This window comes from Sciurus vulgaris (genome assembly GCF_902686455.1).
Source record: "Sciurus vulgaris genome assembly, chromosome: X".
Taxonomy (NCBI): Eukaryota; Metazoa; Chordata; class Mammalia; order Rodentia; family Sciuridae; genus Sciurus; species Sciurus vulgaris.
Window position 1 is genome coordinate 32931904 of NC_136471.1, and position 72089 is coordinate 33003992.

The 72089-nt window shown below is 39.0% G+C and overlaps 2 protein-coding genes across 2 annotated transcripts; one reads left to right on the top strand and one right to left on the bottom strand.

Moving 5' to 3' along the window:
• Nucleotides 1–14970: 14970 nt before the first annotated feature.
• LOC306650910 (A-kinase anchor protein 17B-like) lies at nt 14971–44832 on the top strand. Its single transcript, XM_079123356.1, has 5 exons — nt 14971–15357; nt 31341–32109; nt 33596–33726; nt 35314–35548; nt 37652–44832. Exons 2-5 carry the CDS (start codon nt 31357–31359, stop codon nt 39281–39283), a joined length of 2751 nt encoding a protein of 916 aa, XP_078979482.1. The 5' UTR covers nt 14971–15357; nt 31341–31356; the 3' UTR covers nt 39284–44832.
• PGRMC1 (progesterone receptor membrane component 1) lies at nt 44532–52739 on the bottom strand. The gene is made up of 3 exons (XM_079123443.1): nt 52323–52739; nt 48504–48659; nt 44532–45824 (listed from the first exon to the last, which is right to left on the bottom strand). The coding sequence occupies exons 1-3, from the start codon at nt 52648–52650 to the stop codon at nt 45721–45723; spliced, it is 588 nt and encodes a 195-aa protein (XP_078979569.1). The 5' UTR covers nt 52651–52739; the 3' UTR covers nt 44532–45720.
• Between the last annotated feature and the right edge of the window lie 19350 nt (nt 52740–72089).

Here is a 72089-nt window from a genome sequence, read left to right on the forward strand (position 1 = left end):
GGGTGGAGTCTCTCTCTGCTTCCTGATCATCCTGTGAGCCACATTTCTCTGCCACACTCTTCCACCATGATGTTCTGCTCATCTCGAGCCCTGAGGAATGGAGCCTGCTGTCTATGGACTGAGACTTCAGAAACCGTGAGCCCTCATATAAACTTTTCCTCCTCTACGATTGTTCTGGTCAAATCTTTTAATCACCATTGTGAAAAAGCTGACTGAAACATCCTTTTATGTTACCTAGCAGAAGCCTTTGAGATAGTTGGTAACTCCCTGCTCTTTGAAACACATTCTTCACTTGACTTCCACAACATCAAACCCTTTTGGTTGCCTCCTACCTCACTGGCTCCCTATTCACAGTCTCTGTTATTGTTTTTACTCCATTTCTCCAACCTCGGAACATTAGTGTTCTCCAGGACTCAGGCTTCTTTTCTATCACTATTACTCTTTTGGAGGTCCCATCCAATCACATAGCTTCAAATAACATCTATATGTTGATAACCCCCATAATGTACATCTCCATTTCAGACCTCTGCCCTAAACTCCAGGTTCATATATCCAACTGTTTCATTGACATCTGCTGTTAGACATTGTGGTACGCAGAATTCTAACATCCACCCCACAATTCCTGCCTGCTAGTATACAGGCCATGTATATTCCTCTTCCCTTGAATGAGGATGCGACCTCTGAATATTTTGCCTCTCTGGTGATTAGGTTGTCATATCGTAAAGGTGAAATTTTTGCAGGTATAATTAAGGTTCCTAATCTGAAGTTAACTTTGAGTTAGTGAAATGGGAAATAATCCAGAGTGAGCCTGATCTAATCAAGTGACCTATTCAGACCCCTTTTAAAATGGGGTTTAGGTGTAGTGGCACTCCCCTGTAGTCCTAGCTACTCAGGAAGTTGAGGAACACAGAAGTTTGAGAAGCCTGGGTGACATAATGAGACCCTGCCTCAAAAAAGTGGCGGGTCTAGAAATAGATACCTGCTCTATTCTTGGCCCTAAAGAAGCCAGATACCCTGAGTTCTACAGCTGCAAGGAAATTAATTCAGTTAATAATCATGTAATTTTGAAAGGAGACCCATTTTAGCATTATTCACCATCTCACATATTGTATCTATATCTAATTTGTTTATTGTCTGCTTCACCCTCAGTATCAATCCCTAAGGGCCGAGATTTTTTTTGTCTGTTTCATTTATTGTTTTGTGGTGGTGGAATAGAACCCAGGGCTTCACGTGTGCCAGGCAAGTGTTCTGCCACTGAGCTATATCCCCAGTCCCTGACCATTTTATCAATTGACAAACCCCTTAGTGACTGTCACATAGTAAATGCTAATAAATATTTGTCAAATGAATGAATCAATACATTTTATTTATTGAATTTTACATTTGTCCCTCAATCCATTTCCCTTGTAGCTATTCTTTTACCCAATTCCATCACAAACTTCTACCCCTTTCATTGAGACATGAGTTCATTCTGCACTGTCAAAAAATGATATCCGAGGACTGGAGATGTAGCTCAGTGGCAGAGGGCTTACCTAGCATGTATGAGGCCCTGGGCTCCACTCCCAGCATCACACACACAGAGATTAACATCCCCCCCTACACACACTAAGGGAGTTTTGGGTACTCTAAACAGAAAGTTACCATTCTTGGCAGATGTGTTGGTTTGGGGTGTAGTGGATAGGAATGCTGGCTCTGCAACTTAGTAAGTGTGTGTAAGAATTAAAGTTTTTTTTACTCTCCTTCTTTGAGCCCCAGTTTCCCTGCTGAACAGTGAGAATATTACCTGCAATCATAGAGTTGCTGGGAGGACTGGAAGCAGGCATGTATTTCTTAGGCAAGAGCAGTTACTGGAATAAAGATGGTATCATACTATACACGTTATTCTGCAACTTGCTCTCTGTGCAAAACTCAGTTTTGTACGTAATATCCTTACATAGCAGTTCTTCAAATTCTTTAGGACACATTCCCAAAGTAAAGTTGCTGCTCCTGATAGTGTGTGCTTTAAGGAGTTAAAATAGTGTCAGATTATTTTCCAAAAATATTGTAACATTTCATATTCATAACAGATAGGTATGAGAATGCCTGTTTTCCCAGTAGTAGACGATGTCAATTTTTTTCATTTTTGCACTTGAGGGAGGAAAATCTCATTGTGTTGATTTCCATTTCCTTTATCACTTGTAAAGTTGAACATCTTTTCATATGTTTATTCATTTGCATATCTCCCTCTGTGAATTGCTTTTTTTTAGGTACCAGGAATTGAACCCGGGGGTACTTAACCACTGAGCCACATCCCCAGCCCTTTTTATTTTTTATTTAGAGGCAGGGTCTTGCTGAGTTGCTTAGGGCCTCACTAAGTTGCTGAGTCTGGCTTTGAACTCATAGTCTTCCTGCCTCAGCCTCCTGAGCCTCTGGGATTACAGGTGTGTGTCACCATGCCCAGCTGGTGAATTGCTTTTCTTTTGTTCATTTTCTTTTGGATCATTTGTGATTTTATTTATCAACTTATAAGTTTGGATAGCAAGGAGTGACTACTAATAGGTACAAGTTCTCTTTTTGTGTGATGCAAAATTCTAAAGGTGTGCTATGGTTTGGATATGGTGTGAGTATGTCCCAAAGGATTCATATGTTGGAGGCTTGGTTCTCAGTGTGGTGATGTGAGATGTGGTGGGACCTTTAAGAAGTGGGGCCTAGTAGAAGGTCCTTGGATCATTGGGGACTCTGCTCTTCAAAGGTATTAAGGTAGTTCTTGTGAGAGCCTGAGTTAATTCTCACTAGAGGGTTGTTATAAAAACAGTAAGCTTGGCCCCACCCAGATCTTTGGCTTCCCCAGCAAAAAACACTTCCACCTTTGTGGTACCATCTTCTGTTAGGCTTTCAACAGAGACCAAACCAATGGGGTTGTCCAATCTTGAACTTTCAGCCTCCAAAACTGGGATATAAATAAACCTCATTTTAAAAGTTTTAAAGTAGCCTGTCTCAGGCATATCATTATAGTAAAGCAGAACAGAATAACACGTAGCGATATTTCCACAACTCTTAAATATACTAAAAGCATTTGAATTTTACACTTTAAATGAAAGCTTATGAGATATAAACTTTATGGGATTTATGTTATATCTCAGAAAACTTAAACTCAAAAAAAGAGAAGTGATTTATTTTTATTTTTTATTAATTTTTATTTGTTCTAATTAGTTGTACATGATAGTAGAATGCATTTATACATTTTGATAAATCATACATAAATGAAGTATAATTTCCTCATTTTTCTGGTTGTACATATTGTAGGATCACATCAAACAGTCATATATGTACATGAGGTGATAATATCTGTTTCACTCTATTACCCTTCCTACCCCCGAACCCCTTCCCTTCCTCTCACTCCCCTCTACCTAATATAAAGTAACTCTATTCTTCCCTAGTGCTCCCCTCACTTATTGTGATTTAGCATCTGCATATCAGAGAAAATATTCAGCCTTTGGTTCTTTGGGTTTGGCTTATTTTGCTTAGCTCCATCTATTTACCAGTACATGCCATAATTTCATTCTTCTTTAAAGCTGAGTAATATTCCAATGTGTGTGTGTGTGTGTGTGTGTATATATATATCACAGTTTCTTTATCCATTTATCTGTTGAAAGGCAGCTAGGTTGGTTCCATAGTTTAGCTACTGGGAATTGAGCTGCTAAAAACATTGATGTGGCTGCATTGATTTTATGTCCTTTGGGTATAAACTGAGGAATGGGATAGCTGGGTCAAATGGTGGTTCCATTCCAAGTTTTTTGAGGAATCTACACACTGCTTTTCATAATGGTTGCACCATTTTGCATTCCCGCCAGCAATGTTTGAGTGTACCTTTTCCCCCCACATCCTCGCCAACATTTATTGTTGCTTGTATTTTTTTTTTTTTTTTTTTTTTGCGGTGCTGGGGATCAAACTCAGGGCCTTGTGCTTGTGAGGCAAGCACTCTACCAGCTGAGCTATCTCCGCAGCCCTGTTGCTTGTATTCTTGATAATTGACATTCTGACTGAAGTGAGATGAAATCTTAGAGTAGTTTTGATTTGCATTTCTCTAATTGCTAGAGATGTTGAACAATTTTTCATATATTTGTTGACTGATTGTATTTCTTCTGTGAAGTGTCTGTTCATTTCCTTAGTCCATTTATTGATTGGGTTATTTGTTTTTTTGGTGGTAAGTTTTTTGAGTTCTTTATATATCCTAGAGATGATCTGAGGTGCATGTGGTAAGAATTTTCTCCCAATCTGTAGGCTCTTTCTTTACATTACTGATTGTTTCTTTTTCTGAAAGAAGCTCTTTAGTTTGAATCCATCCCATTTATTGATTCTTGATTTTACTTCTTGTGCTTTAGGGTCTTGTTAAGAAAGTCAGATTCTAGGCTGACATGGTGAAGATTTGGGCCTCCTTTTTCTTCTAGTAGTCACAGGGTCTGTGTTCTACTGCCTAAGTCTTTGATCCACTTGGAGTTGAGTTTCATGCAGGGTGAGAGATTAAGGTTTAATTTCAGTTTGTTACAAGTGGCTTTCCATTTTGACCAGCACCATTTATTGAATAGGCTATCTCTTCTCCAGGGAATGTTTTTGGTGCCTTTGTCTAGTATGAGATACCTGTATTTATGTGGGTTTGTCTCTGTGTCTTTTATTCTGTATCATTGCTCTACTTCTCTGTTTTTGTTACTGTAGCTCTGTAGTATAGTTTAAGGTCTGGTATTGTGATGCCTCCTGCTTCACTCTTCTTGCTAAGGATTGCTTTGGCTTTTCTGGTTCTCTTATTTTTCCAAATGAATTTCACAATTGCTTTTTCTAGTTCTATGAAGAATGTTATTGGGATTTTAATAGGAATCGTATTAAATTTGTATAACATTTTCAGTAGTATGGCCATATTGATAATATTAATTCTGCCTATCCAGGAGCATGGGAGGTCTTTCCATGTTCTAAGGTTTTCTTCAACTTCTTTAGTGTACTATAGTTTGAATTGTAGAGGTCTTTCACCTCTTTTGTTAGAAGTGATTTTTAATGACTGCATAAAATTCCCTTTTATGGAATTATATTTTATTTAAGCATTCCAATTGCTTTAATTATTTCCAAAGTTTTACATTTATAAAAATTGTGATGAATATCTTTGTATATAAATCTCTCCCTTTTTATGGATACTTTCTTGGAATGCAAATTACTGGAGGAAAAGATGATTTCTTTAAAGAAAGAGGTATGTTCCTAATAAAAATATGGAAATAGTTGACAGGGATTCCACGTCAATCTGAACATTTGGTATTTTCACTTTAAGTTCAGAATACCATGTTTATCACCTCAAAACTGTTGTTGGCCTGCTTCCCCCTACTGGGGTGATACCAGGTGCCACTATAGTTGAAGGCAGAGAACACTTGCAGTTCTCATCACACAAATATGTAAAGTGTACTTCTCTCTTTATCACCAGTTGTTTAATTGGTGCAGACTGATTGCTGGAAAAACAAGACGAGAAGCTAAATTGCTTTCTGTGGCTCAAATCTGTGGGGATTAGGGGCTAATTTTAGCACAATTTTTGTCAAAAGCAGGAAGCAGTGCTTATATGGTTTCATCTGCTACAGTTTCATACCACCTTCACATCTTACTAACATATGCTGGAAAAAATACAATAATAAGGGTAGTAATCATGATAGATATCATTGACTGATAACCATAAGGTTCTTCTCTGCATAGAAGAAGACCTATCTTCTTGGTTAATTGTACTAAATACTAAGAAAGAAATTCTCCCAGAAGGAACACAAAGGAAAAGATCTTGTATTTCCTAGTTATTCTTTTGACCCATCTTCCAACTAAGCCATTCCTCCATCAGTAAATCTTCAGATTCAGTTGGGCAAATTGATTGATGATCATTGATTGAATGATTTCTAGGACAATTACCAATGCCTGAGAGAAGAGCTTTTATGCTATCATGGGTAGTTGATTTGGCTGTGAACAATAATCCTGGGTTTAAGTTCTAACTCTGCCATTAACCTGTTACATGACTGGGAAGATCCTATGTCCTATCTGTCCTATCAGTTTCCCATCTCTAGATGATTTCTCAGGGCTTTTTCAAGTATATGTTATGGTTCTAAAGAAATAATAGAAGTAGAAGTCTTCCATTAAGGAGTAGGGCAGGGAAAATTTGGGGGAATTGAGGTTAGAGGAGAGAAACTGAGTCATATGAGAAGCATAATTTGATGTGGGATATTCTTAGATTCTTAAGATCATCATTTAAAAATATACATTTAAGTTCACAAAACTCTTTAAATTTATTAAAAATCATAGAATCATAGACATACAATAATAGATTTTTGGTACAAAAATTACACCCTTAAAAAGCCATTAAAATAAACATTCAACTATCATTTTTCTTCCAAATAATCACAGGTGGAGTGTATGAAATCATTGAATTGAGAATCAGCTACTTTATACACATGCATGAAAATGAGAGCAAAGAGACATGTTAATAATCTTGGGAGTTTTGTTGGCTTAGAGAAGCTGCTGGGCTCCGGGGAGATTGATGGAGTTAAAATGTCATTGTCGCAAGGGAGGCAACTATTGATTTCACTGACAAACCCTGTAATTATGGAACACAATGCCTAGTTACATTAATTAGAAGAGAGTGAGAGAGTGGAGCTGGAGGCCCTGCTGACAGGGAGAGAGGGAAAGTGGAGATCAATCTTCTCAGGTGTGGCTGGAGCACACAGGGAGTGGGGAGAGGGGAAACCGAAAAGTAGGTTGGAGGTTGGAACCAGTTTGAAGGTCTCTAAGATACAGCTCAATATTTAGTACTTTGTATTGCATGTATATCCAATAAAATCATGTGTAAAGTTATTTAAAAGTTGTGAAGTACTATAGGACTAAAAATATTTTAAGAGACAATATCAGCAAATGGTAAAATTTCAAATGGTATAAAGGGATAGGAAATGGAAAGTAAGTCTCCTCTGCACCTGTCACCCATTGCCCTTCCCACAAGTTCGATCCCTCCAGAGATCTTTTAATGTATTATTCTATGTATATACAAGTAACCATGAAATTATATATGTATAATGTATATGTATATTCTATGCATATACAAGTATCTATGCTATATATATATGTTTCACAAATGATTGGATACTGTTCACACTTTTTATTGTATATATATTTTTTCTTCTTAACAGTGTAGCTTGGAAAGCACTCCTTATCAGCACATACTGATCTGCCTCATTCTTTTTTAAACATATATAGTATTTCCTTGTACTGCAATTTCACCAGTCCTCTTTGAAGCACATTTCATTTGTTTCAGTGTCATCCAATTTACTATCTTAAGTTAAACTTCACCACTGAACAGGAAAACCATCTTTCAACATAGTGTTATAGATGAAGGTTTGGGATTTTTCTTTTGCTTAATATACTAATTTATTTTTTATTTTCATTTTTCAGTGAGTGTAACCAGCTTAATATCCCCAAGACATGTTTTAAAAAAACTATTTCGATGATGCACTAAAGCTACAGAATAATTAAAATATAAATCACTTCTAGAGAACTGATTGGGCCTGGCCAAATATAGTCTGCTAGGCAGGCTGGGCAGAGGTTTCTACATACAAGGGCTCCAGTATAGAAGGGGCACTTAAGCCTTTAAGAGCACTGCCTTGAAAGAGAAGAACTCAGAGATGTAGTAGAATAGAGTGGAGATTTCAGAGTCTGGAGTGAGAAGATTTGAGTTCTAGCCCCAGTTTTACCACTAACTTACCTTGAATATGTCACACCCTTAGAGGTTCAGTTTTCCCTCATGTATTAAATAGGGGCAGAAATATCAAACTCATAATGCTTTTATGAGGATTGGATGAATGAAGAGTCTCATAAAGTGCTTGATAAATATTAATTATAAGTATTACCCTAAGGGACAGAGACATAAATCCAGAATAGCTAGAGCTCCAGGTAGAGAACATATACTTGAGCACAGATGGTAACCTGAAAGGTAAAAGATGGACTGAGAAAGAAATGGCTCCTACTTGGTAAGATATTAATTAATCCAGAACTTAACAAAGGGCAAGGTAGCTCTTTTTGAAAAAGTTCTTGTAGATCAACAGTTAAACTGTACATCCTTGGATCTGGTGACTATCATTCTAAGTGAAATAAGCTAATTCCCAAAAACCAAAGGTTGAATGTTTTTGCTGATACGTGAAAACTAACCCATAATGGGCAGGGTGAGGGGGGAATAGAAATTCAGTGGATTAGACAAAGGGAAATGAAGGGAAGGAGCGGGGACAGGAAAAGGAAAGACAGTGGAATGAATCCAACATAACTTTCCCATGTACATATATGCATACACCACAGTGAATTCCACCATCATATACATCCATAACAATGGGGTTTTAACTAGAATAAGATATATCCCATGCTTGTTTAATTATATTAAAATGAATTCTACTGTCATGTGTAACTAAAAAGAACCAAGAAAAAACTGTATATCCTTGTCGCAAACTGTTGGAACCACTGTTCTTTATACATAGCAATTTTTTCCCTCTGTAGTTCTCTACATCACAACTTACTGACCACGGATAAAAGTCAATGACCATCAGTAAGAGTGAAAGAGAAGATTTGCATTTTAAGGAGAAACAATCCCTATTCGGATATACCAGTACAGAGAAGATATTTTTAAAAAGCAATCAGTGCATTTGATATTTCATTGGGTGGAGACCAAGAAACAGTACTAGAAAGAAAAAACTAACGAGCACCTTGAGAGACAAGAAAAGGGTGAGAGGGACTACTAGTGTTTAACTGATGTAAGATATTTGGAGGGTAATTCAAATATATATATTTGAATACATAATATTTAAGATTACATATATATGATATGAATGTATGTAAATATGTATTTATATATAAATATGGTGAATATATAAATGTCTATATAAATATGTTTTATATATTTTGAGTATATAAATATATAAAAATATATTTTGAATATACATAAATATATAAACAAATATATATTTGAATACATATAAATATGCAAAACATATCTATATTTTTATTACAAACATACAAACACTTGTTAAGTATATATTTATTTTTCTTAAGATAGAGTCTTTCTTTGTTGCCCGAGCTGGTCCCAAACTGCTGAGTTCCTGCTTCAGCCTCTGGAGTAGCTGAAACTACAGGTGCATGCCACTGTGTTTGGCTTAAATATTATTTTTAAAAAAAGCTGAAGTGAAGGGGAAACCCTGCCAGTTAGAGATCAGTCATTTAACTATTTGGTATATATCCATCCAGTCTTTAACATATGCACTACTGTTTTTTAGCCTAGTTGAGACTATATTATGCACACAATTTTTGTTTTGTTTTTCTTTTCCTCTCTCCATAAAATGCCAATTTCTTTTAAAAGCATCTCTTTTCAAGTCTTATAAATAGTCATAGTGTTTCTAGAGCTGGTGATAATGGCTCCTGGTTCATTTTAGAGAAGAGGCTGAGTAATGAAATCCTTGAAGAGAAAATCATGAAAAAAATAGAACGAGTATTTCTAGAATGTAAGGGGATGCAGTTACTAAGAAATGGCTTCCATTTACTTGCTCATGAATGTGGAAGTCTGGATTCCATTTTTATTTTTTCAGCATCTTTATCACATTGTGCTCTATTCCTATTTGGATAGTTTTTATAGGATCAGCATGCCTAAGTGACTGTGTCTGGGAACAGTGAGACATTTTGGAAAATTTTGTAGGAATTCAGTTCTAGGAAAATCAAAAGTAGATTCTTGAAGTTTTAAGCTACCAAAATATATATGCTGATGTCCTAGAGTATAGTGTCCTAGAGTATTAGAATGTCAGATACAAAATGTACAGATTATTAAGCCTGATTATCTGTCATTTTACAAATGGAGAAACTGAGCCCAGGGAAATGAAATGAATCTCTTTGGTCACACAGCTACTGAAGGCAGAGCCTGGACTAAAATTTAGGTCTCCTAATTTGTAGGCCTTTGTTTTAGAAAACTCCTGAAACCCTTTCAAATCAAATAATTAATTCTGCTAAGAACTCAGCAAAGTAGGTTAGAGTTATTTATTCTGTCTTTAGAGCCATTTACTGAAAAAGTGATTAAATGTGTATAATATGAGCCAATTCCACTAAAATTAAATATGTTTTTAATTGCTCTAAAAGTAACAGACTATTAAGTAGGCTTTCTTATAGTAGGAATTAGCTTTCAGTTTCTTATGCAGCCAGTTTGAAGATCACCACTTCTCACCTGGCATCTTAAATTACTATTATATTAGGCATAAAGCCTGTATTTTCTTATAAGATTAAGCAAATACATAGTCACGAGATTAGCTGCATCTCAGTGCTCCTTCAGTCCTCTCAGCAAAATGAACAAATGGTCAAGGGAAAGCATCTCACCTCAGGACTTGTATAAATTATTAGGATGCATCCATTTGCCAGTTGGTGTTCCTTCCAAATGATATCCTCAGACTTTAACTTCTTCATATATATCTATATCTAAACCTATAGATATATATGTGTAATTTTTTTAGTTGTCCATGGACCTTGGTTTTTTATTTATTTTAATGTGGTGCTGAGAATTGAAGCCAGTGCCTCACACATGCCAGGCAAGCTCTCTACCACTGAACTACAACCCTAGCCCCAGGCTTTAATTCTTATCTTCCCTCTTTGCTATATGGAATAAGCAAGTGATGCACAATAGATTTCTTTACATAATTTTTTTGCTGATTATTCTCTGAATGTGATCAAATAGTTTGCCAAAACAGACTTTAATCAAGGTGTGCATAAAAGACTCTTTGATCATTAAAGCAAATGAATTGGAATTTTTAGTTCAAAATTTGAATTGAAGTCATTGTATTATAGACCTAGGGAGTAGATGAGTTTGGAGTTCAGATCTTCTTTTCTAGGACCCTCATATTTTCTTCTTTATAGTAGTCATTGCTCCCATGCTGTTTGCTTTGGCATTTCCCCAGAGCTTATCCTTTCCGAAATGTATCTCAAGTGCCAAAATGATTTTTTTGTAACCATTAAAATGCCTAAACAATTTGTCGCCCAGTACTCTAATCACAGAAAGCAGAAGTGAGGGGATAACAGACAAAGCTGCAAGGACACTTGCAAATCATCTCATCCGATTTTATTGATAGGGAAACGGTCATAGAATGGCATAGTCACTTGCCCAGTGTTAATGGCAGAACTGAAATTCAAATACCCTGCTGAATGATTTAACCTAGATGCATTTTAACTTCATCTCCTGTAAAATGGAAATAAAGATATTTACTCAGGTTACTATGAGGATCAATTAGGACAAAATAAGTGAAAACACTTTGAAAATTGCAATTTGGTACATGTGCCTTTAAATTTTTTTCCCATTACGCCATGCCTCTTTTCATATGCCAAGTGTTAATAACTAGTAAATGTTAATGTGTGATTCTTCCAAGTAGGTCTTACATTTGGAAAGAGAAGATCCTGAGGACGCATCAAACCCTGGAGGGAGAAAATGGACAATAGAGAAATATCTCAGGTGTCCCTCAAATTACTCCAGATGTGGCAAACTCAGACATGTAGAGCCATGTTTTTTTCCTACCAGACATTGAACCCAGGGGTGCTTAACCACTGAGCCACATTCCCAGCCCTTTTAAAATATTTTATTTAAGAGACAGGGACTCACTAAGTTGCCAAGGCTGGCTTTGAACTCACCATTGTCCTGTCTCAGCCTCCTAAGTCTCTGGGGTTACAGGTGTGCACCACTGGGCCTTGCTGAACCATATGTTTTAACAGTAACAAAAAAACCTTATTTTCAGAGGCTAGGGAGCTAAGAACTTTGTAAAGAACGAAAAATTGCCCACACAGTAGTTTAGGCATTAAGGTTGGGGTTTGACTAAATTAACTTAAAAGTCCACTTTAACACCAAAGTTCTGCAGAGTGAGGTGGCACATGCAATTGGGAGGCTGAGGCAAGAGGATCACAAGTTCAGCAACTTGATGAGTCCCTAAGCAACTTAGTGATACGTCGTCTCAAGATAAATAAATAAATAAATAAATAAATAATAGCTGGGGATATAGCTCAGCGGTAAAGCACACCTGGGTTCAACCCCCAATACCAAAACAAACAAACAAAAACCCAAAGTCCTGTAACTGCGTGATTACAACTGGTTCATTTGTATAACATACACTCCTTTTTCATATGCTTTCTCTTCAGATCCAGAAACAGTATGTTACAAATTGCTTATCTGATCTTAAAAGTGAAAAATCAAAAGGAAAAAGAACTCAACACACCCACCCATAAGCACATGCAGAACACTTTAACAAGTTGTTTTTAAAAATATTTTCATACTGAGGATTGAGCCCGGAGGCGCCTAACCACTAAGACACATCACTAGCCTTTTAAAAAAAATTATTTAGAAACAGGGTTTCACTAAGTTGCTTAGGGCTTACCTAAGTTGCTGAGGCTGGCTTTGAACTCATGATCCTCCTATCTCAGCCTCCTGAGCCACTGGGATTACAGGCGTGCCTACAAGTTGGGTTTTTAAAAGTTAAACTGAATATGAAAGAAAAGGGTCATAACCTCTGGTCTTCAAATTACCAGTCGTGGTAGGGGTGGTGGTACACACTTATAATCCCAGCGGTTTGACTCAGAAGGCTGAGGGAGGAGGATTACAAGTGTAAAGCCAGCCTCAGCAACTTAGACCCTAAGCAACTTAGCGAGACCCTGTATCAAAATAAAAACAAAGTGTGGGAATGTAGCTCAGGGATAAAGTACCTCTGGGTTAGATCCTTACTACCAACAAAACAAAACAAAACAAAACAAAATAAAAAACCCACAAAAAATAAACAAAAAATCCCCCCACAAAAACCACACAACAAACAAACAAAAATTTGCCAACCTTAATGGAATGAGTTTAAACATTATTTACTGATATTCAGCAAGAGAGAAAAGCTCAGTTTTAGATTCCTCAACCCTTCATTTATTTGGATGAGTCTGAAGTCCAAAGCGACCATTCCAATTAGCTTCCTTGGGTTGGAGATGTAGCTTTAGGGTTAGAGAGTGTACCTGCATGTTCTAAGGCCCTAGGTTCAGTCAGTACCTCCCTCCCTCACAAAGAAACCAATTAAGTGCTTTGATGTCTGTGTGACAATGTGAGTGGAAACAGGATCATTAAATCCTACTGAGGAGCACTTGATGGAAGGACCCAATCTTATACATTTTCATTTGTTTATTTTTTTACAGGAAAAATAACACACAAAATTTATTACATCCTAAGGCTTGGGAGTATTAGACTCTTGCACATTTTTTTACCCCTAGTACTTGGTACGTGATGGATGTACATGATGTACTTGTTCAATGAATGAAGATACATCAGTGTGTTACAGGTCAGGTATAGTAGGGTAGGGAGAAGGTTATTTTGGACTTTGTATGAAAGGTATCAAAGTATCTGAGACCAAGGCTCTACTGTGTAACAACAGGAAGTTCAGTTTACCTTGAGTATAGAGTGCTCTGGGATTGGAGGTGTAATAGCTAGAAATGAACTGGGCACATGAGGCCAGATCACCAAACGTTTTCCATGCTATGCCATGGGTTTTGGATCTTAGCCTGAAAGGAATGGGGGTGAGGGGAGAGAGCAAAAGGATGGGCAGCTGGGATGGGCTTTTAAGTTGGGATGTGGTGTCATGATTGTATTTGTGTTTAAGATCTAACTCTGGCTTCCTGTGTGAAAAGGATGAGAAGAGTGTTGGGAAATCAGCCAGGAGGGAGAAAGCCTAGAGGCAAGGTGACCAGTTGAGAAGCTCTTTGGCAGTTGTGGTGCAAAACAGGGTTGGTTTCTGAGCAAAGGCAGTGGTAACAAGCAGAGATGGAGGTATATTTAGGACAGAATGAGCAGTAAAGATGTCTTGACAGAAGAGAGTGAAATTAACACCCCCCCATAATAGGTAATCAAGTAGAAAACAGAGCCCTGGATAGCAACCACTGTGAGAAATACCCCCAGGGGTGAGTTGAGAGTAAATCTAATAAGTGTCAGGTTCGTAATATGGCAGTCAAGAAAGCGAATGCCACTTTAGGGAGCTCAAACTGAAAATTCGTCTAGACAGGGATGTGACCCACCCTGGGTCTACTCCTGCAGATGGGACTGTACCCTGGGGTAGGGAGAGGGAGAAGGAAAGACTCAGTTCCTGCCTTGTACTTTCAAATGGTATAAAGGGATTGGCTTAAATTCAGAGAAGAGACTTGAGCTCAGTCTTTGGAGCAGCAGAGCCTGGAGGGGTTGTGAGCCAGAATTGTCTTCAAATTGTGGGACCACGGTGGAGGAAGAAGGGGCAAGGCTGGCTGTGCTCGGCCTCGAAAGGGTAAATGTTCCAGCGGGGGGGGGGGGGGGGTCTCACTCAACCTCAATCCAGGAGGCCAAGAGGCCCACGCTGCAGTCCGCAGTGAATCTCAGTTGCTGGAGGTTATCCAGTTTACAAGGGCAGGACTTCTCTACATGGGACAACGACAACAATCAAAACCAGTGCAGAGATAGTCAGTTGACGATCTTCGAGGTTTCTGCTCACCTTGCGATGTGTAAGATCTGGCCGATTGGGTGACCTTTTCTCAGCAGTCCCGCCTCACAGGTGAGGTGGGCAACAGCACCTCTCTCATTAGCCTTTTTATACTCTTTTCCTCGAAGGCATTACTGTGTGCGTGGATCGGTAGACCAGGTAAGTTGCAGTCTTTAAAATCATTGTAACCTTGTGAGAGCCAGAGGGTGGGAAGCCTGGCCAAAGCTTAAGAATCGTCAGGAGCAACGGCGTACTGGGATAAACTTTGGCTCCTGCTTTGCCGCACTAGAGGGGCGGGGTTATTTGAATGGTTCCTCCTGAGAAGGCGATTGGCCCTGGGGAAATCAAAGGGGCGGGACTAGTCCATCTTTGCCATTGGTCCTGTGGGCAAGTTGAAGGATGGAAGCGAGGGGGGCGGAGCCGGCGAGGGGAGGCAATTGGTTTGGCCAGAGCCCACCGAGCAGAGCAAGCGGGCAGGCAGGCGAGCCCGCAGCCCGCAGCCCGCAGCCCGCAGCCCCGAGCCGGGAGGCCGTCGCTGTGAGCTCGCCAGGGCCGCAGCGGGGCGAGGGGTGCGCGGGGCGTTGGCACCCGGCTGCGCGCCTGCGTCGCGGACTTGGATGCAGCGAGGACTCTTATGCTCCTGGTGCGCTCGACGCGAGCCATTCAACAGCTGGCCTCGCGGACAACCGTCGCAGGGAGCGACTGGGAGTGTGGACTGTGGCTACTGCTGCAGCTGGAGAGGGGCGGCGGCGGCGGCAGTGGCGGTGGTGGTGGCAAACCCGCTATCCCAGAGGAGCCCAGAGTGGAGACGCAACGGCTCCTGAGTCTCCCGGTAAATGCCCTATGCTCTGCTCGCAGAGAAGGCAGCCACGTCCCACTGCGTCTGTGTCGGCTGTCCGCCCTGGCCTACCGGAGCTGTGGATGCCTCGCAGACAGGGCCTTACCAGACCTTCGGTGGGGATTGGGGAGGGGCTATGCAGGGGATCCGGGTTTCCCCTCCAGCCCCAGCGGAGTTAGGTTTTCCAGAGATGCATCTAGTCTCTTCCCTTGGTCCTTTTCCTTCACCCTGCTGCGCTTCCTCTGGCCCTGGCGCCGCAGTAGGGGGCGCTCTGGCACCCACTCCAGGGCTCACTCTGGCGGCTGCTACAGCTGAGGTCACGCGAGGCATTCCCTTAGAGTGCGTTGGCAGTGTCATCCCACTAATGAGAACTGAAGGTGCCCTCTCCTGCTAGATCACCATGCCAAGGGCTCGGGCTCTCAACTTTCTCTCTGCTGCCTCTGCACTCATCCATTTAGCAGGGCTCCACTGTCCCTACCCGTCCCCCTGATGACTAGGTCCTTGGTTTCAGAGACTTCTCAAGACATTCTGTCTCCACTGGGAGTTTTCCAGCATGGGTGGAATAAGACTGTTTTTAATTTGACTAAGAGAGCAGGGTCACCCACAAGGCATTTGGAATGCTGGGTGCTGAGCTTGGGTTGGTAGGCAGAGGGGTGAGGGGAAGAAGTAAGCTAGGGAGACCCAGGCTGTGGGGAAAACTGCCATTCCTGCACGCAGGGGAATCATAGTCTTGGTCCTTGGAACTCCCATCTTCTTTACATTTTAAAAATAATTTTAATACCTTTATTTTATTTATTATATGCCGTGTTGATTGAACGCAGTGCCTCACACATGCTAGGCAAGAACTCTGCCACCAAGCCACAACCCCAGCCCTACCTGCTTTACATTTTATTGCCTGCTTTTTGTAACTTCCTTTAAAACTGATCATTACCAGAGAACTTTTGAATGCTGCTAACTCCAAGGGGCAACTTGTATTGGAACACTGGTTCCAGTAAGGGAGCTGGTTACCCTTCTGGCCTTTTCATTTTCCATACGACATCAAATCTCAAAGATCATGTCCATTTTGTCCATTTCTGCCTGCCTCTAAATCTAGCTTTGAAACCTCATGCTGTTGAAAAAGTAAACTCATGCAGCACAGTTGGTAAGGCACAGTTGGGTAAGGCTCAGTTTTCATGTTTGGAAAACCATTCTTGGGATAATGTAGTTGGGAATTCTCAGATTCTGGGTTCGTTTGTTTTGTTTTGTTTGCTTTTTAAAGGATATGACATTTCAGTGGTCACATTTTTTCTGTGCTGTGTTTTTTTGGGGGTGGGGGGTCCCCTGAAACATGGAGTAACCTGAAGCATGGAGTAAGTTCCATGAAATTCTTTTTCTTTTAATCCTGGTAAACAGAGAGAAAAGTGAGATGTGCAATAAGACTGTGGGCACTGGTGCCCAGGGGGTCATACCTACTGCATACCTCACAAGATGGATGGGGCTGGACTTGTTACTCCAATGGGATGAGGGAGGGGGACAGGGCCTGCAGTGGCCATCTTGCTTCTGTAGTAGTGGATTACAGGCTTTCCATTTAGTCCTAGTCAAAGATCACACCTGCAGTGTAGCCTGTTTGTTCAGGTTCCTCATCATATACTCATGTAAAGAGAGTGAACTTTGACTGGTTCTGTGTTTATCTCGAACATCAGAAGGAAGGTGAGGCTTGAAGTTTAGGGAAGGCAGAAGTGAGGGCCATGTTGGATATAACAGAAGGTGTGTGTGTGTGTGTGGGGGGGGTGTAAACATTGGTGCAGTTCTCTGCCTCTGAGATTAGCTACATACTTATCTTCCCAGCATGCACTCCTGCCTTTGCTGGAGAGAGGGACTTTTGTGGACTTGTTTCAGAGGTGGTGTTAGTTGTGCAACTCTTGATTCAGTGTCCACCTGGGTCTGTGGATTCTGTGTTGTATCCAACATACTCCTGGCACTTTAAGAAGCTTTAAAGCTAAGCTTCAGGTGAGGCAGGTCAATACCTGGGTCACAGAGTAAATATGGACTGCATGGAATCTTGTGGGGCTGTGCCCAGAAGAGGGAGCAGAAGGGCTGGAGCACTTACAGAAGGAGAGGAAGGTCAGTGAAAATTGAGTAGCTATAATAACAATAAGAGTTCACATTAATTAGCCACTTGCTGGGGAGTAAGTGCTTTCTTTGCATTATTTTATGTAATCCTTCAAAAATCCTGTACGGAAGAGAGAGAGGGAGAGAGAGAGTGGGCGGGGGGAGAGAAGGGCATGCACACTGTTTGGGGTTGGCTATCCCTAAACTGAAAACTGAAATCCAAGATATTCCAAAATTCAAAATCTTTTGAGTGTTGACATGACACCACAAGTGGAAAATTCCACATCTGACCTCATGTGACAGTCTGCAGTCAAAACACAGTCACTAAAAACATTGTATAAAATTACCTTCAGGTTATGTGTATGACATGTATGTGAAATATGAATGAATTTCATGTTTAGACTTAAATCCCATCCCCAAGATATCTAATTATCTATTATGCAAATGTTCCCAAATCCAGAATCTAAAACACTTGTAGTCTTAAACTTTTCAGATAAGGGATATTCAGCATGAATCATCTTCTGAAGCCCAAAGCATTTAGGTAACAAACCCAAGGATATCTCCCAGCTGATCAGTAGTGGAGGTGAGATTTGAACCTTGGTCTGCTTGACACCAGACCTTGAACTCAAAAGCATTTTTGCTTTTTACTGTCACAGGGAAGGTTTCATAAAAGAGGTGAAGCGTGAGCAAAGTTTTGAAGGGTGGGTAGGATTTCAATGAGGTCTGGGGATATTTGACTGAACAAACCATCATCGTAGAAGGAATTCAAGGAAGACTGGTCAACTAGAATGGAGGATGAACATAGGGACATGATAAACTATAGGGCTGGCAAGGTGGGGGAATCGTGTTTTGGAGAGCCTTGGAGGGACCTTGTGATGCAGTAAGGAATAGGGGAGGTTGAGAAATTTTAAGCAAGGAAGAACATGACAATAGTGGTACCAATCATCTGGTATGTCCTACCTGGGTCCCTGAGTCTGTGCCCTGCTCCTCCTTTCTTGAGTCCCTTACCTAGTTGTCTGTACATTTAGCTGTTTCTTTCTTTCTTTTTGTTTTTAAATATCCTGACTCTTTGGGGGAATACTCAATGCATTCAACTGAGCAGATTCCTGGGTCCAGTGTGCAGAAAGAGCAAGCTAGGGGCCTTGGGTCAAATTCAGGCCTAGATGATGTGCTTCAGCCTGCACTCTATTTGAAAAAGCAATAGAAATAGGGGTCAACATTGAAAAGGCTAAAGATCTCAATAAAAACTGGAATCTCCAGCCTATCTTAAGATGCTAGAAGTCTTGAGTTATGTTTCACCTCCAGAGAGCAGAGCTGGACAGAACTGACCCCATTAGCTAGGGGCTGAGTGTTCTGTTTTCCCTGCCCAGTCCCCAACCCCCATTCCTGGGAGCTGTGTGACTCTGTAGGCTCTGAATTCCTGCTCAAGAGAAAGGAGCTCCCACCAGGGAAGATTCTAATTCAAAATTAGCTTCTTGCTTTACTGTGTAATTACAGAATTATCAGAGGTACAGTAGAACTGTCTTTGTGAAATGAGAATAGTCATAACACAGGCATGCAGAACATCATTGGGGAAGGGCTGACTGCTAGGGATTGAGGATTTTCTGTGAGTGGTATCTTTCCTCTGATGTGGGACTGAAAGTCTAAGATCCTACAGAGACATTGTGGTGGGCCTTGCTATTCTTCTTCATCCTTTTCTTGGAATCAAGTTTTCTTTCCCCTAAATATTTGATGACTGTAGGATCTAGGTCAAAATGATATAGAGAATTCAGGGGGGAAAATAACTCAGAAGTGACTACCTGAGAAGGCAACATGTAGAAATATTAATCTGGAAGTCCCTGAATACATTCTGTGTCTTCTAGATGGACAGGTAGGAGTCCTTTCTGTGTTGTCATGGGAAGATCTTTATTTTGCAGGTCTGTCCAGGAACTGCAGGGCATTAAGCATCCTGCCCCACTGCTTAGCAAATGGCAGTGGAGACCATTCCTATGCTGGCTATTGTGACAAGTGCAATTGTTACTATATATGTCCCATTAGTGGTACTTTTTAAACCCACCAAGCACATTCCCAGGAATTCTAACAATCATTTCATGTGAAGAATGTTAAGACCATTTTTGTTTATCTGTGGCCCAAAGTACCCTATATGTCTCATGGCATTCACCATTTTATTCTTCATATTCTGATTAAAAGTTATAAGTCCTAGCTGGGTGCAGTGGTGCACACCTGTAAGACCAGTGGCTGGGGAAGGTGAGGCATGAGGATTGCAAGTTCAAAGCCAGCCTCAGCAAAAGTGAGTTGCTAAGCAACTCAATGAGACCCCCTCTCTAAATAAAATACAAAATAGGGCTGGGGATGTTGCTCAGTGGCTGAGTGCCCCTGAGTTTAATCCCCAGTACCAAGGAAAAAAGAAAAAAGAAAAAAAAAGTTATAGGTCCTTTCTCTTTCTAGACTTAGTTCTTTAGGGGTGACTCATCACTGTAGTCCTCAAAATGTCTAACTGGGTAGGTGTTTGGTAGGTATACCTGAATTTATCTCAATGTTCATTAATGTTAGTAGCTCTAGGAGTCCAAAGAGCATGTGCATCTGCATTATCATTTTACTATTGGTCTGTAGGTGCTAATTTTAGCATTTTGAATATGGAAGTCATACTTTGAAATGCAGCTTTTGAACAGTCTCTGTTTTAGGTAGGATTTAGCCTTATTAGTTTTTTATATGAGCCAGGCACTGTCCTAGGCTCAGATATACTAGTGAACCAGACACATGCAACTCTGCCCTCATGGGAAGGGAAGGGACAGACAGACAAAAACAGGTTGACAAATACACATTGTGAATGCATAGCTTCAATGTTATGGGGAAAATAAAATGGGGTGATACGTTGCTGTGACAGGGCTGGTACCAATTCTATTTCAGAATGTTCAGGGAAAGATGTTCTGAGGTGACATTCAAGTCAAATCTGAAAAAAAAAATGAGAAGGAATCAACCCTGAAGAAATCTTGGGGGAGTCCTTCAGACAGGGGGAATTCCGAGTTCACCCTGTGGAATGAACCTGGTGCATTAGTGGGGCAGTAAAAAGGTCAGTGGGGCTGGATGGAGAGAACAAAGGCAGGAGGGGAGAAGGTGAAATGAGTTGAAAGAGGTGCCATAGAGGGTCCCCCCCCCCCCCAGGGATTGAACCCATGAGCTACATTCCCAACCCTTTTTTATATTTTATTAGATACAGGATCTTGTTTAGTTGCTCAGGGCCTTGATAAATTGCTGAGACTGGCTTTGAACTTGACATCCTCCTGCCTCAGCCTCCAGAATCACTGGGATTACAGGTATGTGCCACCATGCCCAGCTTACTGGAGAGTTTTGAACAGAGGAGTGACATGGTCTGGCTTAAGGTTCTTATTTACTTATTTCTTTAAAAACAACTTTTTTTTTTTTTTTTTTTTTTTTTTTTTTTTTTTTTTTTCAGTACTGAGGATGGAACCCTGGGCTTCATCCTTGCTAGGCAAGAGCTTTATCACTGAGCTACACCTCTAGTCCTTGAGACTTTTTAAAAAATCACTTTGGTTAGTGCATAGAATAGATTCTGTTGGAGAAAGGATGAAAGAAGAGACTATAGAGAGGAGGCTGTTGCAAGAATCCAGGTGACAAGTGGTGGTGGCTTGGACCTAGGATGTAGCAGTGAAGCTGGAATTGGGTTTGGAATGTGTGGTAAAGTCAAAAGGACTTGCAAAAGGATTGAATCAGAGAGGAAGGGAAGAATAAGCCCTAGGTTTTCAGTCTAAGCACCTGAGTGGATGGTGACTTTATTTAGGGAGATGGTAATCACTAGGTGGGAAGGAGCAAGTTTGACGTAAAGGACAGTTTTGGGGGATGGAAAGTAAGAGCTCTGATGCACTTGTTTGTCTGAGATGCCAATGAAATATTCAACTGGAGATATTGAACCGGCAGTGGAATATGGATACAAGGTTGGCTGGAGCTTCTGTCTACATGAAATTAAATGCAAATGAAAGCTACTTGGAGTTTCCATTATATACTAATAAAGGTAGCAGACATAAATGTCATAATGATCCAATGTGTGTAGGGCTGCAAGGGAAACAGGCATGTTCATTCTGCTGATGGCTTGATTAATTGACTTAATGTTTCGGGAGACCAATTTGACAATAGTTAATGAGCCATATAAATGAATTCTTGTCCTTTGACAAAATAGATTTGAAAATATATTTCGAGGAAATCATTTTTGTGAAGATCTGTACAAAAAATTTCATGGTAGTTATTTCTGATGGTAGTAGTCTTTTGAAAAAGGTAGTGGTCTTTCAGGAAAAAAAATAGAAAATACAAATCTTCATGGAGGGGGAATATCTCTTACCAAATCTGTAGTAATGCTCTATAGAATTTCTACAAAATTTTGCTATCAAATTTCTACAGGAACTCTCTGTAGGCATGAAAAGTGAGAAATGTGTTGACCATATCAATATCTGGAATTGTTAATAAAAACAGGTACAAAACCAGATTATGATGGTATATAAGTAAAACTGTGTCAATCTCAGACTCTTCATGCTTAAAGTTGTAAATATACAGTTGTTTTACTTATTTTGTACCATTTCATCCACTTTTGACTTTGTACCTGTTTCTGGCAGAGTGTTGCCTGGTTTGGATTCCACAGATTACCATGAAGAGTTCACATGAACTGTGACCTCCCAAGTTTTTCCTGCCTTGATCACATTTGCCACAGAAGATATTCGGTAATATGTGGTTCTGTGGGACTTTCAAATAAATTCACCCTGGAGTTTTAAAAAGCTTGGGAAATGCTGATGTACTCAGAAACTTGGTAGTACAAAGCTGGGTCCCGTGTGAAGGTTGCTTCTCTCCTGTAGATGGCGACTGTGGGCAGGAATTCAGCAGGGAATTTTCAGACTGAAGACAGAACCTGGAAGCAAAACACTGGTAATTTCATAAGATGCATTTCCCACAAACAATCCTACGATTACTCAGTAAATGAGGGAAAAGTATGGAAGATACTCAGCCACATTGTTTTACATCCATGATGGCCTTTCCTTTTCTTTTCTTTTCTTTGGGGCAGGGAGTCACGTGGAGAAGAGAAAGCAGAAAGCAATGAGTCAACTTCAGTAGCATTATGGTGAATTAATCCAAGGTATAAAACAGCATTCTTGGCTGGAGGTGTCTGGAAAAGGTGTTTTTCAACAAAGTGCTGAAGAAGGGGTAAAAGACTAAAAGACTGGTTGGACAGGTCTGCCCACTGCTTTGTACATACAGTTTTTTAAAAATAGCTCCCTTTCTTGCTATCATGGGAGGACACCTGTGCTCAGCAGCATTCAGAGTTATGTAAATGCATTTGCACCAAAACGCTGAATACAACTCTTTTTTTAAACATTAATTTATTTTCTGTTAGCCTCAGAAATACTCAAAACACTTTGCTTTCACAAACATCACATAAAGGAAACCTTAGGAGAGTCTTTTGACACAGGGGAGGAAAAATCAGAAAATGAAGTTGCCCAGAGAGACGAACTAACATGAATCCAGTTTTCTTGATTTCGAGATCAAAATTTCCCATGTGTGGTGGCACATGCCTGTAATCCCAGTGACTGGAGAGGCTGAGACAAGAGGATGGCAAGTGTGAGGCCAGCCTCAGCAACTTAGGGAGGCTCTCAGCAAATTAATGACACCCTGTCTCAAAAATAACATAATAAAAAGGACTGGGGATGTAACTCAGTGGTAAAACATCCCCGGGTTAAATCCCTAGAACCAAGAAAAAAAATCCCCACACTAAACTCTACCTTAGAGGTAAGTTTCTTTGGAAGAGATTCTCTTGGTAAAACCCTAATATTTCACTGTTGCAAATTATCATTACTGAATGGCCGAGGATCTTCACAAGTCACTTCTTTTCTTTCCAGAAATCTTCATTGCCCAATAATCCTTTTAATACCATCTAAATCTGGGAATTTGGTCGTTTAGATGGTTATATATTGGCCATATTCCTACTATTGCAAAACCGAGTACAGCTCATTTTAATGATGTGATTTTGAAATTATTCAAAGATCACAGCATATGGTCAGCCTCAGTTTTTAAAATGTTTGGGTTAATGATGTGTCAGAATGCTTGAACATTCATCCATGGCATCTTGACTAAAGAGCCATGTGCTATTTCTATTTGGTCAAAACTTTCTGGAATTCTTTTTTGGAGGGGGGTTAATAGGGATTTAACACAGGGCAATTTACCACTGAGCCACATCTCTAGCCCTTTTTATTTTTTATTCTGAGACAGGGTCTCACTAAGTTGCTTAGGGCCTTGCTTACTTGCTAAGGCTGACTTTGAACTTGCGATCCTCCTGTCTCAGTCTCCCAAGCTGCTGGGATTACAGGCATATGCCACTGCACTAGGTTTACTGGGGTTCTATACAACCAGAAAATTGCAAATTTGCTAGGTTGATCTGACCCTAACAAAACCTGATTGCGTTGCTGACTTACATAACTATGTTGATATAATTTTACACATCTAAAATACTTTAAAAATGACTAACTTGGAGGTTCAAAAGTCTGGAGAATAAAGAAAGCCAAGACCTACTTCAAAAGAGGATATTGAATTATGCAGATTGTCCTATATTTTCTATGGTTGTTTTTAAAATGTGCCTCATTCAGATCACCATGCTAAACACTCTGACAGCAAATAGTTGAGTGAGAAAGAACAAGAGAGAATGAATGGGTGGATACTTATGACTCAAGTACTTTCAGTGTTTAAAGTTAATTTGATTTTAAAACCCTGAGAGGTATAAGATGAGTCTGTCTAATATGCTCTGAAATGAGAGATGGTGTTGGAATGATTTTGGATGGTCTGTGCAGAATTTATTGAGTTTTCACTGCAGGTTTAAACAACTGTTTTAGGCTTAGGAGGACATTTCCATCTGTTACCTTTCCCCTAATCTCTTAGTCTACTGTTATTTAGCCAGCTTTGCTACTAGATACAGTGGTAAGGAGGATGTGGTTCTAGGTGATTAGAGAAAGCAGCATGTTCTCTGAGAATCTTCTAGAAAAGTTCTGGTATTGGGAGCATGTTGAGTGAAATATTTTCATAAAGCTATGTACACAAGACACTGCTAGAATGCACACAGTGTAAGCATTATTGAATAACTGTGATTTTTTTTAAGGTTAAAGGACCTCCTTTTAAGGTTAAAGGGCCTCTCTAAAAGTATTAAGGAATAAATTATTTTAGTAGTATCACTCTTAATCACAAAGCTAGCAGAAAGATGTGTGCAGGAGGGTGGAGAGGGTGGAAACGTGAAACATAAGAGAACTGGGAAATAGTTAAAAGTATTTATTAAAATTTGACCTTTTGAGGGGAGGGGAAATTCCAACAAAATAGGAGAAAGGTCAGTGAAGTAGAGGAAGGGGATTGAGGGGGAGAGAGGAGGGTCAGGATAAGGAAAGAACAGTGGAATAAATCTGACCTAACTCTCCTATGTACATACATGAATATACAACAGTGAATCTTACCATCACGTACATCCACAAGACATTAATTTTAAAACTATATAAGTAAATAGCAGAAAGATCAGTACAGTAGAGGGAAAGGAACAGGGGGAGGGAGGAGTGGAGGGCAAGGGGAAGCCCTGGGGATTGAATTAGAGCAAATTATACTCCATGCTTTTATAACAATGTCAAAATTAACCCTAGTGTTAAGTGTAACTAAAAAGAACCAGTATTTTTTTTTTAAATTGACCTTTTGATTAATTTATGAAGGTCATAATAATGGCATTCTTTTCCATCAGGGCTGGGTTTATATTAGACTCTGAAAACGTTGTTGAATAAATGAATCATGGATATCACAATGGTGAAAATGATGGGAATGTTAATGAATTCTACCATTACTGTCAGCTAAAGCACAGGAATATTAAAAAGTAAATTAGAGGGTAAGTTAGGTTGTTCTAAATAATCTAATAATAGTTCTAAATAATCAGATAATCTAATAGTAATAGTCTAATAAATTGGTCTCAATGTTTTGGCAGATACATTTTAATGAATAATATATAATTAATATACACTTTATTAAATATAATATAGTTAATATATAATTTAAAATATATCATATGTTTATTTGATTTAAACAGAGTTACAAACAGGTATCATACAAACCTTTTTAGGCCTATTTTCGAGAGCAAAGTAGGACCCTACAAAGCTTTAACTAGATAAAGATTGGTACATTTAGTTTGGAATTGAGAAAGCATTCTGATTCAGAGGAAAATACCTGTTGAAATTTAGCACTGTATCAGTATTTTCCAGAAAAAAAAATCTATTTTTATTACATTACCAAATAAGTCAGTTAGGACATAAGCATTTTGCATCCAGATCAGTGATTGCTGAAGGCTAAAGAAGGTTTACAAAAGAGCATGAGAAAATTTGGGTGGATGATGAGTGTTTTCACTATCTTGATCATAGTTTTATGAGCATGGGTACATATGTTAAAACTTACTAAAACATACACTTTTGATACATGCACAGTATATGTTATGAAATGTGGTTTGTTGTATATCAGTTATGTCTCAACAAAGCAGTTTCATAAATAAGTTCTGCAACTTGTGATGCAGCTACTATTGCAATTGCCAAGTGAAACTTCATTGCTCAAAAAGTCCTATTCTAATCTCCCAGGCTTCAGTCATGACTCACACACAAACTTTGATTATAGGGTCAGATTCCTATAAGCATTTACACTGATGGCAGATAGAGGGGTGTCTTTGGTCAGTGGGGGGGTTGCTATTGCATTAATCTGTTTTGAACCTTTTCTAGACAAGTTTGTATCAGAAGTTGTAATTTACTTCCTTCTAATAGCTTGTTATTACATGTTTCTGCATTTAATCAAAAAAATTTTAAAGCAAACTTAACAGTGCTTACTGTAAACATTTAAAAGTTGAAGCAAGAAGTATACAAAGTTAAAAGAGAAGGCTTTTTATTACTACTTCAGTTTTATTGCTTGTTATTGGTCTAAGTTTCCTATATCCTCTTGGTTCAATTTGGGTAGGTCATATGTGTCTAGAAATCTGTCCATTTCTTCTATGTTTTTCAATTTATGGAATGTAAATTTTCAAAATAGCACCTAGTGATCCTCTGAATTTTTTTGTGATATATGTGGCATAGCTCATTTTTTAGCTCTAAGATTATTTATTTGGGCCTTCTCTCTCTTCTTTTTTTTTGGTTAGTTTGGCTAAGGGTTTGTCAATCTTGTTCATCTTTCCAAAGAACCAACTCTTTGTTACATTGATCCTTTTTAATTCTCTATTTCATTAATTTTGGCTCTGACCTTAACCATTTCCTTCCTTCTACTGCTTTTGTAATTGATCTGATTTTTCCAGGACTTTGAGATGCATCATTAGGTTGTTTATTTAGGATCTTTCTGATTTTTTTTACATAGGTATTCAGTGCTACAAATTTTCCTTCATAGGCCAGGTGCCATGGTGCCCGCCTGTAATCCCAGCAACTTGGGAGGCTGAGGCAGGAGTATTGCAAATTCAAAGCCAGCCTCAGCAACTTAGTGAGGACCTAAGCAACTTAGCAAGACCCTGTCTCAAAATAAAACATAAAAGGGACTGGGGATGTGGCTCAGTGGTTAAGTGCCCCTGGGTTCAATCCCTGGTACCAAAAAAAAAAAAAAAAAAAAAAAAAAAAAGAACTGCCTTCATAGTGTGTCTCAGAGATTCTGGTATGTTGTATTTCTATTCCCAGTAATTCTAAGAAGTTTTAAGTTTCTTCTCTGATTTCTTCTATGATCCATTCATCATTCAGAAGCACATCGTTCAATCTCAGTGTGTTTCAGTGATTTCTATAATTTTCCCATTCCATTTTGATCTGATAATATGCAAATAATTGTATTGACTTTTTGGTATTTACTAAGACTTGCTTTGTGTCCTAAAATATGGTCTATTTTAAAGAAAGTTTCATGAGCAGCTAAGAAGAAAGTATTTTCAACTGTTGTTAGATGAAATATTCTGTAGATATCTTTTAGGTCCATTTGATTTATAGTATTTTTTGAACTGAAATATCCTTGCTGATTTTATGTCTGGATAACATATCTATTGGTGAGAGCCTTTTTTAAAACAAATGGTTCTGAGAAAACTATTTATCCATTCATATGTAGCAGAATGAAAGTTGTTCCCTATCTCTCACCCTGCATGAAAGTCAAGTCAAAGTAGATAAAAGACCTAGGAATTAGACCAGAAATTTTGTAACTGCTAGAAGAAAACATCGGGCAATTCTCCAACATATAGGTACAGCCAATGACTTCCTTAATAGGGCCCTAAGGCTCAGGAAATAATACCAAGAATTAATAAATGGGATGGCATCAAATTAAAAACCTTCTTCATAGCAAAAGAAACAAAAGAATGAAGAGAGAGCCTATAGAATTGGAGAAAATCTTTGGCAGATACTTCTGACAGAGGATTAGTATCCAGAATATATAAAGAACTCCAAAACTTAATATAAAAAAATCCAAAACCCCATTGAATAAATGGGAAAATGAACTAAATAGATATTTCTCAAAAGAAGAAATTCAAATGGACAACAAAGATATGAAAAAAAGTTTGACATCTTTAGCTATCAGGGAAATGCAAGTCAAAACTATGCTGATGTTTTATCTTCAGCTAGAATGGCAATCATCAAGAATACAAACAATAATAAATGTTGGGAAGGACATGGGGGAAAAGGAGCACCTCTAAACTGTTAGTAGGATTATAAATCAGTGTCACCACTATGGAAATCAACATGGAGTTTTCTCAAAAGACTAGGAATGGAACCACCATATAACCCTGCTATGCCACTCCTCATTAGTTATATAAAAAATTATAGTAAGCATACTTTAGAGGTAAGCATACCCATGTTCATAGCAGTGCAATTCACAATAGCCAAATAGCCTAGGTTTGTGTTAACAGATAAATGGATAAAGAATATGTATGGTATATACACACAGTGGAGTTTTATTTAGCCATAATGGAGAATGAAAGTATGTCATCTGCAGGAGAATGAATGGAACTGGAGAATATCATTAAGCAAAATGAGTCAGACTTAGAAGGTTAAAGGTCATATGTTTCTTCTCATAATTGGAAGCTAAAGAGAGAAAAAGTGGAAAAAGGAATCTCATGAAAATGAAAGGGAGACCAGTACAGTAGAGCAATGAGGTCATGGGGAGGGAGGAAAGGAGGGAAAGAGGAGTTTTTTTAATTACTTGTTTTTATTTGTTCTAATTGGTTATACATGACAGTAGAATGCATTTTGACACGTTGTACACAAATGGAGCATAAATCCTCATTCCTGAAAGAGGAATTATTGGGGAATGAAATTGATTAAATTATGTTATGTGCATATAAAATACATCACAATGAAAATCACCATTATTTATAATTATAATGTACCAATGAAAATTTTCAAAAAGACTTGGAAACCAACCTGGACAAAGGATGCTAAATCAAGTGTATGTGTTGGAATCATCAATTGGGTGCACATTCATTAATGTGCTACATATATTTTACCCTTGCCCTGTTGTATACAACTCCCAGCAAGTTTTTATGGAAGTTTACATTTGAGATCAAGTGTATAATTGATTCAAGATTTGGAATTTTGGAGTTTTAATATATGGGCAAGCCACTTAATTTCCTTGACTCTATTGGAATTTCCCCATCTGTAAAACAGGTATGATAATCACTTCTTACAGGCTGCTTCATAAATAAAACGAGATAAAGCAAGACTACTACCACTAATAAATAACTGCTATTTCTTATGTTTATTGAGAACTTTCCATGTGCCAGATCTATTGTAAGGATGTTACCTATACTTGTTTATTTAATCCTCCCAGAAGTTCTATTTTCTCTATTTTATCATTAAGGAAACTGAGATAGAATATATGGAAACTCTTTGAAAGTTCTAAAACACACTAAATATTATTAAATAAAAATTAGATATTATTATTATTAGTATTAGTATTACTAGGCTTTATGTTTTAGAGATGTTTTAGGTTCATAGAGCAGGAGGTATGGAGTTACCATATATCCCCTGTCCCACCACACACATAGCCTCCACCATTGTGAACATCCCTCACGAGAATGGTATATGTTACAGTTGACTAACACATTGATACATCATTATCACCCCAAATTCATAGTTTAAATTAGGATTCACTCTTGGTCTTATACATTCTAGGAGTTTGGGCACATGTATAACAATATGTTTTTACCATTATGTTCTCATTCATAGTGTTATCATCAGGGTGTCCAGTTGGGGTCCAGGTCCTTGGTGTTCTGAACAAAGAATTGTGCAAGACACACTCAAGTAACAGGCAAAGTACAGATTTATTGAAGGTGAAGGTGGTTGCAGCACTCCATTAGGTAAAGCAGAGTGGGTCAAGCAAGAGAGAGGAGCTCAAGGCCCTGATCTTCGGAAATTAGTGACTTATATGCTGAGCTGTGAGGCAGTCTCTCCCTTATACAGACCTGATTGAAGATCTTACCCCATTTGCCCCCATTGGTTACCTTATGATACATGATTAGAATATTGACAATTTCCCCCCATTAGTTACTTTAGAAAACCAAATTAGAAAACTTCCCACTTTACCCCCATTTGTCATTTTAATATACCAAACATACGGTAAGAGTTGTCATGGTGATAAGTCTTCAGTGGCAGGAGTTGTCATGATAATGGGATTTATTATAAACAAGGATGAGACTTGGTTCCTTGTCCTCCAGTGGCTTTTCTAATACCCTGTCTCTGCCATCTTGGTATCCCTGAACTCTTGCCTAACAACAAAACTGCCTATTTTAGTCAGTGATTTTGTTGCTGTGACCAAAAGACCTACATGAACAATTTTAAGGAGGCAAAGTTTATTTGGGGGCTCACAGTTTCACAGGTTTCAGTCCATAGACTGTCAAATCTATTCCCTTGGGGCTCAAGGTGAGGCAGAACACCATGGTGGAAAGAGTGGTGGAGGAAAGCAGCTCAAATGATGATCAGGAAGAGGAGAGAGAGAGAGAGAGAGAGAGAGAGAGAGAGAGAGAGATTGACTCCACTCACCAGATATAAAAGATCATGCCTGCATTGCATCCAAATGTCATCAGCATATCCAAGGTCACAGGGATGTACAATTGTTTCAGCACCACTTGTTGAAATGACTGTCTTTGCTCCATTGTATTGTCTTTGCTTCTTTTTTTTCAAAGATCAGTCGAATGTATTTATGTGGGTCTATTTCTGGACTTTATTTTGTTCCATTGATCTATTTGTCTGTTCTTTTGCCAGTACCATACTATCTTGATTACTGCAGACTTACCATAAGTCTTAAAGTCAGATAGTGTCAGTCCTCCAACTTTGTTCCTTCCTTTAATATTGAGTTGACTAATCTGGGTCTTTTGCCTCTCTGCCTAAACTTTACAATAAGTTGTTATCTATAAAATAACTTTCTGGGATTTTGATGGGAATTGCACTGAATTCATAGGTCAAATTGGGAAGAACTGACATCTTTGAGCTTTCCTATCCATGGACCACATATTTAGTTTTTTGATATCTTTCATCAGAGTTTTCCAGTTTTCCTCATATAGATCTTATGCACACTTGATAGATTTATACTAAAATATTTCATTGTTTTGGATGCTAATATAAATGGTATCATGTCTTAAATACCAAGTTCTGCTTGCTCGTTGTTGGCATATAAGAAATCTCTTGACTTTTTTGTATCAACCTTGTATCCTGCATCCCTACTGTGATTGCTTATTAGTTCTATGAGTTGTAAGATATTGTTTTAGTTCTACCCATAGTGAAGATCTAAACCCAGCAATTCAAGTACCGTTTCACAATCCAAATCTGTATTTTGCTCCATTTGTATCAAAATTTTCTCTTTTGCCCTTTAAGGTGGTCTGAGGATACCATGACAGTCACAGTGGTATATGATAACTCTGAGGCAACAGAGCTCTGTGCAGCTCAGCACCTCTACCTCAAGCCCATAGCAAAACTGATGATCAGTGTATTGCTCCCAGAAAGTATGGATCCTGTGAGGCCTTTCTCTAACTGGGAAGTTCTTGACCAGCTAAAGAGCCTGATTTGCCCTGACCAGTTCACCACAGTTCGGCTCTCCAAGAGTACAAAAGACTTTATCCGATTTGAGGGTGAGGCTGAAACCAGAAGTTTGGTTCAAATCCTAAAGGCAAAGTTACATGGGAAGATCATCAAGCTAAATGGTTTGAAAACAGACTTAAAAGTAGTGGCTACAGATGCCTTGGGAGAGTGGGAACACTTCCCCAGGGAAAAAGAAGCCTCACTGAGTGATGGGGCTGAAGAGCAGGACCACGATAAGAGCCCAGATTCCATATATTTTGAAGGCTTGCCCTGTAAATGGTTTGCACCAAAAGGTTCCAGTGGGGAGAAGCCGTGTGAAGAGATTGTTCGGGTAGTCTTTGAAAGTTTCGGGAAGATCAAGAATGTGGATATCCCTATGCTTGACCCCTACAGAGAAGTGATGACTGGTGGGAGCATTGGGGGGTTTAGCTTTGGCTTGCAGACATTTGAGGCCTTTATACAGTACCAGGAGTCAACGGACTTTATTAAAGCCATGGAGTCCCTTCGAGGAATGAAGCTGATGCTTAAAGGAGATGATGGGAAAGCTCTGGCATGTAACATTAAGGTAAGAAGTAGCCAGACTTTCTCTTATTTCCCACTTTTCAGGTGATCCTGAGTCAAAGGTAGGAGGAAGCAGCTAGAATCAATTTTCTTAGATTCCACCAGGCTCTGATTAATAACCTATGTGAAGACTGTGTTGTCATTGATAAATGGATGTCTAGAGAGAAAAGGTCTGGATTTGAACACTCCTTCTACTATCAGGCATGATGGTTATTACAATCTGGGGCTCTGCTGCAGCTTCTTGAGGGAATTAAAAGATTATTTGTGGCTCCTATGAACTATCTCATATGCTTGTTCTATTAGTCAAGTTGCTGAGAGGGATACATGCAGTTTATAACCACAAAGAGAACAGTTTATTCCCTTATTACTCCTGGAGTCACAACTTATATGTTCAGCATGTCTGTCAGGTAAACTGCTAAAACATAATCCTACCAGATTTCAAAATCATCCTGTCTATCCAGTCATGTCATCTCATTGATGTCTGAATGCTTTGCTCATCTACTTTTGGAAATCTTAACCCAGCAGTGGAAAAGATGTCACTATACCTTTCTTTTTCTCTAAGTCCATCTTCAGCATGAATTTGTACTTTTAGCTTTGTGTGTGTGAGTGTGTGTGTGTCCATTTGTAAGCACTTACATTAAAATGCATATTTTAAAATTATGAGCTATTCAGCAAGAAAAAGGTCTACTAAAAATTATAATGACTACTCTTATACCACTGCTCAGCTTAAAAAATAAAGCATGATTAGTAAGATGAAAGAGCACTTCCCTTCTATGTATCCAAACTGGATCATTCCCTTCCTCCCCTCAAAGGAAACCATGGTCATGAGTTTGTTCTTTATCATTCTCATATAGATTTAAATAGCTACTTCGAACTGCTTTTATTTTTTAAGCAAATCAGTTTATCTCATTCTGACTTTCACTTTATTTAAGATTTGAAAAGTAATTTAATAATCATGGTAGTCACATCTTACGTCACATTAGGTCAGTTTTCTTGTAGTATTTCTCCATTCCCACCCCCATTCCCCGTTAAGCTATTTTTTCTTTCTGGTAATTAAAAAAATGCAGTAACTCAGTTGATCTTTATAACAAACCAGAGGTTTCTAGACTGCTGATATTGGTACTGTGATGCTGTCTATGATCAGTATAATTTCACATATTAGTTTACCATATGTAAACTAATCTCCCCAAGGGTTTCTTTTAACATCTTTATTGAAATATGTTTGACAAATTAAATTGTAAAAGTTAAAGTACTGATTTGATATACTTACTCAAGGGTTCTACTAAAGAAAATCTGAGTGTCTGCAAGTACTGTTCGACTGGTAACTGAGAATCAGTGGAACAATATGGGTACTGGGATGCAGAGAGAACATTTCAAATTCATTTGGTTTTGAATTGCTGTGTACCCTCTTTGTTTTATCTCTCTGACCTGGGTCATGTCCAGTCGACTGACAAATCTTTCTAATACAACCTTAAACTGTTTGGGGGCAGGTTATGTTTGACACAACCAAACACTTCAGTGAAGGAGCTGTAAAGAGGAGAAATCAGGAAAGGCTAAAATTACAAGAGCTGGAAGAAGAAAGGAAAAAAGAAAAGAGAAGAGAAGAGGAAGTGGCTGAAAGGTAAGTAGTCTGATTTTAACTAAGGAGGGTTTTTCTTTTGATTTGTGGACTGATTCCTTTGGGTGAATAGCTAAACATGATAGATAATATTGAGGTGGGGGACAGATATTGATATAGACTGGAAAATTCCATTGAAGTTTAAAGACTTTAAATTGTGCTGTTATGAAACCAAAATGATAAAATAGTCAAAAAGAAGGACTGAAAAAATGTCTGTAAGGGAGAACAAGCAATAAGGGAATTATGGGACTAACCAGATTAAGATGCCTAGAAAGAAATTATTTTTTAAAAAAGGCCCAGGAACTTTTATAGTAAAAATCCTAACCTACCAAGTTAGAAATTTTTATCAATTTACCTATAATCTACCAATATTACTTGCCTACCAATTGAAAATAATAAATCAGTTTAGAAAAGATTCTATTCTATAAAATGGTCAACAAACCATCGGTAATGTACTCACATTTATCAAAGTAACCCATAAGCAAAAAAGTCATGGATTTGTTGGGACCATTTTTCTTGTTGGCCTAAATTCTTTCTGTGGATTTATGGAGCTTCCACATTTATTTATTTGAGCTTATCATTGTTTCCCAGTTTAGGGGCTTAAGCCTAGAAGGCAGTATTGAATTTCCAAAGGTTTGCCTAGAAGGTACGGATGGCCAGAAGTATAGGGCTCTGAAAAACAATTTTACCTCCTGGTCCCTCCTCTTGCATGTAAATTATAACATTCAAAAAAAGGAGCTTAACAGTACCCTTCCATGTGCCCTTTACTTTTTTGGCTGGTGGGGTGATAGAAGTTACTTGAGATCACAGCTAGGGAACTTGAGCCCAGTCAAGATACTGTCCTCCTCTAAATTTCAGGTTGAGCATTCCATTTAGGCAGTCCTTTGTCTTTTGGCTAAGTCCTAACTCAGGTAATTGCTTTTTCTTTCCTCTTTCCACATTCCCATAGGGACCTAACTAAATTAATTTTAATTTTCAAAAAAAGGCATTAAAGACCATATTCTCTTAAGCCAGTATGTTTTTATGATAATATTCTGTGCTAAATAATATGGGCCAGAAGCCAGTTTTTATCCTGAAGATTTTCTTAGTGCCTTGACTTGTCTTTAACTGCCTATGTGAAACCAACTCACAGAAGGTTTCACTCTCAAGAAAAATGAAATCACTTTGAAAGCTGGGTCCTGTTGTCACAGCTTGTGGTTTGAGAATGTGGAGGATGGAGTCCCTCCTTTGAAATTGCCCTCCTGTCCTTCTCCTTCTCATTCTTCTTCCTCTTCCTCTTCTTCTTTTGATAGTCTATCTTTGCATAAGATTTCCTTTACATGCTTGTATTTGATCAACAAAATTATGTATCTTTCTCCCTTGACCAATGCTTTACAGTACATTTATTTATTTATTTATTTATTTATTTATTTATTTATTTATTTATTTATTTATTTATATCGTAAGTTGTCTATGCTAGGTTTTGGGTTAACAGTCGTAGATTCCTGGAAACCTAAATGATCTGTCCTCCCCTTACAGGGGAAGGAGGAGAGAGGAGATCAAATGCCTAATAAATACCTTTTGAATGGTTTAATCTTAATCATTGTCCAGAAAAAGAAAAGATGAGGAGAGGAAAGCCCAGGAAAAGAGGAAGAAGGCCAGGGTCAGGAGACGAGCCCTGAAGGAGAGGGACAGCCACAGGCCAAGGAAGCAGAAGGTGAAGGCCAAAGCTGAGGCACCTGAGGAGCCGGACTCTTCAGAAGAATGGGAGGAGAGGAAGCACCTGCTGGCTCAGAGGAGGGTTGAGGCCCTTCGATTGCTACGGGTTCTTCTAAGGAAAATTTCGGTAGGACTATTTCCCAATTGTTCTTCAGTTTGGGTAGGTACTAACCTTTCTGAGTTCCAACCTTTTCATTTAAGCACTGGCCTATTGAAAATCAACTCCATGGAAGACTCATGGCATTCATTGGGGTTTCTTTAAAACCAATTGATCTCTAATAACCCCAACTGTGAATTTCTACAAGGGGTATCTTATCTACATTCTCTAAAGGAGTGGTGTGCCAAATCTGCTATACCATACATATAACTTTGTATTACTAATCTTCAGGATTGTATTACCCAGAGCAATTTAGCTAGTTAATTGACTTTTCAGTAACAGAAAAATGCCAGGGGAGGCAATGGATAGGTGTGGGTGTTAGGCTGCAGTCTTCTATTAACTTTACTTGTCCATTCATCTGTGACATGTTTGGATGAGAAGGGAGAGCCTTGTAGAAAGCTTATATTAGTCTGTTCTTGAACTATTTGGTAAGGAATTTCTTATCTCCCAGAGCATTTGTTTTGTTTGGAGATTTTCATTTTTGGAAAGTGTTTCTTTCCCTTTCTGAGTTCCTAAAGACAGACAAACTTGGCTCATGTCCTGAATTCAAAGCCAGCAATACTTCCAAAGTATTAACTTAAAAATTCATGTTTAGGTAGGCATGGTGGCACATGCCTGTAATCTTAGTGACTTGGGAGGTTGAAGCAGGAGGATTGCATGTTCAAAGTCAGCCTCAGCAACTTAGTGAGACCCTGTCTCAAAATAAAAAATTAAAAAGTACTGGGCGCAGTGGCACATGCCTATAAGCCCAGCAGCATGGGAGGCTGAGGAAGGATGATTGTAAGCTCAAAACCAGCCTTGGCATCTTAGCAAGGCCCTGTCCCTAAATAAAATATTAAAAAAAGGGGCTGGAGATGTGACTCACTGGTTAAGCATCCCTGGGTTCACCCGCAATACTAAATACATACATACATACATACATACATAAATAATGGACTTGGGATGTAAAGTACCCCTGGGCTCAATCCCCAGTACCAACAAAAATTTTAAAAATCTAATTTAGCATTTGTAAATATAAAGAGAGAATGTCATTATGTAGAGTTAATTTTATGCCACCTTGGCTTTTCTCATTAGTATGAACAGTCAAACAGTGAAATCAGGATCAGAAAAATCTCACATTTACATGTATAATAAGGGTAGCTGCATCTTTTTAGTTTACCTTAATGATAGCTGAGGGTGACTCCTTTTAAAGAATTTATCTCTTTAAATGGGTGTAGTGTCTAATTCTGAGTCTCATTAATATTTGTACTGATTATGTGGTCCCTTGGTTTTAATCCCAGGTAATGGGCAGGCACTGTGCCCTGATGTAGGATAGGTGTGAGTGGGAGCACAGTACAAACCCTTGTGGGGGTGGCAGCGTGGGCAGCACCTTTCACCTGCTTTGTAGTTGTGCAGAACAGATAGCATCACAGATATGATTTCAGGTAGAACCATGGTCACGGCCATGCTTGCTACTTGAAGCTTTTTATTTATTTTTTATATTCTTTTTTTTATGGTGCTGGGGATAGAACCTAGGGTCTCACACATGCTGAGCAATTGCTTTACTACTTTCCTAGCCCTCATGGGCTTGCTTTGTAATGAAGCAAGTGAGGTAAGGCAACTGACAGATACTCTCCTCTATACTCCGTAGTAAGAGGCTGGAATATGAAACAGAAACAGACAGCCTGCTGATCCTTAGACACATATTTAACCCATCAATCCTTTCTCATGCTACGACATTTCTGGGAGGGCTATAGAATGTTTATTTCTCTTTGTCTATCTGCTATTATGATACCTAGAAGAGTAGGTTCATCCATTTTTTAACAAATGGAAGAAGGGTTATGTGCTTTGAAGGTGATGTAAAGTGTGGTACCTTATATAAGGAAGGGCACAGACCTAGTTAAAGTAGCTCACATAAGATGCAGATATTTGTTTTACTACTTCCCATTTCTTCAGTGCAATATTGTTCCTAATTTGGATCTATCCCGGGTATTAGAAATCTCTTCAGAACAATGTCAGAGAGCTCAATTTTCTTGGGAATTTTTTTCATCTATTTAGTTTTTCATATGAGATTTTTAATCTTTTTCTTTGAAGGGATCAGCACAATTTAACCCACAGGACGTCAATGCTACAGGACCCGAAGCTATTTATACTTCAGGGAACACACTGGAAATTCTGGAGGAAGAAGAGTTCAACACTCAGCATCTTCCAAATCAAGAAGAAATGCCAAAGTATCAGGTTGCCAAGTCAGACAATAAACAAACACAAAAAATAAAGAAACGAAATAGGGCTCGCTTACATCAATTTTCCCACTGCCTTCGGGGAAAAAAATTAAGATACTCAACTAGAAAAGAGAGGACTGCAGAATCATTAAATGATGGATACAGTTTTGTCTCTGGCCAGAATTCCTTAAAAATTACAATGATTCAAGGTCAGTCTCTTGAAAAAGAAGACCACCACAGTTCTAATAAATCCTATTCTTCAAGATTCTCTGAGAGAGACCATGGCAAGAAAGAGAAGATCTATGACACAGATGAATTTATTAACTATCTATTAAACTATTATCAGACTCCAAAATATGCCCGGCTCTGCCTACAACCAAGTCACACAACAAGCACATGTCAGTGGCAGAGGGACGTTCATGTTAAGGGAAATGGATTTCAGATAAATTTGAGAAAATGCAGGCATGACCCAATCAATTCAAGCCAAATAGAAAACCTGGAAAGGAGAGAACAGATTCAGGAAGATGATTACTGGTCAGAAGTAGGTACTCAGGATCCTGAAGATAAACCACAAAACATGAGGAAAGTGGATTATACCAAAGAGTGCACTAAGAGACTTAAAAATGCTTGCAAGGATATAGCCAGTGAAACTGGTGATCAGCTGTCCCCAACTGATGGAAAAAGTTATCTCTTGGAAAAGACTCATGCTGACCAGGTCCAAGATTCCAAATCCAAAAGGAAAAGTCAAGATTCTTCACCCTCTAGGTCAGTAGGCTTAGATGTGCAGTTGACAGACTTTTTAGAGGAAATCAGTAGTGATTCTGAATGCTTCAGTGAAACTCTTAGTGTAAAAGAACAGGAGAAAGAGAAATCTGTGACCATATACCATCGCTTCCCCCAAAAAGGAGCTCTTGATACAGATGAAGTCATTACTTGTGAACGAAAAACTAGGTCAGGTCAGCAGACCTTGCATTCAGAGCGGAAACGAGATGGTGAGGAAAAATACTCTAAACACAAACTTAAGACACCAGGCAAGAGGTCTAGGAATGAATCAAAATGTTCATGGCTCGAGGATGAAAGCAATTCCATTAGTGATGAGAAGAACAGCAGCAAAAAAAGGAGAAAAATGGCCCCCAATTACTTGTTTGATGAAAGCTACTACCATGAATCCAGTTCCAGTGATCAATTAGAGGACATCACAAGGAAGAGGAGGGTTAGCAGGAGTGCTTTGGACCAGAATGTGAACTATAGAACCTCTCACGTGCCAATAACATCAAAAAGTGCTAATGCTTTCTATTTGGGATATTTTCCCAAAAGAAGAGTGAGTCCTTGGAAGGCAGACTATAACCAGGATGCAAGAAGGCTTAAAAGACATGAGAATTCTAAAGATCTCATATTCAGTTCTGATAATTATTATTTTAGACATACTAGTCAGGAGCACATTGACTATCGAAACTATTTAGGAAACAACCACACTAGTTCTTTATATTTTCAAATGTTCTGATGACTACTTTGATCAGGAACACTCTTATTTACAATAAATGATTTGGAAATAAGAAAATTTAAAACCAAATATAACTATGTAGTTAGTAACTACACAGCAAGAGCTTGAGCAGGGTCAAATGCAAAACCTTGTTTCTCTTGCCAAAGTGTTAAACATAGATCAAAATGACTGCAGGTGTGTTGGCAAGCTTTGGAAATATAAAACCTCTGAATCCTGAAGCTTGATAAAGCAATGTGCTTGCAAATCTTCATGATTTAAAAAGATTTCTTTTCTTTTCTTTTTTCCAGTGCTGGGGATTGAACCCAGGGCTTTAGTGTTTGCAAGGCAAGCACTCTACCAACTGAGCTATATCCCCAGCCCTAAAAAGATTTCTTTCTTTCTTTCTTTTTGGTACTGGGGATTGAACCCAGGGATGCTCTATCACTGAGCACATCCCCAGATCTTTGTATTTTTGACTTTGAGACAGGGTCTTGGTAAGTTTCTGAGGCTGGTCTCAAACTTGAGATCCTCCTACCCCAGCCTCCTGAGTTGCTGCGATCACAGGTGTGTATAACTGCACCTGGCCAGGACAGACTATTTTTTTTAATGCTTTAATTTGGCGCCAGTGAAGGAGCAGATTAACATTGAGAAGGGTTGTGATAGCCCTCTATGGCTCTTTAGCTGTCACAACATCATCATTCAGTATCATTTATCTTCAAAGAGGACAATAGTGAACAAATAAGGACCCTTTTATGTTTTTTGATTTGATCAGAAACACCAAGTGCAATAACAGACCTTTCTCACTTTTATTTATTAATAATTATGGATAAAAAAAAGAGACAACAGTTACAGCATAGACTTCTTCATGACATCAAAGTTTTCTGAGTATCCACTAGAAGGTAATTCATCTTATTAATATGTCAATAGTACTCAAAGAGTTTTCCTTTTAGAGACAAAGTTTTGGAAGAAGAATCTAAAAGGGGTTCTGATTGTCCTTTGTGGTTTAAATGGGCAGGGAACCATTAACAGTTTTTTGTTTGTTTCATGAACCCCATGTCTTTCCATCATGGAAAAGCAACAGGATTGAAGTGATATAACTAGAGGGATTTGCAAAATGAATATTCAATAACCTGGAGCACCAATAATGGCACTTGGGAAGAGAAGATATGATGGTTCCATTTCAGGTTATGTAATTCTTTCACTCAGGGTTGGGTGACATCAGTTTGTAAAAAGTCACTGAATATCCCCACACTGACTTTTATAAGACAGTAATAAGTGCCTCCTCAATCCTTGATTATGCCATGGAGTTAGGAAGTGTTAAGGGAAAAGACCATAGTTTTCTGGTGGTGGAAAAGTTGTATGTGTGCAGGATTTGTAAACTCTATTTAACATAAGCAATTTATCTTTTTACCTACTCATCTTGGACTTGTTAATATGTTTTAAAATTGAGACGTTTTATAGATTACCATAAAGACTTACATATTAGTGCAGTGTATGTTCTGTAGAAAGTTTGGCCAATGAATTCTGCCTTATGTTGGATTTAGGACCTCAGGGGCAGTAGATATCCTTTGTTTTCCCAAAAAGCTATACCTGACCTGGCAATTGAAGATATCAGTAAGATTAGATACTGCCTGCACAGGAAAAAGTGATTTTAATCCACAAAATCAGTGAAAGGCAACATTTTCATATTACAATTCATTTCAGTCTTAATTTGATAGTCTGTAGAAAAGCACCAGCTAGTAGAAACAGGTTGGATGCCATTCAGTGTGGTTGCCCAGAATGATATCACACAATGTGTGCCCACAACCAGCCTCTTGAGCAACCTGGTATCTGAGGTAGCTACAAAATCTCATTTATATAAAGAGCCATACATTTCATTGATTGAGTTGCATTTCAATAGTGGTATGTTAGAACATGCAAAAGTTCAGAAGTGAATACACCATAGCAGATCATGTTTATTACTAATAAAAACCAATGAGTAATTTGTTGGCTCTTGTGCTCAACCCCACTTTTAAGCCAGTGACTCCACTGTTAAAACTAGGTTTGGCTTATCAAATTTGAAAAATTGCTCCTGGAGCAAGTGCCTTTTCTCCTCTGAGGATTAGCAATGACTATTCATGTTCAAAGTGCTGTTGTCCAGAGTAGCCTTTTCAACATACCAACAGCTCATATTTTGTCAGACAACTTTGTTAACTAGGCTATTAGCCTCCTCCAATAAAAACCTGTCTCTTTATTTTTTCATACTTTATGCCATTGAAACCAATAACTTTATGGGTTTGTAATGGAAAAGAGTAATGTTTGGTTTTTTGGGAAAAAAAAATCTCAATTTTTCCCCATCATTTGATAACTTTTTGTTCTTTGACCAGTTTTTAAGACAAGGAAACAATTTACTGCTCAGTAAACAGACATTAAAAAAATTGCAGAGTATAGCATGTGCAGTTTTTCTTTGTATAATATAACTGGTGCTAATTCATTTCTATATGGTATTTTTGTCTTGTTTGGTTTGTTTGCTGTATACCATCCTGGGACCTGGAAGAAAGTAAAAATACAGGTTTTATGTTGACTTTCTGAACAACCTGTATTTTTATAGCTTGTGGCAATGCATTCTAGATTTGAGTCAACCTCTTTTTGTGTAGGCCTTAAATGAGGACGAGAACAACTTATCCTATACTTGTCAACCAAGTGGCTTAGTAAAGAATGAAATAGACCTGAAATTATTATAACCATTTTCTCTTAATTGACATTATTCTTTGTTGTGTTATTATTTAAGTGGTGCAAAGTATTTTCTCATATCCTTTTTCTATGTCTTATTAAATAAGGGCCTGAACTTTAAACTGTCTTTTTAAATAGGAGTTTTCCTGTTTTTCCTTGTATGTGCTGCTCATACTGCTGTAAGAAGGCTAAAAATGTCATGTGTTTGTTCAGTTTGTTTGAATTTCTCAGGTAGAAAGCCATGTAACTTGGTAATTTTGAAAATAGAACCAAATAACTGTGTTTTTTATTTGTTGCAAACTGTTTAAAATGTTAATTTTTAAATAAATGTTGATGATTCCACTTTTGGGGGAAGTTTCTACCTGTAGAATACAGCATTGCACTAATGTTGCTCTTTTTCCTCATTCGCATTGTTAGAGAAATAGTACACATTTAATTTTCATATGTATTAAAAATAAAATTGTCATAGTGACTGTTGAGTCTTTGTTCATTTGCCACATGTATTGGCTAGAATATTAAACACCCATAATAACATTTTGCCTGAAAATATAGGTAACCAATTTTAATATTGTTTTATGCCAGTTTTCCCTTTATGATGAGTTTGTGGAAACTGTTGGGGCTCATGGAACCAAAGACCATCATTGTTTTCATTTTGGATAAATCAAAATCTTATTTTGCTTTGCACCTATCCCTCCTTCAATACACTTTTTATCAGTCCTATTAAAAGATAGCGAAATTGATCATATGGAGTCATCTTAACCCCTCAGCGCTGGGTGGAAATGTTAAAGTTTACAAAATGCCAAAAAATAACTGGGTATGTGATGGGGAGTCCAGTCAGGGAAGCTCGAGTTCTCGATAATAAGTCTTTGATCATTTAAAAGTTAACTATATTTGTACATGAAATACACAACAAACTGCCTTGAGGTATAATATAATTAAGACAGACTGTACCTTCAACTCTAGGCACTTCACAGCTGAAATGGTCCTTGTTGGGTTCAAAGAACTCTTCCTGAAACAGCAAGGAATAGTGGATGCTTGTTCTGGATAGTGAATTTGGCTCTCAGAGATAAAGAGTGTTAAACTATTCAGAGAAGCCGGATAGATACAGAAAACATGTAACCAATGCTGCTTGAGAACAAATGTTGCACTGAGAACAAAGTATCTCTGCAGCTGGTTGAGTGACAGGAGGTGGGGAACAAACAGAGGTCACCTAGATACCCCCCATGCTGGGTGTATGGTAGTGCTAACAATCACCCCTGCCTCTTCTAGAATGGCACATTTTCCAGAATATGGCTTATATGTATACTAGTCAGACTTGATAAGATTTTGAATCAAAATCCTACCTTATATCCCTTTACATGTAATTAACACAATGTTGATTCAGCTCTGAATGGAGGGGAATCAGGATATTGGGATTGATGTTTTAATGACACTCTAGATGTTTTCCTCTTGGCATCTGAAAAACCTGCTTAACTGTGTAAACAGAGTAGCCTAATCTACACATCTAAATGAGATTTCAGGTCACAAAGGTGGCCTAACTTTTCTCCCCCATCTGCTGCCCCAAAGCAGAAGGCATAACAAGGTGCCTGGCACAAAATAACAAAATAGACACTTGAATAATTTGTTGGATGAAACCTAGTGGGGGCGAAAGCACATTTTAAAAAGTCATGTACTGTGGGTTTTTTTTAAAAAAGCCTTTTAGTTGTATGGACACAATACCTTTATTTATTTTTGTGTGGTGCTGAGGATTGAACCCAGTGCCTCACATGTGCTAGCCAAGCGCTCTACTGCTGAGCCACAATCCCAGCCCACTCTAAAGATTCTGATACTTTCTTGATACATTAAAACCAAATTAACAAAACTTCCTTAGCATTTGATAATGACAATGCATTCAGTTGCCTTACTCCTTAATAACCCTGTTACAGACTTCAGTTAAGAAAGTTCTGACTTAAAGTAGTCACAAAAAAGCAATTCAATTCACTATTTCTTTTTCTTTGTTACCAGGGATTGAACCCAGTGGTATGTAACCACTGAACCACAACCCCAGATCTCCCTCTTTTAAATTTTGAGACAGTCTCACTAAGTTGCCTCAAACTTGTAATCCTCCTGCCTCAGCCTCCTGAATCACTGGAATTATAGGCATGTGCCACCATCCCTGGCTCAATTCACAATTTCTTGACAAAGTGGTATTTGTGGTGGACAAATTCTACTTGCTTCTTTTGGAATACAAAAAAAATATGCACTCAAAAGTGAAATTGAATTTTAAGCTAAATGACTGAATCTAGTTTCTTTTTCTTTTTTTTTGTACCAGGGATTGAACCCTGCCATGCTTAACCACTGAGCCACATCCCCAGTCCTTTTTAATGTTTTATTTAGAGACAGGGTCTTGCTGAGTTGCTTAGGGCCTTGCTCAGTTGCTGAGGCTGGTTTTGAACTTGCAATCCTCCTGCCTCAGCCTCCCAAGCTGCTGGGAATACAGGCATGCACCACCATGCTCAGCTCTGAATCTAGTTTCTTAGAATAAGCTTTTAAAAACTTAAAATAAGCCACCACACTCTACAGGGTAAAACCATTTTATTAACTGACCAAAGCACTTCATTTTGTTTTCTGATTTGAGGTAAAACCATTAAACACAGCTCACAAGAAAATACAATGACTATTTAACTACAATTACAAGAGTTTGAAACCTCACTAGTTGTTCATATACTTTTACAAATTCTTACAACTGTAGAGTCTACTTAAGCTAGGTTTAGTGTTAACCAAAAGAGTACTATCTGAGACCTAGACACTTGACTACTACTTTTGCAGTGGCTATAGGTTTGTAACAACAGAAGGATAACTGTTACCTCATGAATACATTTTACTTTAAAAACCACTTGGTTAGTGACATGTACGGTTTTCTCATTCTTCAGGACTATGGATGAAGGCCCTAAGGAGAGCACCCACCTGCTCCTGTTCTGTATGCCCCTCTCACATTGAACATTTTATCAAATAAACAAATGACCATTGCCCTGTCATGAACATGGGGACCGAAAGGCCAGCTTTATGACCTTCTTCATGTATTTAGTTTTTTTCTCCCAAAGTTGATGTTGAATGTTCAGATCCTGTTTTAATCCTAACTGTAAATTACTGTGTTCGTGAAGGTGTCTGTGTGTCCTGTGAGGGCAAGGACAACAAAGCGATCCAGAAACATGGTAAATATTCCCCAATGAGCCTAGGGGGTTGAGATTTCATTTTGTTACTGGATGGCTCTCTTTAATCAATAGCAAAACCTTTGGAACACTGCAGATTTGCTTTAGAGGTAGATAAAACAGAAATCATGCAGTTAAGTCAATTGAGTAAAAGGGATTTGTTGCCTTTAAGGGAACAACATGACTAAAAGTTAATCCTTTGTTCTTGGTGCACATTTAACATTTTTACCTGTTTGGGGAGATATCCATATCTTACCTGTCTCTCAGGAAAACCAAATCTAAATTCAGCTTATGCTAACTACAGATAGAAGAAAAACAGTATTAACATTTGCATTATAGCACTGCGGTTCACTTTCTGCATTTGTGACACATAAACACATCATGCATTCTAAGACAGAAGTTAATTTTATCAGTGTCACTAGTGATGTTAATTTAAAAATTTACAGCAAGTTCAAAACTTTTCTAGATATCGAAATCACTATGTTTTAAAGACAGACTGGAATGTTACAAATGATTCTGCAAAATACAAAAATAGATATGCTTCCACTGAATGCTTTAATCATTTTTCCGAGCACTCTCATCTTTTGGTTCTTCATCATCTGAGTACACAGTGGGTTCCTCCCCCTCCTTCAGCAGTTTCCCCACGTGATGATACTTGACTGGTGGTAGAGAAGAAAATGCAGACGTCATTTTCATGCTTCATTAAAAAATGCATTTCCTTTTAACACATTTATTAAGGACCTATAACATACTTAGCAACATATTAGCCTTTGTGAAGGATACCACAGTCCTTTCCAACAGGGGATTAGAGTTTTGTTCAAAAGACAGAAATATAAAACAGGAAGCTATGTCTGGCAATGAATGTGCACGGTAATGTCAAAATGAATTGTGTGTGTAGGGAGTGTTTAGAAGAACGAGACCTTGTTATGAGTCAGAAGGACTGCAAAGCACTTTCATGCTTTGGAGAGTGTGTAGAAGGATTTGGAGAGACAGAGTTCCAGACAATGAAAACATCATGTTCAAAGGCATACAGGTAAGCCTGAACATATCTAGAAAGCAATAAAGAAACCAAGTTGCCAGGAGTAGAATTGACATTTGGAAGCAGTGGGAGATAACGTTGGCTAATCGATGTGGGGAAGTATTATGAAATCCCTAAGAAGCCAGTCCAAGGAATGTGAACTTAACCTATAGGTGGCAAAGGGCATTAAAGTTTATGAGTAAAGGAATGACATGGCAAAATAGCACTTTGGCAACGAAGTCACTGATACAGAGCAGATTTCAGTAAGAGCACTCAATGAGCAGGGAGACCAGGATGTGAATGAACCAGAGCCAGGAGTAGGGTGGTATCCATGGGAATGGAAAGGGAAGGATATGAGATACTTTGAAAAAAACTGGAAACATGAGTTAATGAAATGAAAACTAAACAGCCCATGGACCAAAATAAGGACTCCATAGAGGGAGTCAGTCAGGGGGGCACAAAACAGGAGATCATGGGGCATTGCAATACTAGCAGGAAGCGGATCCCTGGAAATCTTTTAGAGTTCAATCCATTGTGAGGACAGAGGCAGAGAGAAGAAATGAAGCAGTGTGAAGGGATAACAATGACCAGAAAATTATTAGACAGTGAAAGGAAAGAATAATGGTTTAGTAGATAGACAGGGAGCAGGAGACAATTTTTTTCCTCCAGCATGGAGAAAAACCTATCTGCTGTTAAAGGAAGTAGTAAAGGAGCCAGGAGAGGACTGGAGATGTTGAAGACAAGAGATTTAAGAGAGCAAACTGGAGTCAACAAACTACCACATTATTGCAGCCAAACTAATATAGGGTTAATCGCCTCAATGTCAGAAGCCAAAAGGCCCAAATCTCTTTCTGAATATGGTTAGGAATGAGACGAGTAACCAACCTGTCTAACCAGGTAACCAGAGCTGCTTTTGTGTGAAATAATCATTGGGAACAATTAGAACTTCCCTATTTGAACATAGCATAAAGGTCCCTGGGGTGTTCGGGACTGTGCAAGACAAATAAAAGGTGGGTGGCACCTGGGAAACCTGCCTTGAGGGGAATTTATACCAGCTTTGAGTGTGGCTGAGATGTTACAACAGTATTTGAGGTTCATCTTAGTTTAAGGGGGAAAATAATTTTTCTCCCACTGGTGAGAGTGAGCCCTAGAAAACAGAAAACGAGTTGTTCATAAAATAACACTAACAAATTCTTACAGCTATGGAGTCTACTTAAACCAGGTTAGCATTAACCAAAAATTATAAATTATTCCTTATTTTTTTCATATAGAAGATTTTTATCATTACAAAGACATCCTTGGTTGCAATTAGTGACTATGTCAGGTAGCTGAATTATGTTTTTAAAGTAAAAATATTTGCCTCTAGATTTGAAAGCTATATGTGGTCTGCTTGAGACTTCAACTCAATGGTAGAGCTACATCTGACTAATTATTAACCTAGAACTCTCTGTGAGGTCAGCATTATTTTCAAAGAAATGGTTGGATATAGCCAAAAGAACATGTAATATTTAACTGATTGTAGAGAACAGCAAATAGAAAGCTACATTTTAAAGGAAAAAATCTTTCTCAAAGAAACGGTAATGGTCTTCATATACTTTTCATAAAATCTGGGAAATGTTATTATCAATTTGTGTCAGTAAAATATTGCTGTAGTGATAACTAAACGCTCAGGACTTAGGTCTGACAGAAGCCAATTCCTGAAGTTTCAATATTTGAATTTAACTCCCTCCCAAGACCTTAGCCCATAGCACAAGCCAGAAACAAGTGTCTCCGTTTTTTCTCTTTCTAAAAATGCAGACACCATTGTTGCTGGGCAGATTATAAGCATCATTTGTAGATGAGGCCTACAGTTAGGCTCAATTAGATTCAAAGAGAAGCTGTTTTGCAGAATACAAGTCTCCCATTCTTCAACAGAGATGTGGGCTGCTTTTAAACAGCAAGCTCTACAAGAGAGGGCTTATAAAAATCTCTCTTTCTATAGCCCAGAGGGCCACTGTCCTTTCCTGTGCAGACCCAAATCCTAGTGTAAAATCTATACAAACCTCTGTGCAAAAATTTAAAAATAAAAACCAGAAATCTAAGTTTTGATAGAGAAAAGCTAAAAATTGGTATGCAATCATTGCAAATGACTCAGCACTGCTACAATTACTTCAAGCCATGAACTTGATCCGTCCAAGATTCAGGAGCCTATCAAAATGCACAAAAGTTTCAGGCTGCTTAGTAATAACTATTGTACTGCCATGAATCCCCATTACTGGTAGAAATTTGATCCAGGCACAATTAAGAAAAAAAAACAAAAAACAAAAAAAAAACTGCTTACAAGTGAACTGAGAGTCCCAGTCACTCAGGGTCTCCTGCTGAGCAGGAGTGAGGTCAGAAAGGTCATCATACTCATCCTTCAGTGCTTCCTTATCCAGGCAAAATGTGGCAAGGCCCCTGGATGCGTCTCTTCCGGCAAATACTCCATATGGTCCCTCTTTAAAACAAAATGACCAAAGACCAATTCTTTATTAGATAGTAAGTTTCTCTGCAATTTACAAACAAGAATTATTTTGGTTCTTTACCCAACACAGAAAGCCCACTTTTTGAATATCAATTTCTATTCTGAAACCATAAAGTGATACTGATACTTTGATAATTATGTTGGTGACACTAAGAGACCTGTTGTCATTAAACTATTAAATAACTAAAACTAAATCAAAATGCTCTACACTTTCAATCTCTGTGATTTGCAATTAGTTAATGCAAAAGTCATCAATGGTTACTTTGGGGTGTGGGGGTGGAGGTATTAAGGAATGGCCAAAGATAATACAGTCCACAGGTTAGAATTCAATTTAGGGACTTTAAACATGGAGTCAGCTCTGCTCTAGGCCCTTGGGTTAAGCTAGTGAGAGTTATGATCTTTTAAGATAATAACTACTAATGTGTCAATGAAAACATTTCTTCATAAATGTATTCTGACATTATTTTGTATTGCTTACACATTTTAGATTTTTAAAAAATATTTTTAGTTGTAGATGGACACAATACCTTTATTTTACTTGTTTATTTTTATGTGGTGCTGAGGATTGAACCCAGTGCCTCACACGTGCTGGGCAAGTGCTCTACCACTGAGTCACATCCCCAGTCCCTCTGACATATTTTAATAAGTCAGAGTTATAGGTATCTTTGGTTGTGAGACTAAATTAAATATTAACTTGTGTTATCTGTAGGAGAAATCATTTTATGAGTATCAGTGGTTCAGAAACCTAGCCACATATTACATAAGATTCACTGTCAATAAGTAGATAACACAGATCAGCTTCATCACTCGGTTTTGGTGGACTTGAAGACTGTGAAAATATTAAAATTTTCATGGAAAAAAGGCAATCAATACCCTCAAAATAGTCCTACAAAACTTAGAATGCCATTATATATGATATTGTACTGAACTTTTGTCCAAGAGCAGTGAATCATTCTGTAGGCACTTAAAGTGGATATTTAAACTTATTTAACTATTGCATAAGTAAATGAAAAGGATCCAGTGTACTTTAAACAATGTCTTGTTTTCCCAAAAGCAGGCTGGATAGCAACCCTGAGGTTAAAAAGCTTGTAGGTAACCATTATGCCAGGTACTAGAATGAATCAAGTTTCAATGTGGCCTGATCACCAGAAATACAAATTAGATGAATTTTATGATCAACTTTTAAGTGTAATTAAGATTTCCCCCAAATGGCTGTTTTTAATCATCATTACATGCTGCCATTTCCATGAAAGCTGGTAAAAAAATTTTCACGTTTTTCACAAATGTATACCTCTAGTGGAAATGGTAGCACCTAGTGCTTGAGATAGGCAAATTGTACTGGTTTGGACCTCATCGACTCAGAAAGTATGCTTATTGGACTGGTAGAGGGAGTCTTCACCTAACAAACCTCTTTGAATAACTGAACAAGGTCTAGCAGGGGCATTAAAAAGTCTTGGAGAATACATATTGTCCACCACAATGTACAGTCACTAGAAGCTTCACAAACATATCTGTCTGTTTTGCTCACTGCTACATTCCCAGCACCTACAATAATGCCTTGCATAGAGTAATAGGCATTTGAACGAATAATTATTAGGAATCCTTTGTAACATAAAGTATCATTTCCACCATGATGTTGTCATAGTCATGGGCCCACTCACTGATGGTAGAGGGTAGAGATTTTTAGAGATCTCACAATGGGCCATCCTGGTAATTTTTCAGAGGGAAAGAAAACTCAGGCTCTAAGAGATGCTTTGTACCAGGTCACAGCTGTTCAGTGACCTAACCAGGACTAGAGTACAGGTTGTCTGACTCCAGTTTTGTGTTCTGTGAACAGACCAACATTCCTCTGAATGACTTTGCAAACTACAACCACATGATACCTCATGTGCATGTTTTGACTACTTTATTGTTTGACTTAGTAATAACAGGTATTGACATGAATGTTTATTGATAATGAACTAGTATAATAACAAATGATATAAGTGTGGTTTGCAAATTATTTTGCAGTTATATGTCTACAGAAAATAGGTATTCTAAAATGTCCATGAGGAAGAACTAAGTGGGAGAGTTACTTAAGAACCTTCACACATCTGATTCTGATTAATGGAACTGGGTGATTAAAACAAAGAAATGGGTATGAGGGGTTCAGTGTATGGTACTGTTCCCCCTCTCAGACCAGTGGGGATGTGGACACACAGGCTCCCCCCCCCCTGCCCTCAGTTCATTGTGTTTAGAGGAGTCCATATTAGAGGAGCTAAATTTTCTTTTTTCTTCTCTCCAAGTATTCGATAAAGTCAGGACTTCCAAATCTGGTGGCTTCTCGAATTTGCCTATGGGAACTTGTCAAAATGCAGATTCCTAGCCCTCTCTCAGATACTCCTGTGCTTATGGTCAGTTATTGCCAGGAACCTGCATTTTCCTTCAAGAGCATCAGGTGATTCTGATAGACAACCAGGTTTGGAAAAACCTCATCTCTAAGGATTCTTTCAAGACTGCCCCTCCAATAGCTCAGCAGTCATTCATCAATCCATCCATCCCTCAATTTGCCTCCGGTTGCTTTTCTTGAAATCCCCGCACCCAGCAGCCTTCATAGCCCTACCCCTTTTGTTTCTAGAATCCTCCCACTTGTCCCTCCCTCCATTTAAATTTTTTTTTGGGGGAACGGGGCTTCTAGTTATTCCTCTCCTGCTACAGTCTAAGTACAGCATTACCATGTTACCATCGTCCACCACATTCAGCCCCATTCTTTCCTCAACCAGCTTACTACCCGCTATGGGGCCTCCCTTGTTCGCCTTCAAGCCTTTCCAGGTCAATCTATCGCACACGGCACGCACGCACGCACGCACGCACGCACACACACACACACACACACACATCAAACACATGCCACACACATACCTGACGCATGCCACATTTCAAGCACACGCACGCACGCGCACACACACACCTGACAAATCACATACACTGAATACGTACACACCACACAAGTGCGCACGCTCGCGCGCATACACGTACGTACACACACACACACACACACACACACACACACACACACACCAGTCTCTGCCAAGCACAATGCTTCTACCTGCTGCTAATCCTCATTTGAGCTTTCTTTCTCCCACACCCTTACATTCCACCATGGCTACTCTTGGCGTCATTGGCCTTTACGTCTTCTCTAAATCTGGATTTCCCTCCTTCTCGAGGCACTCTCATTTCCTTTCTCAAACTGACACCAACCCCTCCTTCCACGAACCCCCAAACCTGGTACCTTCGAAAACTCCCCAACACCCAGCACTCTGGTGTGTCGCCTTTGAGCCTTTTGGCTCCACTCCCCCTCCCAGGGCTTCAGAACCTCAGCCTTCTTCCCGCACCCCCATTCTAGTGCTGGCAGCGCAGGGTGAGGATCTGCGTCCCCCGCTGGCCCGCTGACCCTCCAGTGCACCCCTCGTCCCCTGCCGACCCAGGGAGCCGCCCTGCCACGACCGCCCAACTCTCCTCCTGCCCGCCCCTCCTGGCGCGCCGCCATTCCTCCCTCCCCTTGGGGGCGCCCCGCTCCCCCCTCCCCTCCCGGGCCCGGCCCCATGCTGGGGCCCCCTTCTTTTGTCTGAGCGCCCCCCTTGCGGGCCGCCGTACCCGGCCCGTAGAACTTGCGGCCTTTGGTCACGTCGAACACCTTGCCATTGATGGCCATGAGTATGCGCGGGTCCTGGACCCCATCGAAACGCCGGAGCTCGGCAGGAGTGAAGTCGCGCCGCTTGAGGCGGGGCAGCGGGGGCGGCTCATCGTCGTCGCTATCGCTGCTGGCCCCCGGCTGGTCCCCGCGCACGATCTTGTAGAGCAGAAAGATGCAGAGGCCGAGCAGCAGCAGGTTGAGTGGCGACGTGAAAATCTCGTGCAGCAGCCCGCCGCCCTCCAGCTCGCTCGGGTCGGCGCCAGTCGCCACCACATCCTCGGCAGCCATGATCTCTGGAGCAAAGGTTGGGCCCGGCTAGGCACAGCTCCGGAACTCACTGCTTTCTCCTCCCTCTCAGCTAGCAAGTGGCGCGCCTGGTTCAGGGGCGGACGAGGACTACCCAGGGGAGGAGGCGGGGCCAGGCGGGGCGGAGCCTCCCAGTCCCGCCTTCCCCGCGGCCACCTAAGCTCCCCGCCCTTGCTCTGTCCCGCGTGGTCACAGCTCAGGCCCCCCACGTAGTCTCCGGATCCTGGCTCTGCACCCCGAGCCGGCCCCTGCCTCTCTGCTGCCCAGCAGAGCCTACCCCTCAGTTCTACCTGCAGGGCCCTTGTCCCAGCCTCACGCCACCCTCACATCATCCTTTAGCTAAACCGCTACCAGGCATGCAGCCCTCCTCCACACCCTTGGTTGCTACGCGCGGCGCTCCTCCGCACCACCGGTTGCTCCACGCAGACCAACCGACTGGAAGGCCTTGGCTTTGCCGGCCTCTGTCTGAGGCCCCCTCCGCCACCTGATGCGCGCCAAAACCGGATTCCCTTTCTCTTGCTTCTTGCTTCTCTCCGGTCTCCCTTTCCTTACGTTCTCATTCTCCCCTTCTCCCCAGCACCCCTCAGGACCACGAAGCTGTCTTAGGAAACTCATTTCTTTAACTCCACTCTCCTCCTTAGAGATTTGGACTCTCCCTTTTCACCTTGGGAACCCCCATTCGCTCATTTTGACAGCCTTTGCCCAGTTCAATCCCAGATGCCCTGGAGCAGCCACCCACGATATAGCTAATGTCAGTGTACAGGCCTGTCAATTCTCTCAATATCTGGGTATCAGATCACACAATTTACTTTTGGGTTTGTTCTAAAAATAAATAAGCCCTTTTGCAATCACTGATTTGCTTAGTCACAAGACATTCATAAGTAACGTTCTCTTGCTGAGTTTTTTCCTCCTTCAGAATAATATCCAAAGTTTCTTTATTTGGCAGCATTCTATTTGAAGTCTTTCAAGCAACCCTTGGCAATCACAATAACCCTGAACTGGAGCCCAGACAAAGGCGGGAGTTTGGAAGTATTCTAGGCCCGGTCCCTTCCTTTCCTAGGTATTTCATCCGGCCTTTGATGTGCTATCAGCCTGCACAGAGCAGGTCCCTCAGGCGGAAGGGTAGTCTCTACCCTTTAGGGGCCTAATCTGTCCGCTTTTTTTTTTTATTGTGGCGGGGGAGGGGAGCGGAAGAAAGGATAGAGAGAAGGGAAAATAATTAAAACCAAGCCATGCACACATCTGCAGCACAGAGCAGTACTTTTCCATCAAGGGTTTCGTTCACTTGCACATAATTTACTCCCCCTCCCAACACGCAAGAGACTTGAGAAAAGAATTGGCTTCCTACCTGAGAAATCTAAAAATTTCTGACAACAACTGCTTCCATTCCCGCCCCTCCCCCATCATCTTAAATCATCTTAAAGTGTAATGAGCAATCTTTATATCAGGCCCACACATTTCTTTCAGAGCTAAATTTAGGATTAGCTAAAATGGCCCCTCCAGATCTTTTGTCAAATATTTTCAATGTAATCATGGCGAAACTGAGTGCACTCATCTGTAGTTAGAATCTAATTATCCTTTGTTTTTTACAAAAAGAAAAAATATGTACAACTATTTTTTCCAATTTACAAATAATCTTTTACTCTTTATTTTACACATCAATATTTTACAGAAAAAGAACCCCTTATTAAGCAGCAATTACTTAAATGTCTAGATTCTTTTCAACACAGATACATATAATTTTATACAAATATAACCAGTAAATATAATTTAAGTTCTAATTAATACTTTTTGGTTCTCAGTTTTGCATACAATTTTACATATGTCAATATTATTAATCAACCAAGACATTTTTAAAAACCAACAAACTTGTGAAAAATATTTTCATTTGCAGCTAAAATGGCAAAAGATGAATATCCTTTAAGAGCTCATTCTAATTGATAAGAAAACAATACTTAATTGTTTTAACGCACAAAGCAGGAGCAGTTTGTTCACAAGAGGGCATACCAGTGGTAAATCAGCATGTGAAAAATGTTCAGTCTTGCTACAAATAAAAACATGGAGATTCCACTGTGACATACCACCTTCTTATAAGAAATATAAAAGGGAAAATGCTGGCCAGAGTGGCGAGACTCATGTACCATTGGTGGGAATTGATATTGGTATAAACTTTTGCCGTCCACATAAATGTTTTCCAGTTATTCATTCCACTTCTAGAAATCTACTCTTTGACCGAGTAATTTGAATTTTCGAATATATCCCATGAAAACACTTAGAATGCAAAGGTTTCATTACTAAGATGATCATTCCAGATTCATTTAAAAAATTTTTTTGTAGTTGTAGATGAACAGCACACCTTTGTTTTCATTTTTATGTGGTACTGAGGCTCGAACCCAGGGCCTCAGACATGCTAGGCAAGTGCTCTGCCACTAAACTACAGTCCCAGCCCCCAGATTCCTTTTTAATACATAAAAACAAAACCCAAATGTCTAACTTATAAAATGGCTAATTAATCAAGTTGAAATGTGATAAAAACATCTCCTGGCCATCTTAATATCATCATGACATGGGAAAATGCTTATGTTTTAATATTGGGAGAGAAAAACAGGCTACAAAACTATATACAGTGTGACTTCAACTATGTCAAAAAATGCATAAAAAGAAGCCTAAAAGGAAATATGCTGAAATGTTAACTGTTGTGATTGTTAGTTTCTTCTTCTCTACATTTTCCACAGTGGGCACATGTCACTTTTTAAGACTCAGGGGAAAATGATTTACTTTTCCTTACGAAAAAAAGTCGAATGATAATATATGTTCAGTATAATAAACTTCAACAGTACCTTAGTGTATAAAGTAAAAAAAAAAAAAGAAACTCATTTCTCCTTCTCCCAGCTCTCCAATCTTAAATCAGGCTCATATATTAACAGTTTGATTTATCTTCTTACAGGCCTAAGCAACACACAAGGAGAGATGTTGTTTTACAAAACTGTGAGAAAGTTTAAATAATAAAAGATGTATCTATTTTTTTCTAAGAGACACAGTGTAAAAAGATTAAAAATAAAAAATGTTACTTTGTACCCAGATAACCTCTGCTGGGATTATTTTGAAGTTATGTTTGTTTGAGGTTACTGGAGTTAAATTGGCAGGCATAGTGGTGCTTACCTGTAATGCTAGCAATTTAGGAGACTGAGGCAGGAGGACTGAGAGTCCCAGGCCAGTCTGGGACTCTCAACATAAATTTCTTTAAATGTTAATAATATTTTTATTACATAGAAAAAATAAATAGGCAGAAAGTCTGCTTTGACTTTTAAAAAGAGTTCTATAAAACAATGAGTGAAATGAGAAAATGTTAATGTCACTTAATATAATGCCCAAATTAACTTCTGAAAATTACGTATATTTTTAAAACATAAGAATCTTTTCAAACTACTTTATCAATTACAGGGTAATTTTAAGTAATGAATATTAGTAAATTATACTGACATGTATTCATCATGATTTTTCTTGTTTTCTCAATTTGACATTTTCATTGCTGTGAATTATGCTTTAAATTGTTTGCTTGTCAATCCACAATATAATATTTTCATATACTATTTGTTGTACTTTTTGATTCTTTTTAGTTATACAGATAGCAGAATCCATTCTGATATAATTATACAAGCATGGAATATATCTTACTCTAGTTAGAATCCTGTTCTTATGGATGAATATAGTGGTAGGATTCACTGTGTGGTTTTCATATATTTACATGAGAAAATTATCAACATAAAACTTTAAAAAGAGCTGGGGATGTAGTCCAGTGGTAGAGCACTCCTGGGTTCAACCCCTAGTCCATTTTTAAAAAATGAACTATGTAAGGATTCAGAAGGTAATTAAAGCCCCTATTCTCATTCTTGATTCTTTTCTCAAAGGTACCCACTATTAAAAGTGGGTAAGTTGTTTCTATGGAGGACTAGGGGAGCTTTGTCATTCTCACTTTTCACAGTCTAGTGTCCTTTCTGCTACATCTCTGTGTCCCCTTACTGGATTTATGGATTCAAGAAAGGTAGTCCTACTTCACCTGGAGTGTAGAAAATTTGTGTAATTTAAAAACTCAAGAAGTGATACACTCTGAAAATGCTTTCAAACCAGATTTGATGTGAAAATAAATGTGCTATTAGTAACACTGGGATGTTGAAATTGTTGAAAAATATCCCACCATTCGGGCTCATGTGAAAATCCATGCTGGGTGGACAGGTCTCATTTGGTGTGGGAGTTTCAAGTTATCTGGAAATAACGGAGGATGTTCATGACTGAAAAACCCTCCTCAGAACATAAGAGTTGCATTGTGTGCTCTTTGTCTTCAAATCAATTCCTAAAGCCTATATACTTGACCCGAGGTCTACTTATTTCCCAAGATATCTTTTAAGTTTTTCAATGCCTCCAAATTTCCTGTCTCCTTTATTTTCAAAGATTCTAAAGAGCTTGTAAAGAAAAATAAGACAATTAACTGATTGGCTAGAAAATGTACGGGAAAAATTCAACCTTACTTCTAATCAAATAAATCCAAAGAAGCATAATAACAATGTACAAATTTTTAATCTTTTAGATTGCTGGAACAGTCTCTTCTTTTTTGTTCTTCTTGGCAATTTTAAGAAAGGCAGTACTTCGAGTTGGCAATCACATAGCAAGAGAAGCACTCTGACATGCTGGCAAGAGTGAGATTGCTAGAATACAAGATTCATTTTGTTCACCTCTAGACCATGTCTGCCATATAATAGCCACATAATATTTGTTATAGTAAATTATATAGTAAGTGCTACAATATAATTGGGTGGGGACAGTATAATCTTCTGATCCTGAATATTCCAAGAAGGTTATTCATTTTAAAGTAAAAATCAAAGTCCTTACAGTAGCCTGTAAGATCTTACAGGATCTGCACTACTTCACTTCCCCCTACTTTTTAAGACTTAGGATCTCGCCACTTCCTCCCTCATTACTGTGCTCCAGCTATAGTGGTCTCCCTGCTGTCCCTTGAATAACTAAGCGTATTTCCAAAACAGGGGCCTCTGTACTTGTGATTCCTTTTGCCTGGAATGCTTTGCCCCAGAATATCTTAACAGGTCTTACCCTTACCCTTTCTAATCTCGAAACACCCCTTCCACTCCTCATCCCCTTTTTTGCCTTTATTTTTCCCTATCACATTGACTGCTGAATTTACAACATCATTTCTCCTTTTTATTAGCTCCTCCAAATTAATATAAGCTACATGAGAACAAGATTTTTTTTTCTGTTTTCTTCAGTGCTGTGTGCCCTGTACTTAGAATAGTACCTGGCATATAGTAGGTGCTCCATAATTATTTGTGGACTTGAATTTATCTGAATATGGAAACAAATTATGTTAAATATACATGAGAAGAAAAGTAATCTGAAGGAAATACACCTAATAGTTAATAAGAACTATTTCTAGGTTGTGAAATTATGGGTAATTTTTGCTTTCTTTATGTAGTGAGCATAAATTATTCTTATTATTGTAAAAACCAAAAAAAGTTAAAAAGTATAAATAACAGAAAGCCAAATGGATTCATCAACCAAATCCTGAGTGACAGGACGTATATCAACTTTTTCAATTTCAGAGACTAGAGTAGGCAACACTAGGTGCTTCCATTTTGAGACCCAAAGATCCACCTACATCCCATTGGGCAGCCTCTACTGAGCTCAGTCTCCATGTGAGGCTCTATGGTGAGGCTAGGGATGCAAAGTCTTTGCCCTGCAAGGAAGGAGCTCACAGTTGAGACAGGCAGGATCTCATAGACTCTCTGGTCAGTGTCTACATGGTAAGGGTAATGGGGAGGTGGGCAAAGGATGGTGGATGGTCTGATGTAGAAAGACTTAACACAGGAAAGGGCATTTGAGTGGAATCTTAACAATTTTCACTAGACAACGAAGGGGATGGATTTTCTAGGGAACCAGTGACTCTCAAACTTTAGTGAGGATCCCAATAATCTGGAGGGGGGAAGGAACTTAATAAAAAGTCTGTTCTCCAGGACCAGCCCCCTAAGATTCTAACTAAGATAAATTCTGAGAATCTTCAACTTTAATAGCAGCTAACTGGGGCTAGGGTTGTGGCTCAGTGGTAGAGCACTTGCCTGGCATGTGTGAGGCACTGGATTCAATTCAGAGCACCACATTAAAAAATAAATTAAATAAAGATGTTGTGTACATCTACAGCTAAAAAATAAAGAAAAATTAAAAACATGCTAACTAACATTGTTTCAATACTTATTTGGGTCAGGCAATATTCTACATGTTTTTGTGGATGAACTCATACTCTTCATAAAACGCTGTATGGCTGTTGGTTTTATTATTGCCATTTCATGGCCAAGAAAACAGGTACAGAGAAGTTAAGGAGCTTGCCCAGTGTCACACAGCTAGTAAGTGGCCATGCCAGAACTCAAATACAGTCGGACTGTACCTGTCAGCTGTTCCCTATGAAGTTGTTGCACCTGCCTTCTAACAAGTGACCAAGCATGCCAGGTGATTCCAATCTAGGTAAGAAACACTAAGTAGAAAAAACAAAGTGAGTCAATGCCCAGAGATGTGAAACAGCTTGCTCCATTCTGGGAAAATCTTGTAATAACTCCCCATTGTCAGTAAAACCAACCCCAGAGTCCTAAGCATGGTTTGCCTAATTAGTGCACTGTTTAGATTTCACCTCCCACCCCTACTTCAGGATCCAAGTACTCATTCCCTGGTTTCCAAATGGAAACAAATGTTGCTGGCTGATGACTTGCAACTAAATCCTCCTTTCAGGATTGCACTGGACTGAAGAGAGATTCTGACCCAAAGTGATATTTTCTTCTCAGTGCACCTGCAGATAATGAAGACTCACTACGGGATACAAAGCCTGTTCCCATTGCTCCGTCTCAGGATAACACTGAGGGCCTATCCCAGACTCAGAGATCCCTGGGGGACTTGTGGTTTTGTGTTGTGACTGTGTCGTACCTCAACTTCTTCCTCTGCCTAATCCTGCTTCCTTGCCTTTCCCTTCAGGTGTACATCCCAAGAGCACTTCCCAGGAGGCTTCCTACAGACCACCCTCCATCACAGAGTCTGTTGCCCAGGGACCCCTGCCTTCCATGACCTGGCTTTAGCCCATCTGTCCAGCTTTCTCTCTTTCTGTGTCCTCCTTACACTTAACTCTCTAACCATACTGTACCTTTCTGTGGCTAGGAATGACATAGCCAACATCCTGTTGTTGAGTGTTATAAACATTTTAAATGTATTTCTTCATTTATATCTCACAATGAGTTAGGTTTTATTATCATCCTCCTTTTGTAGATGATGAAATTATACAGGGAGAGGTTAATTTACTTTCCCAGAGTCACATAGTGAGAGGCAGCACTGGAGTTTCACCCTAGCAGTCTGGCCCCAGGGCCCACGGTTCACATGAGATCATTTTGCTTTTTGGAAGGATAGTGCTGGCAGGAGCATTGAGGTTTCAATCAGGGGAGCAGATCCTAGAGCAGTGGCCCCATTGAGGAATCTTACCTTGTGTTATGGTTTAGATATGAGATGTCCCCCAAAAGTTCGTGTGTGAGACAATGTAAGAAGGTTTCGAGGTGAAATGATTGGGTTGTGAGAGCCTTAGCCTGACCAGTGCATTAATTCCTGGAAGGGATTAACTGGGTGGTAACTGTAGGCAGGTAAGTTGTAGTTGGAGGAGGTGGGGTCATTGGTGCCTTTGGGGTTTATAGTTTTTCTGTGGTGAGGGGATTGTCTCTGCATCCTGGTGCCATATTCCCCGCTGCTTTCCTCTGCCACATCCTTCATCATGCTGTCCTCCCTCACCTCAGGCCCTGAGGAATGGAGTCAACTATGTAGGGACTGAGACCTCTTAAATCATGAGCCCCCAAATGAACTTTTCCTCCTTTAAAATTGTTCTTATCAGGTCTTTTTGGTCACAGCAGTGAAAAATCTGACTAAAACAGCATAGGAAAGATGAGGGCTTAGACCAAGTTTGTAAATACTAAGGACAAAATGCAGGAATTGTGGCTGGGGTTGTGGCTCAGTGGTAGAGCGCTTGCCTAGCATGTGTGAGGCACTGGGTTCAATCCTCAGCACCATATATAAATAAATCAATAAATAAATGTCCCTTGACAACTGAAAATATATTTTTTTAAAAATGCAGGGATTGTTAAGATTTGTGTCAAGGAGTTGCATATAGAAGGCTTAGGATTCCTTCTCTGCTTCTTCCATCCTTCTACATTGAACTTATGCCCCCAAATTTTGCTTGCATGAGTGGGTGAATGACATATTATGCACCAAGAGGAAATATATTGGAGGAAGAGCAAATCTGCAGAGAGGACCTTGTATTCTTCATGGGTCTGCAGTGGTGTTGACTTCAACTGGGAACTTGTTAGAAACACATGGTCTTGGGCAGTATCCCAGACCTACTGAATCAGAATCTCCATTTTAACAAGACCTTGAGATGATTCATGTGCACATTAGTATTTGAAAAGCACAAAGGGAATATCCTGGTGAAGATATCCAGTAACATATTCAGTCAGATGTTTGGGATTGGGTCTCATGATACAGGTCTGAACTAGAGAGGTAAATACAGTATGTATCAGCCTGTGGATGGTAGTTGAAGTCACTGGTGTTGAACAAGATCACTAGGGAGAAGACAGGGCAGAGGTCTCTCCAAGGCTCATTGCACAGTACACTAAGCCAAGGGTGAAATTTGTTGACCTTGTTGGCCAGAACTGGCTAACCACGTGTTTATTTGACTCTTACTTTATTTTAATTTTTCAAAGACTAGATGTAAATGTAGATAAGAGAGAGAGTCTATCTACTTCCCCCTTAGTTCTTATGTGGGCTTTTTGGTTGGATCTAGGAACCTAATCAATATCAGAACTGATTAACAAGGGAAAAGCATAAAAGTTTTATTAATTTTACATGTGATGGGGAATCCTCACCGGGAAGTAAAACCTGAAAAAAATGACCAAAGCATGATACTTTAACATGTCTTAGACAAAGAACAATAAATGTGTGAAGGAATAACAGGATAAGTGACTATGTGGACGAGAGTTGTAAATCCTAGGATGTTACTAAGAGATATATGGGGGTGGTGTGTATAAGCTAATGGATGATAAAGTTTACTTCAAAGAGTTTGTTTATTCACATTCATGTAGCCTTAATGAACCACTCTCTGGTGATCAAGGCTATTTTCCAGCCTTGGTATGTGAAGGACATCCCTCCTGAAAGAATCTTTATGGTCTGCTCCCTGTAAGAAAATACAGGTCAGAGGCCCTTTTTGGAGTTCCTCAAGTGACTTCAGCTTCAAATAATCAATATTCTAATGGTATATTTTGAGATGGAACATCTTTAACTCATTCACAAACATGTAACCAACAGATGTTTACGTAAAACCCATATTTCTGACTTCTCTTAAAAATGGGAAGATCTGGCATTATATTCCAGTGTGGCAACAATTGGCCAGAGCTGATTAGTAATCATCTCCTTTGGAGGGTACACTTAAAGGTGACCCACTTCTCCCTAGTGTATTCCCAATGCTGAGATCAAGTATGAGTTTCTTTTATCGTATTTGCTCTGTTTTTGTTAATAGTACAGCTCAGTGGATGTTCAACTGTGTGGTTCTTTTTGTACTCATGACTGTTGAAAATAGAAAATGAAAGAGAATAAGGGTGCTGTTTCAAAAAAAAAAAGATGAAGAGCATATTTCTGTGTGTATTTCAGTGCATACTCCATTGTCACACACCCACCATACTTTCATTACTCATTCATATTACCTGGCACCTACAGGTTGTTAGCTGGTTGTAGAGAGAAAAAGAGGGCCAAGATAGAATCTTGGGGAAGATTAACTTGGTAGAGGAAGAGGAATACACCAAGGAGATTGAGAATAAAAGCTTCAGGTGGTAAGAAAATGACAAGAGGGAGAGTTTCCAGGAGGGAGAGGTGCACAGTGCTGTGTAGATGCATTAAGAAAAATGAAGATTACAGAGTAAGTTGAACTAGTCAGTTAGGAAGTTCCAGGTTACTTGTACCGTAATCTCTTCAGTGTGACATGAGAAGGGCAAAAGCCTGTTTCTAGTGGCTTCCTCTAGGGAGTGAGTGGGATGTGAGCATGGAGACCCATCTCTCATAAGTTTGAGAAGCCAGATGCTATGGTTTACTTCTGTCTGCCAAAGTTCGTGTGTTGAAAACTTGATGTCCAGTGTAGCAGCATAGAGAAGTGGGGCTAATGGGAGTTAATTAGGCATGAGGACCCCACCGTCATGAATGGATTAATGGTATTATAACAGTAGTGAATTCCTTATCAAAGGATGAGTTTGCCTCTGTCTGCCTTTTCCATTTCATCTGCCATGAAATGACTCAGCATCATGGTGCCCTAGATGCATCCATCCCTTCTATCTCAGACTTCCTAGTTTTCAGAATTGGGAGCCAATAAATTTTTGTTCATTTATATATTACCTGCTCTGTGGTATTCTGTTGCAGCAGCACATATGAACTAAGATTCTTGATTGGGGGGCCGTGGAGGATAGAGGAGAGATGGATTTTTTTTTTGTTTTGATTTTTGATTTCCTGAACTATAAATCAATTTAGGCTGCAGTATCAGAGCTAGTAGATGATTTGGGGTTAAAATGCAAGAAAGAAGGGCTATTATTCAATCTTGTGGCATGAAATGGGAGAGGAGAGGATGAAAACAAAAGAATAGGTGGAGGGATAAGAACTTATCCCTTGGGAGGGGAGGGATAGAGCTATAGAGACCTCAAGGTTGAGGAATGCACACTGGACAGCCTTAACATGTTTCATGAAATAGGAGGCAAGGTCAACTGCTGGAGGGGTAGAGTGGGGAGAGTGAAGGGCAGAGCAAGGGCTTGAATGTTGGCCAATGTTAATATTTTCACCATTCCCTCCATAGGGGCTTTTTGAAACAGGAAGAAACAGGAGAAATACAGGCATTATGTTGCCTAGGAGACACAGTGGTTTGCTAAAGCAACAGTAGGTTGTTTGGAATCTTATTAACCCATTCATATCCATTGTCATTCAAAAGAGAACTGGTATATAGGGATAGAAGCACAGAAAATCCTGCTATTTCATAGGGCACACAGTAGGCAACCTCTGTAGCCTGGAGGAATGAGAGGGGTAGGAGTAGCCTGGGTCAGGAGACTTAAATAAAATGGGGGGGGGGACCATCAAAAGTGGCAGGAAGAGGTCAAAGACCAATTTACCCTGTTTCTTAGAGTTCTTGTGTGTACTTAGACACAGTCCATATCTCTGCAAGTATACAGTAGTTGTGATCCCATTATTATACTGCTATGGTTTGGATATGGTTTGAATGTCCCCCAAGGCTTCATGTGTTGAAATTTAATCCCCATGATAAGATATTAAGAGGGTGGATTAAGTAATCTGACTATGGTATTTAAACATGGAACCTTTGGGAAGTGGTTAGGATAAGATAAGGTCATTAGGGTGGAGTCCCCATAATTGAATCCTGGTGGCTCTACAAGAAGGGGGAGAGAGATCATACAGATGTGCTCCCACCATAATGTAACACAGCCAAGAAGGTCCTCATCAAAGCTGAGTTATTGTCAGTGCCATGTCCTTGAATCTCCAAAACTGTGAGCTAACTGAACCTCTTTTCTTTATAATGTTGACCTATCTAAAGTATTTTGTTATAGTAATGAAAACCTGACAAACACAACCCCCACTAACTGGAAATATTTAGAGTTAGTATGATGGAATTATATCTTTCTTGATTTTTTTGTATGAGAGGATAATCAAACTGAGAAATTAACAATCTCTGGTTTTAGTAGGTTCAACACTAAATGAAATTTGTTTTTTTTTTTCTCCTCAGTCTTGCCACAAAGGATGACCAGGGCTTTGTGACATGGACATCTGGACTTCACTTGTGCCAGGAGGAGAATAAACAGGAATTTGTTTCCAAAAAGCCTAGGTTATTGAGAATGTAGAGCTGGATTATCTGATAGTGAAGGTCTCTGGGGGTAGGCTGGTGTGGGCCAGCCTCAGACAGTGCTAGATCCCCTGATCCTGGGCACATATGTGGAAGGCAATGTTCCAGAGCATACCCTGGTCCACCACCACTGCCAATTCCTTAGGAGCCCAAAGATCCTCCAGACTCAGTTGTCTCCCCCAAACTGATGCTGGTTCATCCTTTCTGGTGACTTTAACATCCATGTGGATGTCCCATCTCACAACCTGTTTTTCTGTTTTCTTGACTTTTTTCACCTCTAATCACCGTTTTGTCTACCCTATATCAGCCATTCTCTCCCTTGGTTATACACTAGGTCTTTTCAAAAGCTCTACTGGTTAAACCCAACTGTACCCCCAATTCTCTAACTATACATAAATGATTGAACCTATAGTGGAAAACTGTATTCTACTCACTTGTCTCACTTGAAACAAACTTTGGAAAGGAGGAAGTAAAACTTTTTATTGACAGATGACATAATCATCTATGTAGGAAATCTAATGGATCCTACGAATAAGCTACCAGAACTAATGAGTTAACAAGGTCAAAGGATACAAAATTGACATAAATATCAATTTTAATACTAGATAATAGCAATGAACACTCAGAAATGAAATATAAAATGATATCATTTATGATATCATCGAAAAGATGTAATGCTTGGGGGAAACCAGAAAATGCAATCGAATCTATGAAAACAGAAAGCAGATCAGTGGCTGCCTGGGGACAAAGAATGAAAGGGACTCACTTGAAAATAGTTGATCATAAGTCACAAATGGACTATGCTGTCCAGCAATTATACTTCATGACTCCAGGCCATTCTCTTCCCCCATCCTCTTTCTCTAGGAAGACTCAATTACATCTTCTCCACTCTCTTCAAACCTCCAATATCCACTTTTTAATTCTCATTTTCAACTCATGATCTTACATTTTATTTCATTAAGAAACTAGAAGCAGTGGTATGGAAACTCCATCATTTTCCCACTAACTAACCCACTGATCTTTATCTGCATTTACATTTTGTATTTTCCTGCTGGGTACATTGCGGGGAGTATCCTTCTCCTAGCAAGGACCTTACCTCAAACTCTGCATCCATTCGCCTCACATATTCTCAAGATGTTGACTCCCACACTTATCCCCTATCTCTCCTACATATTAATTTCATCTCCTCTGTTCCATTATACTTATATGCACGTAAACATACTCTAGTATTTCTTCTCTTTTAAAATGTCATACTCTGTGTGGAAAAAAAGGCTCACTCATACATTGCTGGTGGGACTGCAAATTGATGCACCCACTATGGAAAGCAGTATGGAGATTCCTCAGAAAACTTGGAATGGAATGACCATTTGACCCAGTTATTCCACTCCTTGGGTTATGTCCAAAGGACTTAAAATCAGCATACTACAGTGATGGAGCTGCATCAATGTTTATAGTAGCTCAATTCACAAGAGCTAAGCTATGGAACCAACCTAGGTGCCCTTCAACAGATGAATGGATGAAGACAATGTGGTATATGTATGCAATGGAATATTACTCAACCTTAAAGAAGAATGAAATTATGGCATTTGTAGGTGAATGGATGGAGTTGGAGAATATCACGCTAAGTGAAATAAGCCAATCCCAAAGAACCAAAGGCTGAATGTTTTCTCTGATATGTGGATGCTAATTCACAATAAGGAGTGTGTGTGTGTGGGTAGAATAGAGATATTTTGGACTAGATGGAGGTGAAAGAAGGGGAGGGGTTATGGAGTAGGAATGAGAGTAGAATGAATAGGACATTATTACCCTATGTGCATATATGATTACATGATCTGTATAACTATACATCATGCACAACAAGACGAATGAGAAGTTATACTCATTTATATATGATGTGTCAAGATGCATTCTACTGTCATGTGTAACTAATTAGAACATATAAAATATTAAAATTATAAAATAAAATGCCATCCTCTGACCCCAGATCTTCCTTCTAACTACTGCTGCATTGTTCTGCTCCCTGAATATGAAAACTTCTACAAAGTGTTGTCTATGTGCACTATCTCCACATCCTTGCCCTCCAATCTCTGTTCTACACATTCCATTGAAAATTTGCCCCCATCACTGCCTCAAATACAATTCTTGTGCAGGTTCCAATCCCCTGGATGGGTTTGTTTTTAATCTAGAGATTGAACTCAGGGGTGCTTAACTACTGAGCCACATCCCCAGATCTTTTTTAAAAAATATTATTATTTAGATAATAATATCTAAATATCTAAATATCTGGATTTTTTTTTTTATAACGTCTCTCTCTGTCTCTCAACAATATATTTGTCAGTTGATCAGTGCATCTGGAGTGACTCTCCTAACTTGATTTCTGGCATATACATTCTGATGGTTTTTCTCCTTCCTCACTGGTTATTCCTTCTCAGCCATCTTTGCCATTTCCATCTCCTTTTTTCAGAAAGTTGAAAGATCACCCCAGGTATGTCCTGGACCAGCATCTGTTCTCACTGTCTTTCCAGGTGATTTCAGCCATTTCTAAGGCTCAATGCTACTCATATACTTACCACTCACATATTTAAGTCCTGCTCTTACCCCTGGACTCCAGATCCTGTATACATTACTATATACTTGATGTCAATAAGAATCAGAATCTTTGCATGTCCAAGCAAGTATTTTATTTTATCCCCATTATTATCCTTCAGTGGTGAGAAACAGAAACTGTTTATTATTTTTAGAAGAAAGTGATGTAATATAATGTAACAGGGAATTAAGTGCTTACAAAAACCAGTGGTGCTGGCCACTGTGGTGCTCACCTACAGTCCCAATGACTCAAGAGGCCGAGGCAGGAGAATCACGAGTTCAAAGCCAGCCTCAGCAACTTAGTGAGTTGCTAAGCAACTCATTGAGATTCTATCTTTAAATAAAATATAAAAAAGGGCTGGGAATGTGGCTCAGTGGTTAAGAGACCCTGAGTTTAAACCCCAGTGCAAAACCAAAACCCAACAAACAAACAAAACAAGAAAACAATGGTATGGTCAAGGCCCTTGGTTTGATCCCTAGCACCACAGACACACACACACACAAATTAAAAATCAGTGGAAAGGCTGGAGGAACAGCCTATAGCTTCAAGCTGCAGGAATGATTCCTAGGACTTTATCACTAAATAGTTCCACCAGGATGATTGCCCCAGTCAGGAAGGTGAGCAATCAGGAAAATTATTGACTTTGAGCCTGTAACACCACAGCTGCAATCCAGGGAAGCTGGGATACTACCACTGCTACCATAAACTGCCTCCTGACATCCATGATATTAGCGAATGAGAGACCAGAATGGGAAATTGGGTTTCTGTCATTATTGCATCATATCTTGGGTACCATTTGTCTGTCTCTCCCTCTCCCTCTCCCTCTCTCACTGCATCTAATACATGATACATTGTGTGTGCAAGACACTATTGCACGTTCTATCCTCATGTTATCCTTATGATTATTTACTCATACTATATATGAGTAATTTGAGGTAGAGGGAGGATGGGTAAGTAGCTGAAGATCATATAGCTAGTGAATTATGTATTCAATTATCCACCCTGCTTTTTTTAATCTCTGAACATTCCTTTGTCAGAGTTTTCTGTGTAACTAAAATTCTCCATGAACATGATCTAATGACTGCATAAGACACCATCTATGTATATATCATAACTATTTTAATCATTTTTCTATTTTGCATATTTAGGTGTATTTCCTATTTTTCTTTATAAATAATAACTCCACAAACACTATGTAAACAACTTATTTTGTCTGTATCTAATCATTTCCTTTGGATAAACTCCTTAAAATTCAACTCAGGGAAGGCTGAGTATATAGCTCAGTGGTAGAGTAAGTGCTTAGAATGCATGAGACCCTGGGTTTTATCCTCAGAACCGAAATAACAACAACAACAACAACTCCTGGGTCAAAGGCTATGAGTTTTTAAAATAGAATTTTCCCTCCAAAGTTGTGAATATTTTTAATATTAATTTTTTATTTGTCCTAATTAGTGAAAGTCGTGAATATTTTTAATGCACCGAAGTATACTAATGGGTACCTCAATCAGTAATGTATGAGAGCACTTGCCTCACTGTGCCCTCCCCACCTCAACTGGGCATGACTGTCTTTTCAAGTTTTTGCTCTATGCTCCACACAGTATTAACACACTTATACTGAAAAAAGGCCTTCGTTATTTTTCCTGAAATTCAAATTTAGTGTATTTTATGTGGTAATCCTACCTAATGTGGATGCCCAAACCCCAGCTTGAGTCTGGAAGACAAGGCTGAGACCTGCTACCATGGAAACCAAAGGAAGTTCATCATGCCTCTGCATAAGCCCTGAGTGGTTAGAGCACCAACAGGGGACCCAGGCTCTCCTTGAAGAATTTGAAGCTTGAGGAGTTCATGTAAAAAGTGGAAGTTTTTAATTCATATATAAAAACTGCATCTAGCAGAGACCCCAAAGGTCAATGTTGGATCAGTGGAATACAAAGGCAGCAGTTTTACAGTGGTAGTGTCTGGAAGTGGCAGAGGTGGCTATTGCCAGTTGTGATATGCTGCTTCCACCATTTCCCTAGTCTGGTTCATCTGCCTTCCTGTTGATTCTGTGAAATGCCCAGTAAATTGCTCAATTCTGTCAGAGTTAGTTTTGCACCCCCAAACCCTGACAGTTATAAATACTGAAAAAATTAAAATTATAAGGTATAAGGTATTTCCAAAAACTGTTTTCTGCTCCTAAAAATGGACCATGTATATGGTGATCCCTTGGTATCCCTTGGAGATTGGCTTTAGGACCCCCTGCAGATATCAAAGTCTGTTGATTTCCACATCTTTTATAGAAAATGGTGTCATATTTGTGTATCACTTACACACATCCTCATGCATAAATAATCTCTAGATTACTTATAATACCCAACACAAACCAAATGCTATATAAATAGTTGCTATACTGTATTGCTGAAGGAATAATGACAAGAAAAGGTCTGTGCGTGTTTAGTACAGATACAATTTTTAAAGAATATTTTCAATGCATGGTTAGTCAAATCCCAGGATGCAGAACCCCAGGATATGGAAGACTGACTATATATTCTCCTAACTAAGTTGCTGGCTAGATAGGCATTTGGAACTTTAAAAAATAGGCACTAGATGCTAGGCCAGTGTTCTACTACTGACCTACATTTCCAGACTGGTAATACATTTTTGATTGTGTCATTGTCCAAATAACAAGGGTTAATGTCAACAGCACCACCCCCACCAAGGGCATCATCGACAGGAATAGCTAACATTAATTGAGTTTGTAATATGTGCCAGAAACTGTACTGAGTGTTTTACAGAATAAATTCATTCCTTACAACCAACACAGCAGATTCTTGCATTACACATCTCTTACAGAAAAAGAAACCAAAGTATGTTCAGGTTAATATGCTCAAGATCATAAAACTAATTAGTGATAAAGATAAGATTTAAACCCAAGAAATCTGACCCCAGAACCTGACACTTTTTACTGATATTCTCTCATAATTATGTCTGTCATCTACTGACTGCCTACTGTGAGCCAGATTCACAACCAAGCATATTGCATAATGAGGCCATTATTGACATTTTCTGTATGAGGGAACTGAGGCTCAGAGAGAATAATTAGTTGTTATTCCACAGACAGAAACAAAATTTAGAGCATTAGTAAGTACAATTCCATGATGTTAATAAAAAAACAAGAATCAACACAGAAAATAAAGATGTTTCTTTAGAGAGTAATTCTACTTTACAGAGAAGGAAAAATATACTCGGAACATGGTTGATGTGGTAAGCTATTTCTTTTCATTTGAGCTTTTCAAACAAGTGTATTGAAAGTAGTTTTACTCTTTAGGTTTCTCTCTTTGAGAACTAAAAAAGATATGGAGTGGGATACATTTGACCCAGTTATCCCACACCTCGGTTTATAACCAAAGATTTAACCAAAGATTTAAAATCAGCATACTACAATGACACAGCCATATCAATGTTTATAGCAGCTCAATTCACAATAGCTAAACTATGGAACCAACCAAGAAGCCCTTCAACAGATGAATGGATAAAGGAAATGTGGTACATATATGTGATGGAATATTACTCAGCTTTAAGGAAGAATGAAATTCTGGCATTTGCAGGTAAATGGATGGAGTTGGAGAATATCATGCTAAGTAAAATAAGCCAAATCCAAAAAACCCAGGGCCAAATGTTTTCTCTGACATGTTGATGCTAATTCACAATGGGGGGGGGGTGTGCTAGGGAAGAATAGAGTTACTTTAGATTAGGTAGAGGGGAGTGAAGGGAGAGGAAGGTATGGGGTAGGAAGGATAGTCGAGTGAAATGGACATTTTTACCTCATGTACATTTATGACTATGTGACTGATGTGATCCTACAATATGTACAATCAGACGAATGAGAAATCACACTCCATTTATGTATGATCTATCAAAATGTATAAATCACTCTACTGTCATGTACAACTAATTAGAATAAATTAACAAGGTAAAGAAAGATTTCTTCAAAAATTTAAAAAAGAAAAAAAGATATGAAAACTAAAAGCATAGTTGAAGCCTGGCTTATTTGGGTTGTTAAACTGCTCATTATGAGACTGTTGTCTCATGATTGAAGTAGGGGAATTAGCTCCCAAAATGTGTAATGATGAACTCTTCAAGGCAACTACTCTCCAAACAAAATGTAATATTGTAATATTTGTATGGATTGTAATATTTTTATGGAAACATACATATTAACAAAACCGACTCCTTTAGAAATAGAAAAGCTGAATAAACCTGTAACAAGAGATTAAATCAGCAATCAAAAAATCCTTCTCTTATCACACATACCACCTTTACTCTCTAACTGTACCTTTTGTAAGACTATTTTGTGATGAAACGAATTCTAAATATTTGGGTGTTCATGTTCTTGACCAATGTAACACTGGAGATAGATAATGTTTTTTTTTTTTTTTTTTTTTTTTTTTTTTTCACTTTGTCCCTTTAGCTATTTTTTATTTTCTCAAGGATGCTATTTTTTTTCCAGTAGCTTCTTGGTGTCATCACTTTTCACTCTGGCAAAAAACTTTGCTCTAAGGCAAAGAGTAGACTAATTCATACTCAATTCTACTTCACTGTTAATAGATACTTTTCCTAGGACTATTTGCATGTCAGTAGAGGCTACAGCCTTAACCAACAGAATGAATCTCTAATGGCCTGGCATTCAAGGCCATGTACTGCCTGCTCCCACCAGTCTTCTATCTCACTAATGTCCTTGGCAGACTAAGATGTAGAAACAGTTTCTTGTTTTTCCCATCAAATGAAACTACTTACTGTACCCTTGCCTTCCTTATCTAGCCTGCTAAAATGTACTTTATACATGCTCGATTTTCCCAGAATTTCCTTCCATTTAGA

What these genes read in the sequence shown, in the direction of transcription:
- PGRMC1 (XM_079123443.1), bottom strand. Translation starts at nt 52,650, where the DNA reads ATGGCTGCCGAGGATGTGGTGGCGACTGGCGCCGACCCGAGCGAGCTG. An exon ending in CCGCAAGTTCTACGGGCCGG is followed by an intron (nt 48,660 to 52,322) that starts GTACGGCGGCCC and finishes TTTGTTTTAAAG; the next exon opens with AGGGACCATATGGAGTATTT. An exon ending in CTGGGACTCTCAGTTCACTT is followed by an intron (nt 45,825 to 48,503) that starts GTAAGCAGTTTT and finishes CTCTACCACCAG; the next exon opens with TCAAGTATCATCACGTGGGG.
- LOC306650910 (XM_079123356.1), top strand. Translation starts at nt 31,357, where the DNA reads ATGACAGTCACAGTGGTATATGATAACTCTGAGGCAACAGAGCTCTGT. An exon ending in CTCTGGCATGTAACATTAAG is followed by an intron (nt 32,110 to 33,595) that starts GTAAGAAGTAGC and finishes GTTTGGGGGCAG; the next exon opens with GTTATGTTTGACACAACCAA. An exon ending in TTCTTCTAAGGAAAATTTCG is followed by an intron (nt 35,549 to 37,651) that starts GTAGGACTATTT and finishes TTTTCTTTGAAG; the next exon opens with GGATCAGCACAATTTAACCC.